The following is a 63,304-nucleotide window of genomic DNA, read 5'->3' as shown; positions in this document are numbered from 1 at the left end:
GTTATCATTATCTGTATAACATCCTTGCTAAAACCCTTTAGTGGAAATGAATCAGTATAATTAAATCTTCTAAAATAGGTCATGAGACATGGAAAAAAGGAACTCAAAGATGTTTAGTGGCTGGAAAATATATATATTTACAGTACTGTGTAATTCTTGATGAGTCAGCTTTCCAATATAATGGATATTTCCAATATTCAGCTCAGATACCATATGGATCTACACACATATTCCCTAATAAAAAGCATTGAAATAAATATGCAGGAAAAAAATTGAATGATACTATATTGTCTGACTCTAAAGCATCTTGATAACATTGCTGATAGGAATATGAGGCATGAAGGGGGAGCTAATTAGGATCTCTTGCAATAGGTTCTTATTTTTGTTCTTTTTTTTAATTTTTATTTTTCCTTTTTCACTTTACAAAAAACAAAATACAAAATACATTTTTTCCTTAAAAGTACTGTGTCCTATATCTCTTACATATATTTACGATTATTTACATTACTTCTCATATTTTTTATTCCTCAGTTCTAACCAATTGTAACACTTGTCCCATATCTCATAAAATTCTGTTGCTTCCTTGTCTTTTATTTCTAGAGTAAGTTTGTACATCTCAGCGCATTCTAATATCTTGTGAATAATCATGTCCTTTGTTGGGCTTTATTATTTTTTTGTTTTTGCACTGCGTTTCTTAATTCCATAGCTGTTATTTCCTTATTCAATATTTCTCTCTGTCCTTCTTTTAATTCCGGCAGACCATTAACCTTTAAATATTGTTTTATATTCTCCTCCTCCTCTATTTCCTCTTTTTTGTATAGTAACTCAAAATAGTTCTGAATTATTTTTTTCTTTTTATCCATTTTGTATTGCAACTCTCCATTTTCGTCTTGTAGTTCCTGAATAAATCTTTTTTCCTTCTCTTTTTAAAATTTATAAGCGAGCCACCTCCCAGGCTTACTTGCATGTTTGAAAAATTTTTGTTTAGCTACTTTCAATTCTCTTGCCATTTCCTCTTATTCTACCATATTCAATTTATGTTTAGCCAAAACCATTTCCGCTTTAATCATTTCATCCTGGGGTTCCCTTTGTAATTTAGATTCTAATTTTTTAATCTCATCCTGAAGTATGTTTTGTGTTTGCCTTTTCATCTTATTCTTTCTAGCTATATAAGCTATTGCTATGCCTCTCAAATATGCTTTAGCAGTGTTCCATATAATTTGTAGTGATGTTTGTTGTTTTGTGTTTTCTTTAAAGAATAATTCCATTTCTTTTCTAATCCTTATGATAAATTCTTTTTCCTTTAAAATTTGAGCGTTTAGTGTCCACCTTCTCCTTACTTTTTTCTGACCTGTCCAGACTATTTTCGGAGGGTTATGGTCAGCCCATGTAGTTGGCATTATTTCTATTGTTTCCAAATCTTGTCCTACCTCTCCATTCATCCATGCCATATCCAACCGAGACCATGATTTATGTGGATTCGAGAAAAAAGTGTATTCTTTTTTTATGGGATTCTGTTTCCTCCATTGATCAGATAAATTGAATTCATGTGCCATCTCAAAAAATGTCCTTGGTAATATTTTCCGTTTCTTTTTATTTTTCGTGTTGCTAATATAATCCTTTTTTACATTCACTACCGCATTATAATCTCCTATTATACAGATATTTCCTTGTCCAATTTCTATAAGTTTTTCATGTAGGTTTTTATAGAATTCTTTTTGGTTCTCATTTGGAGCGTAAATTGTCACCAACAGCCATGATTTCTGTTCAGTTTGTAATTCTATTATTAGCACCCTTCCATCTGTATCTTGATATTTTAATTTGGCTTTAATTCCTTTCCTAATATAGACTGCTATTCCTCTCTGTTTTTGTTCCATTAGTGCCGTGTATAGTACTCCTAATTTCGGAAATTCCAAATATTTTCTATGTTGCTCTTTTATGTGTACTTCTTGTAGACAAGCTACATCTACACCTTGTTTTACTAATTTTGTTAATATTTGTTTTCTTTTAGCTGGCACATTTAATCTATTGACATTGATTGATATTAATCTAATCTCCTCTTCCATTATTTTACTTGTGTGTTTGTCTTGTTCTCAAACCTACTCCTCTTTCTTTCCTTTGTCTTTTTACCTCCTTACTTTCTATCTCTCTTTCTCTTTCTTTTAACTCCTGTTGCTGGTCTTCCTGACTTCTAGATTTTAATTCTGATTCTTCTTTGCTACTATTCTCTTCTTCCTCCCCTTCTATCTGTTCATAGAATTCTCTTGCCTTGTCTAAGCTATCTATTTTAATCTTTCTCTCCTGCCATGTTATCAACATCCCCTCTGGGATTAACCGTCTAAAGGGTATGCTTCTTTTAATTAGATGTGCACTGAGAAATCTATAATCCCTTCTCTGTTCTCTCACTTTCTTTGGGACTTGTTTTAATGTTTGTATTTCTATGCCTTTGTAGATCATTGGATCTTCTCTTGTAATCTTGTATATTATGTCTCTAACTTTTTTTCTGGCGAATCTTATATGTACTTCTCTTGGGAGTCTATTACGTCGGGCATAGTTCGTATGGATTCGGTACACCTCGTCTATCTCTAATAATACCTCTTGCTTATCCCTTTGTAGAGCTTCAGCTATCAGCTCTACCATAATAGCACCCAAATCCTCTTCCTTATCTTCCACCATGTTTTGAAATCTTAGATAGAATGCCGCCCTGTCCATTTCCAAATGTATGATCGATTCTTCCATTTTTTTGTTGATTCCCATCAATTTTTTATCTACTGTATCAACTTTTTCCCCTATTTTATCCAATCCTACTTCTACTGTCTGAATTCTTTCTTCATTTTTCTCAATTGTTTGTTGTATCGTTTCAATCTTATTGTCTAATTTATTCATATCCCCTCTCATTTCTATGTGATTCTTAGACATTGTCTCCTGCATTTTTAGCATCGTTTCCTGAATAGTTAGTAGTGTTGTCTGCATGGTTTGCATATTTGACATTACACTTTGTTTTTTGGTCCCCAACATTCCTTCTATTGTTCTCTGCCCTGGTGGGGATGAAGGTGTCAATGCTAGACTTGATATTGTTTTTTCCCCTGTTCTCAATGTTGTCATTTTAATATCCTATTTCTCAAATACTTTCTATTCTTAATATCTCTTTATTTAGCCAACAACCTATCTAACTTTACACTTTTATTCTAGACTTACAATTCTTCTTTCTCTCCTTTTCTAAATCTACATCTACTTTCACTATATCCCCAGATCTCTCTTCTCCTTCTCCAACCCTCTTCACTTTCTTTTCTCTTTCTTACTTGACACACAGTCTCTCTAGGACTCCAGATTTCTTCTCCTATCTTATATCGTCAACCTTCTGTCTGTATATCCGTTCCTGTCCCTCACCACCATATCACGTCCTCTCGCCATCTCCTTCAGTTTCCAAACTTTCTGCACTTCCCAAATGTATCTCCTCCGTTCTCCTCCGACCTCACTTTCTCCAATCTTCTATGATGTGCTGCTTCTCCGAGTTTGATACACGGACTCTCTAGGACTCCAGAGGACGAGACACGGGGGTGAAAGTGATAGGAACAGATAGACGGACAGATGGTTGATGAAGATCAACCATCTGTCCGTCTATCTGTTCCTATCACTTTCACCCCCGTGTCTCGTCCTCTGCCGTTTCCTTTACTTTTCCGGATTCTCTGCGTGTCCAAAACTATCTCCTCCTTTCTCCTCCGAACTCACTTTCTCCAATCTTCTATGGCGCGCTACTTCTCCGTCTTTCTTAAATCGCCATTTTCTCTGCCATTTCCGGCTGTCTGCTTGCCAATCGTCTCCTTTCACGTCTCTCGTCCTAGTCACTCCGCCGTCTTCTCCGTCTCTGTCTCCCGTCTCTCGACCTCTCCTTCCTCAATCTTCCACCTTCTTCTTCGTTCTGCACTAAAACGTTCACCACAAGACTTTTTTTTGTCTCCCTCCTGATAATCCTCTGGCTGTTTTTAATTTGCTGACTCACAGCTCTTCGCGCCGGGTCGCCACTTGCGTTAAAGATTCCCTCTCCAGTGAGCTTCCTTCCAACACCAAAACTAACAGACAAGTAAATCTTTTAGATTTTTCTATTACTTTAGAATATTTTCATATTTTTTTTAACTCACTCAATGACACAGTCTATTAAGTATATCTTTGCTTCCGCATCCTCTGTGGTTTGTCACGGCCTCGAATCCGCCATCTGACGATAGTAGATGTTTTCACATTGAATTTAAGGGGTTTCCTTCATTGTAGTGGGTGATTGCCTCTCACCTCACTACTCCCCAAGGCTTCACCCTTTTCGCGCGTAGCCCTCCAGGCTTTCTGCGCCCCCGAAGGGTCTCCAAATGTGAAAAAAATCAGAGTTAGAGGACGGAGACTGTCCTCTTTCCCCTGCACCACCCCGACATCACCACCGGAAGTCCCTTGTTTTTCTTATTTTTGTTCTTATAGGCCTTGTTATTTTCCAGAGTTTGTAATCTTTATTTGTTTGTTGTTTTGCTCTTCACATATGAGCATTTTCTTCAGGAAACCCTCTTGCCTTGAATTGTTGGGTTGGTTTTACACTGTTCTTTAAATATGATGGTATTCTTTTGACTTGGGTAGCTTTCTCAAACCTGCAATATAATATATGGATGCTGAATTGCAATTTTATATTTGAACAATGTTCTAGAAAAATGTTACTTTATTGAATTTCACTTTATTATCATTTACTTTATTTTGTAGAAATTTTATCTTTTGATATCAGTAGTGATATTACTTTTTAGAATGAGACCATTCATCTCTATTTTGAATTTGAAACACGATAGCTGCTGTTTGAAAGTGGTTTAACAATTTAAATTTTGTAGCAGGTTCTGGGGCATACTTAACAACATAATCCATAGATTGATGGTGGGCTGTACATTCATGAAGTCCAGGTAGTGGTAATTACAGTCATATTTCTACAGTACTCTTCAGGTGCATCTTGGACTTAATTTTTGATCAAAATAATATTGGACTTTTTTGTAAAGAGCAAGATGATATGCTCTCAGTAGAAAATCAGCTTATGATGAACATAGCCACTAAAATTAATTTATTGGAAGAATATTTCCCTTCTGATTTTTCATTATTCATTATTCTTTAACCTACAGAACAACACCGATTATAGTAAACTTTTTTCTTGTTTTGCTTTCACTTTGCATCTAGATGATTATACAGTATCAGAAAGTTCTGCAGCTAGAGGCATTGTGTTCTAATTAAGGTTTACTTCTCTAGAAATATCTAGATTTAGAATTTAGAAGGCCAGAGGATCTTTGCTAATTGGTTCAGAAATCCCAGCCTGCTAAGAAAATTAGGCTTTGCTCTCATTTTGCAATTGTAAACATAATTATATTGGCAAATCTACCAAAGGACTTTGTCTTTTCCATATAGGATGTTTCCAGTTCAGCACCCTACATTTCCTGTAAAAAATGTTTTAAGCAGTTTAAACATATTATGATTGCATTTGTTTCAATGTAGTATTAACTGGTTTGGATTTGTATTTTATTACATTGTTTTTAAGCTAGAAAACTACTGGAAAATTGTATCCACATGTTGAAAGAAAAATCTTCATCAGCGTCCAGTCCAAGCTGGGAATAAACAAAATGGAGACTGCTTAGGAAAGAAGGTTGTTTATTTAGTTGCTAGAATCTTCAGTGATACAGCATATTTCTGGGGTGGCTGACAAAATGGAGCTGGGGGTGGTGTGTTTTTATACCTCCTTGGGTTTTTGTGTTTGGAGTTGTTCCTGTTCCTGTGCAATGAACTTTGACCCTAGCTTTTGGTATTCTAATGGTGGTAGGTTAATCCTATTATGTCCTAAAGGTCATGTTCTGTCCTTGGGAGTCTTTTGTTTTCCTAATCCCATCAGCTCAAAGCTTCTCTGAAGGCATTTTGCTTATGAATAGGCTGTCTTTCTGAACAGGATTATCAAATCTGCATTTCTACAGAGCTGGCCTGCTCAGTTTCTGCCTGGGGAAACTTGGGCAGAAAAGCCTTTTAAGATCCCCCCCAATTATTCCTTTGGGGGAAATATAATATTCTGCCTTTTTTAATATCCCTCAAAACATTTCCTTCTCTAGGAGAGTGGGTGGGTACTGACTTCCAACACACATAAAGGCTTGGAGATGGCACAAGGTTAAATGAATCAATGGCACAACTAATTGTAAGGCTCATCTTTATCCCAATGCAAAGATGTAGAGAGTTGTATTATTGTTAGTGTACTCTTCCTAAAGAGAATCTAGGAAATAACTCAAAAATAAACATGTATACAGTTGTTATAGATATGGGACTGCTTTACCTATTAAGAAGATAGGGCAGAAAAATGTGGTGCTTTCAACTAAAAGGCTGTAACCCTTACACAGCACTTGTTTTGGGCAGCCATGCATATAAAATGCAGTATGGTAAATAGCATGATGCTGGCAAGCATTGCCAACAGATCCGCATGTAGCTTTTCCTGCAGATTTTACAATGACATTGTTTCTCCTCGGTTAAGCTGTTGCTCTGGCCTCCCCTTCATCAAAAAAGCTGGCCTCCATAAAAGTCGATCTACTTCTGATGGTCAGGGCCTGTGAAATAACTAACTAAATCTCAGTATCCTTAATAACACCTTCGCACTTTCTGACGACGCAACTGACCCTCCGCGGTATACAGCATGTCGACAAAGGGAAAAGTCGGGAGCGTCTACAATATTGTGCACGTCGCGGGCTGCGCAAAGTACGAAGCTGCAGAAGAAAACAGATTTCGCTTTCGTTTGATTCTTCTCCCACGGCGTTTGAGAAGCAGAGCTCGCTTTGCTCTCCGAGGTCGTTCTCTGTTCCCATAACCAGCAGGAAGTGCCTTCGAGCTGCGCACTGGGAGATTTCGCAGGGCGGGACAGATCAGCCTTTCTTTCAGGCGGGGCCTTCATGGCAAAGAGGAAGCAATCGGCAGCCCGGGAGGCGAAGATAGCCGGCTGCTGTTCCGGTGACGGCATCGCAAGGTGAGTGCTTGTTTGGCCTCTCGCCAGCGACTCCCTCCATCAACCTGAGCCCGATCTCGGGGCTGCCTTCTCTCTTCTGAAGATCTGCCATTTGGGTTTAGAGAGTTCAGCCTTCCTTTTCCTTCAGTTGTTGCAAGACCTAGCCAGCTTCCACCCCGCCTTCCCTTTGTTGCAATGTGTCTAAAAACTAGCCGCACCTCACTTGTTTACATTTACATCGCTTGTGGGGTGGGGAGGGAAAATCGCTTTCGGGGCCCTCTATGCAGACCAATCACGGCGCTCAACTCCAGAGCTGCGGCGGCCACCTGCTTGCCGGGAGGGGGTGAGTGTGGCTGTTGTAGGGCGAACGGAGAGCCACTTAATGGTAGCGGCTTCTGCCAGAAGCGATCTTTCGGCCCCGGCGTGTCTTTTGGGGAATTGGATCAGAGGAGATCCGCCACTGTGTCTTCCATTTCCAGTCTCTCCGAGAGGTGCGGAAGTTAGGGCTCTCTTTGAGAACTGTACTTTCTCCCTCGCCCTCGCGCCTTTTCTGAACTGTAGAAAAATGCTTCCGGTTTGGATTACAGAAAGGCCACTCATTTTTGGCGTGTGTGTGTGTGTGTGTGTGTGTGTGCATGTGCCATGTTTGGAAAATTTGAAAAGCTCACGTGAGAGCTGGAAAACCCCCCCCCCCCACACTTCCTTATAATTAAAGCGATCTTTGCCGCGCTCTCCAAGCTGTGATGTTCTTCAGAGATACTGGATTTCAGCTACCAGATCCTTTCTCATTATAGTCCTATGGGTTGGAGATTGTGGGAATAGAAATGCAAGACATCTGTACAGTAATACAGAATCACCCTCTATTTCAAGAGTTTACTGGATGACTCAGGAAAGTAATTAATAACAGCATGCTTCTAGATCAGCTTGGTTCAGATGCAGCTTTTCAGGCCAAATACAAAAATTCCTCCATTGTTGTAACTGCTTCACAATCCATAAGAGAAGCAAAATTATTTATTGTTAATTCATACTAACATAAAGCTATATCAGCATTCCATTTTGAGATGTGAGGATGATGACTTTCTCAAAAGCCTCCTTGATGAAAAAGATAGCTGCTGTTTCTTTCTTTGGCTCCTAGCCGTGTTTTCACTTCTATATTTGTCTAATACATTTGTGGGTTTTTTTTTAAAGGATCTCATATTTTGAGGAGGGATCAACAACATACTTCTATAGGGCGTGGTTAGATGTTTGGTTGTAATATTATCTTCTAATTCAGCAATCCCTAACCCAGTGGTGGTGAACCTATGGCACGTGTGCCAGAGGCGGCACTCGGAGCCCTCTCTGTGGGCACACGTGCTATTGCCCCAGCCTCGCCTCCCCCCACGACTCCCTCCTAACCAACCCCCTTGGAGGAGAGTTACCCCTGAGCCTGGCCCACGCGAAGCAGTGCAGCCAAGGACATGGCAGCCAGGCAGCGTAGACAAGACTCTGCCCTCATGCCCCATCGCGCGGGCAGAGGGCGTGGCCACCATAGCGCTGCTGGGCTGCCTGGGTGATCTGCGGTGGGCCCTGGAGGCGTGAGTGGCCCTGCGGGCAGGTGGGATGGGGGATGGGGTAGGGCCGAAGCGGGGGCGCAGCAGGGGGGGCAGTTTTTGGGCATTCGGTCTCTAAAAGGTTCGCCATCACTGCCCTACCCTTTTTGGCACTAGGGACCAGTTTTGTGGAAGACAATTTTTGCATAGATGGGGTGGTTTTAGTTTTGTTCACCTGCCCGCTGCTCACCTACAGCTCTGCAGCCCAGTTCCTAGTAGGTCACAGAATAGTACTGGTCCGTGGCCATGGGTTTGTGAACACCTGTTCTAGTTGTCTTCTTTGCACAGGATATTGCTGGCTGGAATAGTCAACAGTCCATAAAATAGACTCAAGATCTAGAAGGAACTCAACGGACTTGAACACTGGGCCCTATGTAACAAAATGAAATTCAGTAGTGAGAAAAGTAAGGTTTTACATTAGGCAAGAAAAACCAAGTGCACAGGTATAGAATAGGTGGTACCTGGCTCAATAGCAGTAACTATGAGAGGAATCTAGGAGTCTATTGGACGATCACTTAAATATGAGACAATAGTGTGTTTCAACCGCCAGAAAAGTCAATGCAATTCTAGGCTAGATTAGCAGAGAGATAGAATTAGGATCATGTGAGGTGTTAATATCGCTTTGTAATATCTTGGTAGGACCATACTTGGAATATTGCATCCAGTTTTGGTCACCACAATTAAAAAAAATGTTCAGACTCTAGAAAGAATGCAGAGAAGAGTAACAAAGATGATTAGGGGACTGGAGGCTAAAATATATGAAGAACAATTGCAGGAATTGGGAATATTTAGTCTAATGAAAAGAAGGACAAGAGGTGACATGATAGCAGTGTTCCAATATTTGAGAGTTGCCACAAAGAAGAGGGGGGGTCATCTATTCTCCAAAGCACCTGAAGGCAGGACAAGACGCAATGGATAGAAACTAATCAAGAAGAGAACCAACCTAGAAATAAGGAAAAAATTCCTGACAATGAGAACAATTAATCAATGAAACAGTTTGCCTTCAGAAGCTGTGGGTGCTCCATCACTGGAGGTTTTAAGAAGAGATTGGATGGCCATTTGTCTGAAATGGTATACAGTTTCCATATTAAGCAGGGGTTAGACTAGAAGACCTCCAAAGTCCCATCCAACTCTGTTCTTCTGTTAAACTTTAAAAGCAAAGTCTGCTAAATTCTGATGATGTCCTGGGCATGTCTGTGTAGATTTTGGGGCAGCAATACAGAAATGGGTTGTCATTCCATTTTTTCAGGGTGTTCTGCGATTCTCAAAAGGTCTCTCATTTATCAGATTTAGGTGTTGGGAATAGTATTTTCTTGTCTATATGATAACTAGAAAGATTTCCTGCATTAAAGTGATGAGTGGATTTATTTTGGATTTCTTTGCTCTCCACTGGCTGGATTTGGCCAACAACAGAAGCCCAAACAAGCTGAGATGCTGTCTGACTCTAGCCTTTTCATTTCTATCTTTGGTTCAGTGTGTGGTGCAAAGTCATAAAATAGGTCATTAAGTGACATCCTCTCCATGTAAGTAGAGGAACTCTTTAAAAATCCATTTAAAAACACATAAAGAAAGCATGGTTGCGCACAATATTTGAAGGTTGTTTTTTTTTTTTGCACAATATGCCAATGAGAAAAAAGGCCCTTCCTCAAATTAACGAGGCAGCCATGACTTGCAGAAAACTATTGCTCTAAAGAAAACTTTCCCAGGTTAACTGGGCATGTGTACAGTATGTGATAGCTGGCAAAACATTGCATGTGCATGCTCCTCAGAAGATCAGGTTCACTGCACACATCAAGGAAGGGTGTTTTGTTCACACTGATGTTCATAAAATACCGTCCAAATGTTTTGCGTAATTCTGATAACAAGAAATCTCTCAATAGATACTTCTCTCAGACACAGTTCAATTTAGTTATATTCCGAGGTCCAAATTAGAATGACAGATATAATTAAAAAAATTGCACCCAGGCTGACTGACATTTTTTTTAAAAAAAGAATAAAATTTCCGTATGTATTATTTAACTATGCCATTATGTCTATATTAGCTAAATCTAAAGCTAGCATGATGACTTAGTCATTTAACTTTGAATGAGTTTAATGAGAACCAGTTTTGGTGTAGTGGTGAAGATGCTGGCCTAGGAACTAGGAGACTGGGAGATCTAGTCCTGCTTTGGGCATAAAAACCGGGTGGGTGACTTTGGGCCAGTCACTCTTTCTTAGCCCAACTCACCGCACACGGTTGTTGTTGTGTGGAAAAGAGGAAAGATTATTAGGTATCTTCGCCACCTTGAGTTATTTATAAAAGTAATAAAGATGGGGTAAAAAAATCTAAGAAATAAAGAAATAAACCTATTGCAAAGCTCCTTGCAATAATGCGTTATCAATACAAATTCTTTGCGTTATTTTTAGCGCAAAATGAAAACCACAAAATTACACAGAATATGCAATCCCCTAACTCAGTACAAAACTTGACATAAGGCCATAAGGCTGGGAGGGCTCCACTGCTCTGCCAATTAATAGATCCCCTCTGGAGCATGATTTTTGTAATTCTGATTGATTTGGAGCATTGGGGAAACAGCCGATGCATGCTCCATTGTAGCTGCATATTATTGAGAAGAGAAGCTGCAACTCTGAAACATCAACTTTCTTAAAGCAGTTACTTCTTAAATGGTCAGATTTGCAATCTTTTTTTTGGTGGGGGGGTGCAGATTTTTTTCTCAATCCCTGGGGGCTCACAGTATTCTGCCATGCGAATGGATGGAACAGTGATTTTTGGCTCCCTCTCTATGTAGATGCAGTAATGCAGCTTTTGGTGGTGGAGTTTCAGCTTGGTGGTTGGCACTGTTGAATGCATGAAAGTAGGTGCCTATTCCTGACTTCAAAGAGCAAAAACCCTTTCCCCAATATAGTGATGCAGCCCTTAATAGAAGCCCTATTCACTTCAGTTGTAGCCCAAGAATGATTCTAAAGTCACGGTAATTCTCCTAATAAGTTTATGTTTGTAATGGGACCTGCAGGCTTGGATATGATACTTTGAAAGAATGGCAATATCTGGTTTTCTTACGTGCATTTTTGCTGGAGAAAATGGCTGGAAATGGCCTACAGTAATTTAGAATATTCTATGTTCTGCAGAAGAGTAATGTTGAAGTCATTCATTGTTCTAATTATAACCCACTTGCTTCTAGTCAAACCAGCCTGTAGGGTTCTAGATGTGGTTTCTGCAGTTGTTGCCAAGATGCTGTGGTTTTCCTAGACTTGTGGGCTCCTCTTTGTTACCTCTATCACCAGAGCAAGCCAAGAGCAAGCCATCTTCTACACAGGTCACTTTCTCATTGCTGAGGACAAACAACGATCGCTGAGGATGAAATTTAGAGAAATATGTTTTGGTTCTTAATTGATTATTGTGCCTTGTCTTTTTCTCCTCCTCTCCCCCACACTCCTCCCCCAAATGGGCAACATGCTCTGTCTGCTCCAACAGCTGAAATTATCTCTTTACAGCTTTCTCCAACCTGGGTCCCAGAACTGCCATCTCAGGATATTTTAATCCCATTATGAGCAATAGAGAAGCCTGAGTCAGAGGCGCGTTGTGAAATGAGTGGTCGTGGCCTGTCCTGGAAACTGTGTTGCAATCCTACAGCTGGAAAAAAAGGCTCACGTGAGTCAGCCAGGGAGCAAGTTGCAACAAGCCATCAGGATGGCAGAGATTTAATTTAGGGCTGTGTCTGGCTGGACCCCTGAAGGAGAAACTCGTTTTCTGCTTTCTTGCATTTGGAGTATCCAGAGGTAAGCAGTTCCCCTTTCCCTTAGGCCACTGCAGCTACCGAATCCTGACTGATGCAGTCCTAATGCCAGGCAGCATCCACAACCTTTTGGTTGGGATACAGTACTTAGCTCTCCCTAGTTGATGGGATCAACATTTTGATTTTGCCTATTTCTCCTGATGGTGGGTTCTCTGCTCCTCACCCGCTCCTGGTCTTTGTACCGCTCTCTTTTGTCTCTATTTCCTAGTCTTATTCTTTTGTCACTGGTGCTTTTTAGGACAACAGCTATCAAAAAGACCCCTGACCCTCCACCCATGTCCAGCCTCCCTTAGAAATAGGTGGAGGTTTGGGTGAATTAATGCCTACTAATGCAGCCATTTTGTCTTACAGTTTCTTCTGGAAACGGGACGATGTTTCGCAGCGAGGAGATGTGCTTGGCCCAGCTCTTCTTGCAGTCGGCTTCATCCTATGCTTGTGTTAGCGAATTAGGAGAGCGAGGCCTCGTGGAGTTCCGTGATGTATGTGCTGGAAGATTTGGGGGCTGCTTGGTGGGAAGACTAAACTAAGGGAGTTATAGCTGTTGGGGCTTTTAATTGCTCGGTGATTGCAAGACAGACAGCAATGAGTCCATGGGTTTCTTACAAAGTTGGTTTCTTACAAAGAAGTTGCTGTTCTTACAAAAGGAGAGGCTCCCTTTTCAAGTTTGTTTTATATATACACAAAGCTTGTGGGGCCACCAAATAAAAGAGATAGAAATAGTGTGTGCCTAGGTATCAAACAAGGGCAGGCAGGACAAGAAGCAACAGATGGAAACTAATCAAGGAGAGAAGCAACCTAGAACTAAGGAGAAACTTCCTGACAGTTAGAACAATTAACCAGTGGAACAACCTGCCTCCAGAAGCGGTGAATGCGCCAACACTGGAAGTTTTTAAGAAGAGACTGGATAGCCATCTGTTCGAAATGGTGTAGGGTTTCCTGCCTGAGCAGGGGGTTGGACTAGATGACTTCCAAGGTCCCTTCCAACTTTATTATTATTATTATTATTATTATTATTATTATTATTATTATTATTATTATTATTATTATTATTATTATTATTATTATTATTACATAGTCATATGCAGGCAACAGAAAGAATAATGGATAGTTTCATTTACTTGAGAAGTGGCTGTGTAGAAATGATCTCCTACATCCTACCCCTCTCCTTATTTATGGAAAAAGTTTGGGATTGCATGTTTTGTTAAGTGTCTTGCAAATGCATAGAAGAGATTGAAGGTAAGAATAAATTGGGTTTTAAAAAGAGACATTCCAGTTTTGGTGCCTAGTTCTGGGGTGGCTAAAGCATCTGCTCTATCTTTAACCAGACCCTCACAAGCTTCTGAATAAGCCTTTTTTATTTTCAGCTAAATCCTCATGTCAGTGCCTTCCAGCGGCGCTTTGTGGGAGAACTGCGGCGTTGTGAAGAAATGGAGAAAACATTCAGTGAGTAACACCTGCTTTGGGAGACTTGGTGGGGCTTTCCTTCTGCTGATGGGATTTTCACAGGGTTGACAATGAAACTTGGAAAGTAGAAGTGAAGTAAAGCCAGTAACATGTCAGCTGTATTGGTGAAAAGTGTTTTGTTAGTTTATAGGCTGGCAGAAATTGAGTTAGGCTTCTAGAGTTTAGCTATATGATATCAGGCATGTTATCAGGCTGTCCATGATTAATAAAGCAAATCATAAGACTCTCTTTTTATAATTAGAGACACATTAGATTAGTACATCATGAGACACTTTCAGCAGAAACTTTTCTAAATTGAATTATAACCTCTGGTCCTTGGCAAATGGTAGTTGGAATTTCTCATGCAGGCTGCTTTTTACAATTCAATAGCATGCAGTTTTCTTTAAAAGCTCACTTAGATCTGTTGAAAAAATATTGAAATATACCAAATCTTGATAACAAATTTCCATGCATGGCGGCATAAAAACATTTGGAATTGCCAGCCTATCCATTTTATTGTGTTTCTTATTTGGAATTGGCATCCTTATCCATTTATTATGTTGCTGATTAATTTGGGGAAAATAACCCACTTTTAAAACTGAAAAAAATAAAGCATAGAGAAATATAATAAGAAAACAATTTTCTTTTAGGAAAACATTCTGTATCCAGTCTCCATTTTGTAGTCACTAGTACCAGAGGTAGACAGAAGAAAAAACTGGGGTTGTATCACACTCGTTGTCCTCAGATTATAAAAACTCATACCTTTCTTCTGTAGGAGAGTGCTCAGAATTTAATAAAAATATAAACGGCAGAGAGTTTTAGGAAGTGAAACATGTAGGAAACTCCCTTCATAAATCTTATTACTGAAAATGAGAGAACGATTGTGGTTGTAACTTTGGTAGGCCAGTGCAACTCATCAGCTAGCAGGCTGAATGTAGTCCTCCAAACTGTTTGGCATAATGTTTTGGGTGCTAAGCCTGGGCACTATTCCCACAGTCAGCAGGACTTGCAATATACTGAATCTACTCATGGTTTGTTCAACCTATTGTTTTTCAAAGTTGGCAAGAGTAAGATGTGTGGTCTTGCCCCGCCAGCATGAATTCTGGGAGTTGAAGTCCTTGCAACTAAAAGTTGCTAAGTTTGAAAAACACTGGTTCAGCCTAACATTGGCAGCCCAACTTTGCCTCAGCTCTCCAGATTTTGGGTGATTTTTCCCCCTGCTGGCAGGGATTCACCTTCGGCCCTTCTGCATGCAAAGCACAAATCCTGCTGCTGGATTCCAGTGCTGGGTGAGCTGCACTGAACCTGCTGAAGCCCTTTTCTGAGCTGGGCTGAGGAAAATGTGGATTAAAACACCAAATCTAGGTTTGGGGCCTCTTCTTCTTCCTCTTTTCTCTCCAGATTTTTTGGCCCAAGAAGTGCAGAAAGCTGGACGGTCTTTGAAGCCTCCAGAGGAGAATCTGGCCGCACCCTTGGCCCGCGAGGCCCTGCGTATCCAGGAGCAGTCTGAGACCCTGTCACAGGAGCTGCGGGAAGTGAGCCACAACCGGGAGGCCCTGCTCAGTCAGCTGCAGGAACTGCGGGAGCATATTCAGGTGCTGCAGGAGGGCCAGCGCTTCACTGGTCAATTGGTAAGTTGATCCCTTCCTCTTCCTGTTTCAAACCTACCTCTCTGGTAGTCAGGCAAATTCGGGGACTTGGGGGGAAAAGAGGGAGCTGTTGGGGAGGGTTGTTCGAAGCCTCGGGTCTAAGGGATGAACAGAAGGCTGAGGGTGAAACACCTTTTGCTAGCCAAATAACCCAGGGAGAGTGGGAGGAGAACTTCCGTGGCCTGAATCCTGGGTTGTCACGTCTACCAGCAGGTGCTGCCCCTTGATTCGCCTGTCCGTTCTCGTGCTTACTCTGAAAGAGATCCTCTGCTTAACCCCACCGTGCTACACCGCCCTGACCTCAGAATCAAGTGAGTGGAGTTGGGTGAGGCTTGCTTGCTCAGATAAGGAATATTGGTGGAGGAGCTGTGGAGCTTGCCGACTCTTCTCTCACCTGTTTCAAGGGATCATGGTTATTGGATTGAGAGTGTTTTGGGGGATTCCTTTCATGGAAGGGATGGGGTACTCCTGTACTCTGAAGGGCACTTAACGTACATAACATAATGCAAGATGTGCATAATGTTGCCTTGGGAGACTGAACAATCGACCTTCAAAATTTAATTTAGGTTTTCTCCCTTTCACCCTGTCCCTAAAGCTTTGTGGCAGGTGTGATACATCCATGGCGGGTGAATTCCTTCGAACGGCTGTTGTGGCGTGCATGCCGTGGCTACCTTGTTCCACATTTCATAGAGATGACAGAACCCGTTGAAAATCTATCCACGGTAAGATGGAATCCAGTAAGAGGAAAAATTGGATACGTTGGCTGGGAATGGTAACACACTGAGGCTGTGGCAGTTTTTCTTAACCTTGCGCCTTCCAAATGTGTAACTCCCCTCTGCAATTGAAAACAATAAGGATACCTCTGGCTGGGTTACAGGGCAAATGGCTGCAGGCAACCTAGAGAGTCTAGCTTCATACAGGGGCGGTCACAGAAACTAGCGGTTTTGTTATAGTGAAGCAGTGTACGTTTGTTAAGCCATCAAAGTCTATCCTTTCCTACTTCCATCTTTGCCCTCACGAATGCCCACAGTTGTGAGATCCCAGATGGGTACAATTAGATTACAGCAGCAACTGGTGAACCATTGGAAGACCTGAAGAGCTAGGTCGGGGACAGACCACATAGATCAGTGGTTCTCAACCTTTTTAATGCCGTGACCCCAACCGGTCGTAAGTTGAGGACTAAACCGGTCGTAAGTCGAGGACTAAACCGGTCGTAAGTCGAGGACTAAACCGGTCGTAAGTCGAGGACTACCCAGCCGGTCGTAAGTCGAGGACTTTCCCTGCCCGGGAGCGCTGCGCATGCGTGGTTCCGCCCCCTGCGCCGGCCGAGGCGTATCTGGCAAGCGGCAGAGACGGAGCAGGCCGACCACCAGCTGGCCCAGCCCAAGGGAGGTAAGGCACCCGCCGGAAAAGGGGGAAAAAATGGCGGACAAAAAAAATGGCGGACAGCCTTGCTTGGTGACCCCCATGAAATGGTCGATCGACCCCAAATGGGGTCCCGACCCACAGGTTGAGAACCACTGACATAGATCTAATGTAGCCATTAAGAATTGATGATACATAACAATCAATTGATGGGCAGGCAGAAATGCAATTCAGATTGTCAATACATTTTGTGGCTTGCCTTGGAAGAAGGCCCCATTCTCCTATCCTTCCTACTGTGAAGGCTTCTGAGCAATTTGTCTTTTCCTGTGTAGGGGGAAAGCATCACCTGGGTCATCTTCCTCATCTCCTACTGGGGTGAACAGATTGGGCAGAAAATCCGTAAGATTGCCAACTGGTGAGTGCTCTGGATATTGTGTACTCCCTCTGTTGTCTATGATGGGTGGTGGTTGTTCTCACCTCTACTGTTGTCTCATCCTGCCCCTGGGTTTACCAGTGTTTCTTCTTTGGTGCAGTCCAGCCCCCTAACCATATCATTCATAAATATACAGATACATGTAAAGTATATGTGTACTTACACATACCTTACATTTGTGGTAGTAGAGAGGGCCCAGAGAACAGTGCTGATAATAGATGTAGTGGAAATAACAAAATTTCCCAGTTTAATCAAACCATACATTATACTGGTAGTCCCCATTTAGTTACTGCCTCATTTAACAACTGTTTGCAATTACAACAGTGGTGAAAAAGTAGTTTTGCAACCATTCCTTGCATTTACAACGTTTGCAGGTTTGTCTAGGCCAGACATGTCAAACTTGCGATGTCACGTGGCGTCGCGCGACGTATCAGGACTGTTTTGCCATTGCCGGCAATGGGGTGGGTGCGGCTTCGTGTGACGTGTCCGGCCTGCGGCCCAGCAGTTTGACACCCCTGGTCTAGGCAGTCCTCGTTTAGCGATCACAACTGGGACCAGCAACCCAGTCGTTACACAAAGTGATCACTAAGTGAAACTATGACTGTGCTAATAATCTTACTTCAGCTTTCCTTTGCTTTATAGACCCATGAAGGTCGTAAATGCAACGATTTATTATATGCAATTGTGAAATAAGGACTACCCCTAAAGCAAAGGAAAACTGAAGTAAGATCATAAGCACTGTTGCATTTTCAGTTAGTGACCACTTCACTTAACAATCCAGTTGCTGCTCCCAATTGTAGTTACTAAACAAGGAAACCTACGGTTAAGGGTTTGAATTCCTGTGTTGGGTAAAGTGAATACAGCCACTATTGCTTACTTACTTAATAGTGAGACCTGTTTTTCCATTCCAAAGTTTTTTTCATGATGTGTTCCTCCACGGATGTGGTCTGGCATCATTCAGATATTGCCTCTTTTCCCAGAGCTCTGAGGCTCTTCCCACTAGCCGTGCTTGTCAGTTTCTCAAGAGCTTCTACTTACCCAGCTCACCCTCCCCATATGCATATCTGGCTTCCCCATAAGCAGTCTGCCACTGACCTCACTCATAGTGTGTTGTGTTTCTCCCCAGCTTTCACTGCCACGTGTACCCATATCCTGAGAATGAGGCTGAGCGCACGGAGACCTTGAGTGAGCTGCGAACTCAAGCAGAAGATCTGACCATAGTAAGGATTCTCTGCACGATTGGGGCAGAGGAAGTGTGCAGGAGGCAGTGGTGGATCCAGTCCTTTTTTTTCCCCAGGGAAAGAAAGAAAATTGAGAAGTCTAATAATGGCAAATTCTACATAAATATTGTCACTTCATTTTTTCCCCTTCAGATTTGTCAGCAACTTTTTTTCAACTTTTTTGACGGCAGGGCACAAGTTATATATAGCTGGAATCCTTCAAGGATTTGCAAGATTCCTTTGTTCTAGATCAGCATGGTGCAAAGTGGTGGCATTCCTCCATGAGTTCCTCAAATCTCACAAGTTTTTGACATTTTAAAAATGTTATTTTTTGAAAGTCATCGGTGCTTTTTGGACATCATATTTGTCTACGACTCCTCTAAAATGCTGGATTTCTCCTTCGTACCAAATAAAAGATCATTCAAAAACTCTCTTTTAGTTTTTGAAATGCAGAAGTATTTTCTTCTTCCGTACTATTTTTACCCGGTCTGACTGTCCTTCCCCTTCCTGCCCCACCCCAGTTCTCCTGTTTATATTCCTCACTTCTTATAGTAAATTCTTTCCATTTCTTTCACTAATTTATAAATGCAATGAGAACGTTTGGGGCAAGATAATCAGTTTTAAAAAGTGTAGATATGGTGAGGTCAGAATGGGAGGACAATGTTGTGTGGGAAATTTGGTTGTGGTGCCAATATTTTTTTTCTCCTGTTTTTAGTTTTATTCTCTGTTTTTACTCTTGGTATATGATGTTTTATTCTTTGGGTGTGGACCACCCAGAGTTTTGTTTTAATGTTTCAAATGTTTTGAATAAATGAATGGACAAATGAACAAATGAATCAATAATCAAATGAATAAATGAACAAACAGGACTGTGCTTGGATGAGGCTTGTGCATTTTCTAGACTTAAAGATTGCTTTGAACAATTGCTGCTCTGAGCATCTTCTTCCATTGCTAATTAAATAATGTTAACTTCAAATCACTCCACTAATGAAAGCTGTGAATTTGCCCCCAAACTCTTCCAAACAGGTATTAGGCCAGACGGAGCAATATTTGGACCAGGTGCTGCAAAAAGTGCTTTCTGTTCTACCCGCTTGGCAAGTACAGATCCAGAAGATGAAGGCGATCTACTTCATCCTCAACCAGTGCAGCTTCAGCATCACTGATAAATGCCTCATTGGTGAGGTTTGGTGTCCTGTCCGTGACCTTCCTGCTGTGCAGCTGGCCCTGCGCGAAGGATCGGTAAGTGCCGCTGGATGCCCGTCTGACCTCTGTTCTCCTCTTGCCGTCCTACTTCTGCCTTGCCTGAGATGCTGTGGACCATGAGGAGAAATGTATTGCTTTTTCTCAATCAGACGAATGCATTCCTCTTTGCACTCAGAGCTAAAAGGAAATCGCTTTGGCTTATAGCAGGGGTAGGCAACCTTGGCTCTTTTATGACTCGTGGACTTCAACTCCCAGAATTCCTGAGCCAGCCATGCTGAGGGGAAAGGGAGACTGTTTCCAAGCTGAGCCATGCTGGCTCAGGAATTCTGGGAGTTGAAGTCCACGAGTCATAAAAGAGCCAAGGTTGACTACCCCTGGCTTATAGCACTAAGAGCTCCCCCCCCCCAAATGTCGCAGGGTTGGTGCCCCTATTCTCAGATAGCTGGAACCTGCCTTCCTCTGGGACTTACCATTGTGACTATCCTTACTCAAGCTGAGTTTTGGTAGGGAGGTATCTCCTCTGAAAGATTTTTTTTTTTCAAAAGTATAATTCTTTAAGCCTTGTGCTCTTAAAGCAGGGGTGTCAAAGTGCCGGCCCGTGGGCTGGATGCGTCATGCCGAACCCCCGCCCACCCCATTGCCGGAAAAAAATGGAAAAAAAGTCACGATACGTCGCGACATGTCACGTGACGTTGCGAGTTTGACAGCCCTGTCTTAAAGCATGCAGATACTTCTTATATGTTTTGGCTACATAACAACCAGTACTTAGTGAACTGAGATCGTTACTAATATGTAATTAATTTGCTTTGCCCTTTCCCCTGTAGAGCAGTAAATTTAAAAAGTGTTTTTTTAAAAAAATAGGTTTCTAGTCCTCGTGGGTATAAAAGAATGCTTGGAAATATGTAAATAATGTGTGCTAAAATTTCAGAAGCTAAAGAAAAGGCTGAAAATTTCCAGTGGCTAAGAAATGTGAATTCAGGGACTTGCATAACTCCTGGCTCCTCCTTGTAGGTTGCAGGTAGCATCCTTGTAGCATGCAGGTTTCAGAGCTGTGACTTTCTGACATACACCGTCCTAGATTATTTTGAGATAGGACTTCAAGCTTTCCAATTAGTCCACAGAGCTCTGAATTGTGAGAGGTAGCAAAAGGTAATAATGGAAAATAATTAGAGTTTGTAACCCTGGAAAGCCTTTGACTTCTGAATCTTTGGTACCCATCGCCTTTAATAGTCATGATGACTAGAAACTTAATTTTTATTTTGGAAAGCAATAGCTGAGTAGCGGCCTCTGCAAAGAGACAATTGCACTTGTCATGGTGCACTTGATTTAGTGCGCCAGATTCTTTTAGGATGGGTCGCAATTTGCCCTCAGGTGTGTACTTGGGTGACTCATTACTCTGCAGTGTAGAAGTTGAGCTGCTGCAAACCCGTTCAGAAAGAGACAGAGGAGAAAAACTGTCCAACCTCAAGTACATCCGTTGCCTAAACTGCCCTGGGTGATCCCTTTTTTGTCCCTACAGCAGCGCAGTGGTTCTGGAGTGGAGTCCTTTGTCCATCGGATTATCTGCACCGAGAATCCCCCGACTCTCATTCGCACCAATAAATTCACTGCTGGCTTCCAGAACATTATTGATGTCTATGGAGTGACCAGCTATCAAGAGATGAACCCAGGTGAGAAAATGTGCTACCTCCCTCATCTCTTTACCCTTGAAGGTTTGATCCATTGCTTGATACTGCAAGTTGCAGTAACAGCTATGACACGCCCTCGCCTCCAAACAAGGGACGGCCACGTGGGGAGTAAAAGAGAGAAAAAAGCCAACAGGAATAAGTGTTGGTTTTAGAGAATGTATAAGCCTAACAGGATGGCATATGAGCTGATGTGATGTGTCGATTATTCTCGATTCTTTTATGGTTCCAAAAAATAACCAAGGCAGGGATGGTGACAATCTGGGCTGATTTAAGCAAGAGGGCAAGTAGCTGTGGGGCTTCCCTTGGGCTTCTCTGCTAATGTCAGCTCTCCTTTTCAGCTCCTTACACCATCATCACTTTCCCTTTCCTCTTTGCCGTCATGTTTGGGGATGTTGGCCATGGACTACTGATGTTCCTCTTTGCCCTTTGGATGGTGCTTTTTGAGAACCGGCCTGGCATGAAGAAGGTGGAAAATGAGGTGAGCCCTGGTTGAAGAAGATCTTTTTTCTATGGAATGTGCACTTTAGGTAGATGGAGAAAGAAGATAATCGATTTCTGCCAGAGATCTGGAAATAATTTTAGAACAAGTTCATCCCCTTTTTTCCCTTAAGGACCACAAGATGATGCTACCCCTTTTTTAAATCCTAAAAAAAAAAAGGGGGGGGAGTTAGTTCTGGTTGGCAGATACCCTGGCCCTAAGTTATGTCTCCGACCAATTGAGAAGCTGAACACTTTCAGAAACTAAACATAATACTGTACATGGGCTCCTGGATATGTTCCCCCCATGCATCGTGTACACTTAATGTTACCTTCCCTTATCAGATCTGGCAGATGTTCTTTGAGGGCCGTTACCTCATCCTCCTAATGGGTGCCTTCTCTGTCTACACCGGTTTCATCTACAACGAATGCTTTGGCAAGGCAATGGCCATCTTCCCCTCTGCTTGGAGTGTCGCTGCTATGGCCAACAACTCGGACTGGAGGTACCAAAGGGCCTGTCCTTAAAGCCAAAACTCTCCCTCTCCTTGGGGCGGGGGACATAGTCACCACCTGAAACTCTTCTTTTCCTTACAGCTCAGACTACATCATAGAAAGCCTTTCTCTAAACCTGGACCCCAATGTCAGCGGCGTTTTTAATGGTCCCTACCCTTTTGGGATAGATCCGGTAAGCTGAGTGGCAATTTGAAACAAGTAGTTATGTGGGTTATTGCTGCTTGATGTGTGCTATAGTATATGGAAAGGAACTAGGCATATTTAACCATGTTGAACGAATCAAAAGTTGATAGGTTTCCATTATCTTTCAGCTGATCTGAAATAGCTGACTGTGAGGATTTCAATGCAAATATTCAATACAATGTGCCTGCCTTCCTTAGTGATATCCTGCCTTTCCTTCAGGAGTTCAAGGTGGCATATCCTCCCTCCTAATTTTCTTTCAAGAAAGGCTGAAGACTTTGCCTTTGTGGTGAGAACTGGCCTCAGGGAACTCCACTGACTGTTGAGCATCTTGCTGCAGTGTTGTTGCTGCATCAATAATAGGTGGATATATAACTAACTAACATGCAAAATGCCTTGATTCAGCTAACAGAAGTAATTCCTCACTTAGTCATTGAGTTTTCTTAGTTTTTTTGGCCCAATCAGGCCCAGTCTGTATGGCAAAGATAAAATGAGGGAAGACCAGCATATACAATCTTTTAAGCTTTCATAAGAAAAAAGGAATGTAAATGCATTAAATTAATAAACAAAACTATAATTTGAACAGAAGAATATGATAGGGGTGTAATAAAAGGTTCTTAATATAGTTTGAATGTTAATTTTGCAACATATTTGAATTTCTGTTGTATTTATTTTAAATACATGCTGAATATTTAACCATGACAATTTCCTAATATCAAACACCTGTGCAGGTGTGTATTGGACTATAACGCCAAGCAAATAATTCCAGCATTCTGACAAGGAATTCTGGGAGATATAGTTCCAACTCAACTAAAGGTCAACAGCTGGGAGAAAACTGATTTAAGACAAAACAAAATTAATATCAGTTTCATATCTCACTGTAGTCTTGAAATTAATTCAGAATTGCAGTTAATTTTAGGCAAATATGTAGTCTCAGATTTAGTTTGGGTTATCATATGCATTTGTAGATATATTTATTTCCATTCCCGTCCTTTCTTTAAATGTACAAAGATATATTTAAGAATGCTGCCATCTTGGCATCCATATATTGCAACCAATCAGTTGTATGTTTGATGGAAAAAAAATCTTTTTTCAGTCCACGTTGCTCCTTTATGTAGAGATGATACTTTTATATCCAAAGTCCAGCTGTAAATAAGATGGAACCAGAATTAAAATTAATTGGGTTTCTCTCCTGCTTTCCTTTTATTTTTTTCCCCCTTCCCAAATCTGAACCGGCTCTTGTCACTGCCATGTGTGGGATTTTTTGTCTTCCTCTCTTATGAGCTAGATCTGGAGTCTGGCTGTTAATCACCTCTCCTTTCTAAACTCCTTCAAAATGAAGATGTCTGTGATCTTGGGCATTTTTCACATGAGCTTTGGAGTGTTTCTTGGCATCTTCAACCACATGTGAGTATCCAGTTGATGTACCCCTGCTTGGCCAACAAAGGGGGTCTTGGAAATTCTACTTTGATTACAATCAACAGAGTGGGTTTTAAAAGGGAGTTGGATACAATTATGGAGGGTAAAACTGCTAGTAGCTAGAGATAATGATAGCTATATGGTACCTTCTTTTCCTTAGAGGCTAAGGAACATAATGGGGATTGAGCTGCTGCTTCCCAAGAGGCATTTGCCTAATCAGTGATATTGGGCTGGATGTGTCTCTGATGGTTTTGTTGATGACTTCTCCCGTCTGTCTGGTTTGCAGCCACTTCAAGCAAAGATACAAGATCCTATTGGTTTTCCTTCCAGAGATCACTTTCCTTCTGCTGCTCTTTGGCTACCTTGTAATCCTGATATTTTACAAATGGTTTATGTATGATGTTTCTAACTCCAAGTTCGCCCCTAGCATTCTCATCCACTTCATTAACATGTTCCTGTTTTCAGAGAGTGGTGAAAATACTGCGCTCTTTAAGCAACAGGTAACTGCTTCTAGCATCATATCCTATTTTTTTTATTCCCTACTTTAAAAGTATTCCTCCCTTTAATTCTCCATTGTTTTTCTTCTTGCCAAAATCTGTTGAATTGAATGGGATAGGACAGATACATAATTCAGAAAATTATGTATCCAAATAACACTTATTTGCTCCAAATGTGCACATTGTCAGATAATACAGGAATAGAGGAAGCTGCTTGGGGATAAAATGTTCCCTTGAAATTTATTTTTCTTTGATTGGGTTATCATTCACATTCCTAAGGCTGCCAAATGTGTCAGTGACTTTGGTGGCAAATAAAATTAAACATGGGAGTATAAAACAACAAGCAAAAACAGAAAAAGAAGATGGTTTTCCCAGTAAAAAACTACTCAGATCCTTCAGATAGGAAGCCTATGTCCCACCCTAATCCAGAGCCTAGGAAAATCTCTGACGGGTGCTATTTGATAGAACAAGACTGACAACAGGAAAAAAAAATGTGTTCAGGGTCCAATTGGATGGCATTGCTTAACAGATGGGATTTTACAGAGGGGGGCAAAAACTATAGGAGAAAGGATTACTCATAAATTCTCTATCTTCAGATAATCCCCTCTGGGTCCACCCAGGTCTGATAATTATGCGTAGCAACTTGGCCTCCTCATCCACAACCAAATTAGCCTTGTAACATACTAAGATGGCTTTGTTCTATTCAATCATTGCTATTCATCTGCATTTTCTTTTTAATGCTGGATTTGTGACCAGCTTTTTTGAGAAATGTTATTTGAGGGGAATTTTCTGTTCAAATGGTGATGGTGGTTTCACAAACCAATTCATCATTTGGTTTTGTAATGACCAATGATGTGCACACGTCAACCAGAGATACAAAGCCACAAGACCTGTGGAAAAATATTTTTGGAAATAGTTATATTTTGAGAACTTGAACATAAATGTAATTCTAGCTATTGAGAGCTTTTGGTACTTGTCAAAAAAACTCAAGTTTATGCATATTCATATCCAAATTGCCAAATCTCACAAGATACTCTCATCCTAAAATCTTATACAATCTAGTGATATTTCAGCTGGGAAGGCTGAAATCTCATGCAATTTGGCATTGCCATGAAATTTCTGCCATTTTATTTTTTTAATAATTAGTTTTGGGCTTCCACAGGTGCCATATGAGGATGCTGCTTACTATTTTAGATGCTGCTTTCTTATTTTTGCTGCATTTTAAATCTGTCAAGGAAAATACTCAAAAATGGAACTAAGTAATCAAAATATTATTAATGCCTTGTTTAATATTAGGAACATATTCCCTTTACTGGGTAGTACACTTTCAATCTTACTGTGCTGGTAACCATTTTTTTTAACACAATTAAGTGGACTGTAATACTTTGAGGGAAGCATTGAATGGTTTCCTAGTTTTCAGCTAATAAAACAATTTTCAGAGTCCTATTTTGGTTTGTTTTGTTAATAAGACAATATATAATAATAACATGATTAGAGTGTAAAAAGATCCTCATCAATAAAGTTTCATAGGATAAGAATTGAAATAAACTGTGAGAAAGGGACAAGAGGGTGCCTGTACTTGTCTTTGCTCTGGTGCCTTGTTCTAATTGTGAGATGCAACTCAGAAAAGTTTTTTTTTTCATTCCTGTAAAGTTACTTTAATTTTGAATTCTTTGAGATGGGGCTGCAATAACTACAATTGTCCTCTTGCTCACTACAGATAGTAGTGCAGAAGGTGTTGATGTCGGTGGCTCTGATCTCTGTGCCCATCCTGTTGCTGGGGACACCCTTATATCTCAGGCACAAACATCGCCAATCTCGGGTAAGAATCACTCCCTGGGATTCATTTAGGATTGTTGTACAAACCCGGTTCCCTAGTTCAGTTGCCAGCTATGTGGATTCTAAGACTTTCCTCTCTTGGGCCCACCAGTTCAAGGACTGAGCCGAGAAAGGCCTTTAATGAACACTGAAGCATCCTCCAAGATGGCGTATGCCATTGAGGAAGATAGCAGGTTCAGGGGGAGGGGACCTTTTGCTTATATATATCCTGGGTGCTAAATCTGTGGGATATTTGAGAAGCCTCTTCTCTGACAGTTGATGTGTTCTGGGATGTTTGCAGCACAATCCTTCCACAGCAGGAGAGCGGCAACCACTGCTGAACTCACAGGAACGAAAGGTATCTGTGAACATTGCTGAAGGTGACGTGGATCACATGGAAACCAACCAGGAGGAGGAGGAGGTAACACTTTTACTTTAATTTGGTGGTGATGGCCAGAATTTTGTTCCGTGACCTCCCTCCCAGCCATTTGACTAGTACTTTGTGCAGATTTGCCACAACCTGAAGACTTTATTTTCACTTAAGTGACTTTTTTAGACATGGTAGGAGAATAGAAGAAAGGCTGAAATTGATGAAATAACCGAAACAACCAGCATAGAGAGATACATCAGTACTTATGTTTTGAACAGAGGGATGCAGACAGCAATGTCTATAAAAGTTGCAACTATGACAAAATGAAAACAAGTTTGTCATGATGGCATTGCGTAAAAGAAGCAACTTCATATCTGTGCCCCAAGATCTTAAGTTTATAAGTACATATGCCATGACACTCGTGCCATTTGCCTCCCAACATTATTGTTGTTTTTTTTAAAGCTACCTTCTGATCTGAGACTGGCTCTGTTCACCAGTCTCTATTTGCTGTCTTCCTCCCCTCCCCTCCCCTCTTCCTCTCCCTCTCCTTTCATTTCCTTTCTTTGGATTTTGGACAAAGCTCCAGGGGGAGGGCGTTGAGCATAGTTCAGAGCACCTGGCTAGTCCTCACTGCCACCCAATTCTTTTCCATCTCTCCGATAGTTTGACTTTAGCGACGCGATAATGCATCAAACAATCCACACTATTGAGTATTGCCTGGGCTGCATCTCGAACACGGCCTCTTATCTGCGTCTCTGGGCCCTCAGTTTGGCCCACGCACGTGAGTTCCTGGGGGTGGGAAGTGAGGGAATTAGAGGAGGTTTTGGCTGCAAACATCTGTGCCAGGCTGATTATTTGGTTGGCGAGAGTTTTTCCTGAAATTCCTGGGAAAGGTGATGGCGGTTGGGTTGGTGTATTGCAGCAAATCATCGTGTGCTTTGTTTGGTTTTGGTTTTGTATAGCATGGCTTATGGCGTTGATTGTTATATGAAGCCAGACAAACATGATTTACTCAACAAAACAAGGTTAAACAAACTGAAGGTCTAGGCATCATGTAAAATCATTGTGTGTGAGAAACTGGGTTTTCATAGTGCGCTAACCCATTATTTGCTAAACCATGGTCAACAAAGTAGTCAACGTGGTTGGCCAGATTTACACACGATATGCCGTAAACCAGGGGTCCTCAACCTTGGCAACTTTAAGACTTGTGGACCTGAGGAATTCTGGGAGTTGAAGTCCACAAGTTTTAAAGTTGCCAAGGTGGAGGACCCCTGCCATAAACAATATCACAGTATATATATATACAGCCAGTGATTTGGCCTCAAAATTAAGTCTGATTAAGATGGTGCATGCCCTTTCTGCAAAAATTCCTAGCATGCAATAGGGAGAGAATTTGCCCCTTTGTAATCTTTGGTAACTTCTTGCACTTATTCCTGTCCACAGAGCTCTCAGAGGTCCTCTGGAATATGGTGATGAATACTGGCTTTCAGCTGAAGGGCTACGAAGGCGGGGCTGTCCTTGTACCTGTCTTTGCTTCGTTTGCAGTATTGACTGTGGCAATTTTGCTGGTGATGGAGGGACTCTCAGCTTTCCTGCATGCCCTTCGTCTTCATTGGTGAGACATGTATGCTCACACTTGCATGGGAGAGGGATTTGTTCTGTCAAACACAAGAACATTTTGTGTAAATGCTATTCACTTATTCCAGGGGTGTCAAACTGCCGGCCCATGGGCCGGACGCGTCACGACGAAACCGAGCCCACCCCATTGCCAGCAATGGGGAAAAAGCTCCGATACGTCGCATGATGTCACATGACCTTGCGAGTTTGACATGTCTGACTTATTTGGCTTGGATTGCTAAGTGCCTCTATGCTAACATTTAGGAGTCATAGAGGTGATAAATGATTCCCAAAGAGATCAAGTCTTTGATCCTGGATGGGTTGTTGAATCTGGGATGACACAGCGCATCTCTATTGGAACTGGATAAAATTGGGGATAGAGTTGATCTTGCTAATCCTAGACTGACCTGTTCTGTATTTTTCAGGGTGGAATTCCAGAACAAATTCTATTCAGGTACTGGGTACCAGTTCAGCCCCTTCAACTTCACCAGCGACATTTGGATCTAAGGGGGAAAAAATGACTGCTTCTCTCCAGCAAGGGAATATTTAGTGTGCCATCCTGAACTAATGGGCAAAGCTATCAGCTTATGTTGCTTTTTTTTTTTAAACTGACTCTTGCTTCCCCATCTACTGCTTGTGACTTCTATCTAGGCAGAAAATGCACTAGCTTTTAACAGCCTGTTACAATTAAACCGAGATCCTGTGCTGACTCACACATGAATATCAGTATTTAGGCTGATATTATGGAACTGAAGGAACAATCTTCCAGAGCTGTGTTTTGAATCTTGCCACATTGCTTGCAGATCTTTTGATACATAACCATCTTATGTATATTTCTGTATCCTGAAAGCTCTGGTGAGAAAAAATGGTAAAAGACCTTAAGGAAAATTAGAATACAGGAAACACTGAAATTTGATCTATTGGAGCTACAAGGACATTGTCCATTTGTATCACTCATCTGTGTAAAAAGGGACCGGTTTACTTACTTAGATTAGTTGACAAGAGACCTGGCCAAGGGACTTTTTAAATTACTTTCTGCAGAACTGCGCTAGAATTTTATTGGGGGGGCGGGGGTTAATGTCCAGGTCAGCCTCAGAAAAAAATTCTTGTGACAAAGAACTCAGGTTGATGCTGCATCTACCAAAATATGAGGTGGAGGCAGATCCAAGCCGTCAAGACAGACTTGATCTAAAGCACAGTTGACATGTTGGGGGTTAATGCAGGGAAGTGGATTGAGATGTTGGCTGTTCTTTCTGTCTTATGAGCCCAGCTTACGGGCTGTTAGCAAAGCACATTAATGGAACGTGGACCAGAGAGGAGGCAAATGGAAACAGCACCTCTCCCATGTAGGCCAACTAAGCTTAACTTTGCCAAAGGCAAAAGAGGGATTCTTGGCATGGAGTGTACTACAAGCTTCCTTCACATTGAAGGCAGAGAGGCCTCAAGAATGCATCGAAAGCTTGTCTCACTCTGTCACATCCTCCCCTTAAGAGGACGGTGCATTCAATAGGCCAGGTAGAATTCTGTGCTAAAGACATTGAAATCCTTATCCCTGTGGCACTAACTCAGCAACAAAAATAAAACTCGCTGCATTTTTATCTCTGCCTGGAGAGCATTTTGTAGTCGCAAGATTTACTTGGGATTTCTGCTTTGCAGATTTGGACATGGGATGGGTGTGTTTCATCAGGGTTGTTGTGTTTGGAGGTGGGGTTGAATTCCTTAACCGTTGTGGGCTGTTTCAGAGGGGTAAGGAGCAGAATCAGTTATGAGCAGGTGGCCAGAATCTCAGTGAAATCCACTTTCCATTCCTGTTTTGAGTTCCGCTACACCTTTGAGAAGAGGTTGGTTTCGTATTGGACTACATCGTATCTATGTATAATATAATTATTTAATATGTAATTGAGGAAATGCTGGGCAACTCTGTTAATCTAGGGCAGGGGATAAGCTATAAGTATCAGTTGGGCATAAAAAATGCCATCCCCAAAATGCCTTCAATGAAGAGGAAGTTGTATAATGGGCGAAACCTCCTGGCAGGCAGTGTCATAAAAAGCATCATCGGGAGATGAAAGGGGTTATTTAGGAAAGTTTGATCTGAACTGGGCCAGGGGACAGGGAATGGCTGCTCCTGCTGTCTCATTGCTCATAACCACCAGCTGTGTAAATGTTGAGAGTATGGAAGCTGGTTGCCCGGTTGCTAGGTAGGGCATAAGGGGCTGCCCCAGTTCGAGCTCCCACGTAGAAGCTGTGATAGGAAAGATGCTTGTAGGGCAGGGCCCCTGGGGCTTCATTCAAGGGTCGTTGTGCAATGCATACATCTGGGAGGCTGGCTGATGTCACCAGAGGTTGATGCTGGAATTGGGAAGCTTCTCTGAGGATGGCAGGAGGAAGGTGGTGATTGCTGGAAAACCCTAGAAAGAGAGAGAGAGAGCTGTAGAGAATAAAAGCTATTAACAGGAGCCCTCTTCCGTTTCTACACAGTGTGACACTCTTGAAATATACCTTCTTTGCTGTTGCTGATCAGAGTGGGGAAGGCAAAACCTCCACTGAGGAAACCACATCCAGGGAATACTGCTAGCTATATGATTTCACTAAGACCTAGGATCTCAGGAGATAATAGTGTGATTTGCATTTTACTATTTTTAAGTTGTTGGAAACTAGCAATTTAAATACTGGTTCATTGTTTGGTCCAATGCATTCTCTTGCTAACAGTTAAACTTATTAAACTTGGAGAGCCAGTTTGGTGCAGTGATTAAAGACACAGGAATATAATCAAACTGCCTCGAGAAAAATGTATGCAAGTCTTTGTTGATGTTGATTCTTCTCTTGCTTGCTAAATGAGAAGATACCAAGGTAACTATTTACTAACTGTGGAAGCCATAATCTTCAGCTTTCAGTAGTTTTCCAGATATTGCCTAGGCATTTAAACATTTATGGTGCCTTTATGGTACAGATCTTTAAAGAACAAAGTTCAAGTTTTCCTCTGAGTTCTTTACCTAATAATTAACTGCTTCAGCAAAAATTTGGATTAGATACAACTTGATTATAGCCAACCCTGGAAGCAAGCTTAATGGAATGAACAAAAAGCAGCTAATTTCAGCTTACAATGAGGGCAGTATGAAAGAAGACAGCACTTACTCACAAAAACTTTATAAAACAGTTATGTAGGAAGTCATCTAGCTTCATTACCTTAAACCCCTAAACAGAGATTAGTAAACCATAAAATTTCAGTGTTATGGGATTGTTGGTTTTCCTAGTAGGCACGTGGATTTAAGACTGCTTTCCTGTAGATTTCTCCATTCTAAACTGATAAATTAATTTTTCATCTTACCTTTCTCTGGAATCTCTTGAAGTTGGGCTAAGGAGGAGGCATTCCCATTCCGTGATAAACAACTCAGTAGTTGCCCTGAGGATCCCGGCCTATGCACATACAACATAACCAGTTAAGGTATATAAATGTGAAATTTCCCTTAAGTAGTACTCTACAGGAGGTTTTTTGGAGAACAACTTGATCCATTTCCAGCTATTTCCTTAGCTACCACTGGTGTCTTGATTCCTCCCTTTTGTTGAGTTATCGGAATGACGTAGACTTAGCTGATACAATAAATCATCCCCCAAACATTGGTGGAATGGATTCTATACCAGTTTTAGACATTACAGATGGGGGGGGGAACCCTCCTGAGGTAAAGTGAATTGTGACAAGTAGCATGACGTGTCTCGGGCACCGCCTATTCTTTTCAGAGAATGTATTTCATGGTTCAGACTTTGATCCCTTTGCAACTGTAGAGGCAGGCTAAATTTGTCCTTAGCTGTTCTAGACTCTGATCACATTATCATCACCAAGACCATGAATTAGGCATTATAGATCTTTTTTAAAGGTATTGATAAGGTATTGATATAGTCAGGGGCTAGCATTTGACAGGTTGCCTGGTTGTGAATGCTGTAGGCATAATCCCTATCAGTTACTTCATTGTCATTTTGCTCGGTTATTAAAAAAAATACATTGATTTAAATTGGAAAAGAGATGTCCCAAATTAGAACATTACAGATTTTCTCCTTTAGTCAAAAAGAGGTTCTGCCTGACTATTTTGGGGAGTGGGGGCAATATCATTTTCCCTATTTCGGCATTATTTTGAATCTATGGAATACCTCTGGGTGCCTCTGACTGCATTTATTGCCAGAACTGCCATTCCCTTGCAACACTTCTCAGTTTGGTGTACTTGAACTGGGGTCTTCTAGCCTGAATGACAGCAAAGTCATAAAACTATCTTACAGCCACCAGTCTTCTGGAAGACTAATAAATCACCATCTACAGGTAGTCCAGCTGATGATTGGAAGTCAGATAGAGTTAATCAATCAATTTATTATTACAGCCGAAGGCCAACACATAAATTAAACATTCAAATAAAACAAAACTAAACAGAACCAACACAAGAAGACATAGCAATATATGACCAGTAATGATGTAATCAATGGGTGACCAAGGTCTACCTAGTTTTACAGACAGTATATATATATAAAAAAACTACCTAGCTTCAGAAAAACTGAATCATACTGACCTGACAATAAAAATACATTTGACTATAGTCTAATGCTGGATAAAAAAACGTAATAAAATTGATTATAAAAGATTATTAAAAAGATCTAAAATGTTTATATATGTTTCTGGCGAATCCCCAGTGCTGCTGCGCAGAATCTAGCCACCTGCGCCGTGATCACTGCCTGCTCGTCCTTAAGCAGCCACTGGAGGTAAATACTTTTGTCAGATAGAGTTAATGAAGAAAGGGCTCTCTCAGTGAGTTGGGCAGGGCTCCCTGCTTAATTCCACCTCTCTCTTCCACTCCCCTGACCTGTACTCTGTATAAATGAGCCTAAACAAAATCTGCCTCTATAGGCAACCCATTCATAAGTGGCAGGTGCAACAAGGTCTTCAATCCACTGAATAGATGGCTCCATTTATTCTGTTATCTATCTCTGGCTTAGTAAAATAATCTAGGAAGAGACTTACCAGTCATCCGGCTCACACTCCCGGAAACCTTTAGCAAAGGGGTTACTAGCAATTTTCAGCTGGGTGATCTGTCAAGAGAGGGATAGCTTTATCAGTGATTTACTACTTTTCCTGCCAGCTTCGTCTTCCTTCAGGTAGCTTTCACTAGTCCCAGAGAAAGGAATTTCAGTCAAGTAGCACACTTATCTAAGTCCCTTCACATGCCTCACATAACTGTCTAGTAGAAGGCCAAGGGACACAATAAACATTTAATTGATTTATATCCTGCCTATCCTTTTTCTGAGGACCATAGGATGGCATTTAGAAAAGGCAAAGTCTCCTTCAAGTTGAGTTTGACTCCTAGTGGCTTCATTGATACACCAATTGATAAAAGGTTATCTATTTCATTGTACCCTAGCAAAAAGAGGTTGAGAGATAAAAGTTTAAAGTTATCCAATGAACAATGTGATATACTGGGGCTCTGAGCTAGTCCCCTTCATCCATATTGATTGTATCCCCTCAGATGCCTTCTTAGATTGCTGGTTTAAGATTTGTAATTAGGTTGTCAGTTTAGGGCAGTGGTTCTCAACCTATGGGTCGTGACCCCATTTGGGGTCGATCGACCATTTCACGGGGGTCACCAAGCAAGGCTGTCCGCCATTTTTCCCCCTTTTCCGGCGGGTGCCTTACCTCCCTTGAGCTGGGCCAGCTGGTGGTTGGCCTGCTCCGTCTCTGCTGCTTGCCAGCTACGCCTCGGCCGGCGCAGGGGGCGGAACCACGCATGCGCGGCGCTCCCGAGCAGGGAAAGTCCTCGACTTACGACCGGTTGGGTAGTCCTCGACTTACGACCGGTTTAGTCCTCGACTTACGACCAGTTTAGTCCTCGACTTACGACCGGTTGGGGTCACGGCATTAAAAAGGTTGAGAACCACTGGTTTAGGGTCATGAGATACCGGTATGTGTTATGCATATTTACTCAGCAGAGGGGGCCATCCTGATTTATCTGCAAGAATTCAGAGGTGTTCCATCCACATCAACCCCTTTCCATAAATCAGTTCTCTTGAAGGAGAAACCATGATATACTGTGTTCATACCCGATGGTTCTGATAGGCGGTCACTGCCATAAATTGTGTCTCTGTAAAGATGAAAGATTTGAAATTCTCCTGGGCATAACGCTCACTGTCTGGACGTGGGTCCACCACCACCACATGGAAACGGGGCTGGTATCTGTGCATGGAGTTCAGAATGATCTGTTTGATTAAGAAATTAAAGCTTTCAGGTGAGGGTACAAAATTTAAATTCAGGTGAAGGCATGACATCTTCCCATGATGCATATGGCAGAATGCAACTTTCTTTCACTTTCCCAGATGTCAGTAGATATGTTCTAATTTGAAATATGATGGGGGAAAAACACTAGCCAGAATTTTTTTTTGCTGTCAGCCAAGGGACTACATTTCATGAAAGATGCTTTTTATTTAATTCATTCAGGTTCTCTTCACTTTCATGATTAAAGTCTCCATGAAAAAAGCCTACATCAGTTTCTCAATCTGGCAACGGCCAGATGTATTGGGTTACAAAAGTTAATATGCTATATGTGATGAAAACATGACAAAAGAGAAGTAAACATATACACACATCCACATAATTATATACAAAACCACTACGGGGGAAGGGCAGTGGTCTCATAACTGGATGTCCAGTTCAGCTACCATAGATGTTGCTTGGGAACCAGAGAACACAAATTGTAGGCAATTTTGCAAAATAAGTTTCATAATTTGCATATCAGCACCACAATCACAACAAGGGGAATTTTTCCATCCCCACTGAGGCACTTCTTCCATTATCACACCTAATTCTGTTCAGTTTTGTTCAATATACAATAGCTGGGGGGGAGGGAGGGAGAATAATATAGTATACATGCTGTCCTATCCCAGTGACTGGGTGGTTGAAATGGCAGTGGTGGAAACAGGAATATCACACATCTGGAGTGTAGAAGGTGGATAAAATTGGTCATAGCTATTAGGTTGGGTCTTGGGTCAGGGTCGTGTTGCAGTCTAGCTGTAATTGCTTATTCAGATTTCTTGAGCCAGCCCAATTGCGAGATATTGTTATAAATGAAAAGACGTTTCTTCTCTTACTCCAACAGTATGAAAAATGAGTTGCACAAAAACAAAAAGACTTATTTCTAAAAATTAAAAAAAAAATCCTAATAGAAAATGACTGCATTTTAAAAGACTATTCTCCCCTTATTTCCCCATTGCACAATGAGGTAGTTGTCATGGAAGACTAAATACTAATATATTGATGAGGAAGCTCAAAATCAATTCTTTTTGCAGCTGGGCAACATCTTTACTGAAGAAAGAATGCTCATATCTTCAGGTTTTTGTAAAATCTTAACAAAAAAATGGAATAGGAAAACAGAAAGTAAATGTTCAGTATCCGATGTGTGTGTGTGTGTGTGTGTGTGTGTTTGTGTGTGTGTGTGTGTGTGTGTGTGTGTGAAATATATGGCTTCTTCTCCACTACCACAACCCTCCTTTTTTTGAAAAATCTTGTTTGAGAAGAATTTTGGAGAAATGTATTTTTGTTTTATGCTTAGATATAGATATAGATATAGATATAGATATAGATATAGATATAGATATAGATATAGATATAGATATATACAGTGCTTTTTTTCTTTAAAAAAAAAAAAAAGGTGCCGGAACTCACATACATTATACAACCTGCCTTGCCTACCCTACAAGGTTCCATCCCAAAAAGGTGCTGGAACTCCGTTCTGGGCGGTCTATGAGAAAAAAAAGCCCTGGATATATAGATATATGTTTAGGGTTTTTAAATCTGAGTGTTATGATGATTGCATTTAAAGAATAATGTTGCCTTTTTAAAAATAAAAACAGGAGAAAAGCATGCAACAATTGCCTTAAGCAGTTGCTATTAAGTCTAGTGCAACCAGGTGAGGAAGCTAAATAGTTATTAATCAGCAACAGTCCAGAGCAACTCACATGGCCGTTGTCATCCATCAAGTTGTTGGTGAGCTTGAGCTTGTCAAAAGAAACAATTTGCCTCATCCACTGGCCTCCCTTGGCAGGGGAATCAGGATGGAAGTGAACCCGGCCAGGTGTAGCAGGATCCGCCTTGCCAGCTACCAGCCAAGCAGAACTGTGGAATGCATACCTGTAGGAAAGAAGTATCCTGCTGGGACAGGTTGTTACAGTTCTGGCTTGTATTGGATCCATCCATTATGTTTGGCTTGCTAGGAAGTCCCATTGTTTTCTACTTATCAGCTCAAAAGCTTTCCTTTGATTTCCAGGCCAAGGGAAAAAAATAGGCTAGATCAGTCCAGTTCCAACTATGGAATAGTGAAATACTACCTATAGGAAGTATGCTGCCCTGCTGTGGAACAGAAAAAGTTATCCATCTTAACAACTCGATGTTTCAGAGATGAGAATTCTGGCCCTATCCATCAGCCTGGAAGAAGGCCAAAGGATGTTACATACATTGTTTAATACAGGGGTCTTCAAACTTGACCCTTTTATGACTTGTGGACTTCAACTCCCAGAATTTGTCAGCCAGCGCCCACAAGTCATAAAAGGGCCAAGTTTGAAGACCCCTGGTTTAATACATAACAAACCCACATACTCATTTATATTGATGTTCAGGCATATTTGACAATACCAATGACTAAGATAGATTGATTCATGCAGAATCCAAAATCTAAATCAAGACCTTTTATACGTATAAATGAAATTCTGAACTGAAATATGTTTCAGCAACAAGGCTGTTGCAACAGAGGAGTGATCATGTGGGTGGGTTAAGTGTTTTCGTTCCTGTCAGGTTCTATGTCCCATCTTATTTTTGCTTAAATACTTTCTAAAAATAAATAAATGGTTACTGGGATGCTGCAAAGCAAAATAGCAGTCTCTAGCATCACTTTTATTTATAAGAATGCCCCTTAATCACATGTAGACATCCCATGTTGCCTTATAACATGCTGATGGCCACAAAAAAAGGACTTTGTTTGGAAATATGCCATCTACTTTAGGATGACAAACAGCATCCTGAGGAATCAGGAGGGACAGCAGGGACAGGATTCTAGATTGTCTTTTGGTAAACAGTTTTTCCTCACCATGGCAGCCATCTTAAAAATCTGTGCATCTCTAATGAGTAGCTTCATTCAAGAACCAGATATTGACCTGACTATTGCTAATTCATTTCCATTGTTGACCAAAAGCCAGAATGACAAGAAAAGGAGAGGGAGTCAAGGTCATGTGTTTTTCATCCCTGAAGACATGCTAGACAAATCTATATAAATAAAAATGTAACTGTTCGTTTGTTCAAAATCTTAAATCTCTGAAAGTTCTTCACCGATTGCTTTGAAATTTTGACACAACGTTGCATTCGAATACGCACGTGTTTTTATATACCTACTATTATATAGATGTCACACCGTGACATCTGTTGGACGTAAAAGCAACACACGCTATGAGCCACAGCAACGCGTGGCCGGGTACAGCTAGTAAATAATAATAATGAATCCAACTCTTTGACTCCTGGTTCTTTATTGGTATCGGCAACTAATGCCCCACAGGATTTGCATCACGGACTGGTAGCTGCTGACTCTCTGCTGCATGCTAATATAGAAACCTAATACAACTTAAATGCATACTACTTATGTGGCTTTTATCTTGAGATAAAAGTGTGGTGTTATTATGCCTTGCAACTCTTTTTTCTTCTGAAGAGACCTGATACAGGATATGTTTTTTTTCCCCTTCACGGATAATGTTAAATTGGAAAAGAAGATACACTCTAGCTGCCTGGAAGTGATTCTTTATAGCATGGGTGTCAAACTCAATTGCATCACGTGACGTATTGTCAGTGGTGGGATTCAGCCGGTTTGCACCACTTAGGCAGAACCGGTAGCTAATTTTTTGTTGCCCAGGCCCAGAATGAACTTCTGGAAGCGACTTCTGGAAGCGGCATCCACACAGAGAACCGGTTGTTCACATATTTGAATCCCACCACTGTGTATTGTGATGGTTTTTGTTTTTGCGGAGCCGGGGTGGGCATGGTTTCCTGGAAGATGACAGAAGTGCTAATAGAAGATGGCTGATATTTGAAGGGTTTGGAGGGAGGAATGGAAGAGAATAGAAAGTCTCAAATCTTCTCAGGCTCAGATTTTTTTTTAAAAAAAATCCCAGAACCCCTGAACTCTGGTGATAGAAAAGCTTTGACTGTAGAGAGACCCCATTGGCTGCAATCATTCATTGAAGTTCCCATTGACATCAATAGGTCCAAACTTACGGTCCCGTACCGGTATCTCTTGTCATCCAAAGGGACAAAATCCATTAGAAGCACATAGTCAGCCAAAGGGTCCATGCCTGATATCTTCACCTGGAAGGTGGGAAACATCCTCCTGCCACAGAGAAAAAGGACTTTGCAAGATCATTTGTTTAGCCTCCCTGTTGTTTTGGGGAAGGACTTATCATGGCCTGGAAATGCCAGTCGACTGCATTCTAAGGGTCTTAGATGAGTAGGGTCTTCTGGCACAAAAAGATGGGTTATTGTGGATAATTGATACAAATGAGTATGCTGCACTGAGCCAGTAGCTTTGGGGTGGGAGCATGGAAAATTTCCTAAGGTGAGCTTTCTTCCTTTCCTTTCCTTTCCTTTCCTTTCCCTTCTCCTTCAGTGCTTTGAAGGCCATTACAGAATATGGAGAAAATATTCCTGAGCTGAGTAAATGGCATACTCAGGGTCAGGGAAGGGCAGATATCATGTGCCCAAGATGCAGGAAAGTCCACTACAAGTCTTGCCTTAAAGGCCCAAGACACTTATCAAGTGGCTTCTCACAAATTGCCAAACTGGGCAATTTTTTCCCACAGCAGGAAGCAAGCTCTGGAAAAGCATTTGAAAGAGGATTATCTTACACAGTAAACCATATTTCACATACATTTTTTTAAGCATTAAAACAGCTGCACCCATTTGGGAAGCTCAGGTGCATGGTATAATCTCCTTAAATTTCTTAATTGTCTTTTACTTTGTTCTTATAAATGTAGTATAGGTGCAATTTTTGTAGCCTCCCTCCTGAAACTTTGCTGAGTGGTGTGCTTTTCCTACTTCTGGTTCATGGGGAGTTGAAGTCTACTCATATTAAAGATTCAGTGATTGAGAAATGCTGCATTAGATGGTGTTTGCACCTGTGATCCCAAGTGCATGACACTTACCGTCCTGCCTTGGTGACAATCATCTCGGTGCCAAGGCTGTTGAACTCCTCCCAAAGACTCCTCATTTCCAGTTGCACAGTGACACCAGACACACATTGGTTTTTCCTGGCTAACTGGGAACTGCCACTTTGCTTCCCTGCTCCACTGGTTCCATATTGCTCAAAGTCTGCTGTTGTGCCCAGCAGACATGATGCAGCCACTGGGCTAGGAGAGAAGGGGCAGCCCTCAGAGGTCAGTACACTCAAACTTGCTGCAATGAATGCTGAGAAAGAAGTGAAAGAAAACCACAGTATCAGCTACAGATGGCATGGAGACCAGACTTCCGTAAACCTCAGTGGGAGAACCAAGATTCAGGAAAAAAAATCCCTGCCCATGGAGAAGATCAATGTTAGATTTTGAACATGCCATTGTCTCTTAATCTACACCGGTTGAATGTTGGCTTTCATTGAAACATCTACATCTTTGGAAGAACTCCAGCTGTCTATGGAGATTCTCAGTCATCCAGGTCATGGATGTCCCAAAAGTGTTTTTTTTTCAAAAGGCAACTGGACTTTCTTTTTCCTTGAAGACGTTTTACTTCTCTTCCAAGAACTGAAGAAGCTTTTTGGATGAGAAGCAAAATGTTTTCAAGGAAAACAAAGTCCAGTTGACTTTTGAAAAAGCACAATTTCTGATGCTTTTGCGCATAGGGACAATGGGGACAATTGAAAGAATAATTGCATCCTGGATAGCCTGCTTCCTTACAGTGTGGATTAACTTTGAAGGATGATATGAGAATGTATCCCTATGGACAACACAGACTTCACTAATACTGTGCCCCAATTGTATGTGCACAATTAATTTTTTCCAAATGTATTAACTCATCCCGCACCCAATGTTTGTAAAGATGCATTAGGAAATTAAAGCACATTATCAGGTCACCATTTTAGTTAAAGAATAACTCAGCCAAACTTTATATTATATATAAGAGGTGGTTACACCAGGAATAATTACATGGGTGAGATGTAATCTATTTGACTTCATCTTAGACTGTGGTTTCTGAGTTTGGAAGATTTGCAACTGCCTCTCAGTGACACTCAATCTTGGGCCATGCTGACACACAACCTTCAACATACAATAAGCCACCCCCTCCCATTTCCCAAGCTCTCTTGAGTGCTGAATGTGTGCTTTGAAAAAATGCTTGTCATCAAAAAGCTTGGAGCCTTTTCTTATAAAAATAAACTGTTCCAATGCACCTGTGGGTTTTTTAATTGATAAACAGGGAGGAAATGTGTAAATAAATATAAATGCATTTGTTGCACATGGCATTTGCTCTTTTCTGAATTTCACCTCGATTAGAAGGACAATCATGTTCTACTTGGTAGTTTCTAAACTCATATGCTGTGGTTAATTTCTGAAGGCGGACATGAATATCTGCCTAAATGGAAGTCTTGGCCCCTTATTGCAAATGATTGCAAATGAGGCTTATTCACTGATTATAAGTACTTATGTCTGCTCAGAGATAAAATTTCCTTAAAATATCAGTATGTGTTCTAAGACATAACTTATGAATTTGAAAATAAGTTTGAAGGCTGAGCTATGTCCTGTATGCTTCTCATAACCTTTTCTGTGCAAAACAGGAGAAGACAGTACCAGCATCTTCTGAAGATCTAGCTCAGATTTGATCTTGATTTAGTTGTAAAGATATGTACTCTGTCACTGCTAAAAGCACTTAACCAAGGAATCACACAACACACTGAACACTAAACTTGAGTTAGCAAAACACAATTGTTTTGTGATCACATAACATACTCTGTCCGAACACGTAAACAATATTACAGATCAACATGATGGCTTAGTTCATGCAACAAACTAAGACAATGGCTGAGTTCCTACAACAAGCCGAACCACACTAGAAAAGCATATTGTGTAAAACCAAAAAACCAAAAATAATAAATAATCCATCCAAACCAATTCTTCATTATCCATACCTCTTGAACATTAAAGGAGATGATGGTGGATGATGCTTTTTCTGTTTCAGGTTACTTTTATAAGGGAACCAGTGGATTGCAACAGAGCTGTAGGATGGAACAGGAGCAAAATCTGATTTTCAAAACATGCCTGATGTTTTGAGGATAATGTTTTTTCTTTGCCTGGATTCAGAGGTTCTTTCCCTATTTGTACGTTGCTATGGCACCAAAATGCTCCAGCCACTTTTTTTTGGGCTGTGTTTCCATGACATTGCCTTCATTTGGGTTCTAGTCCATGACTGAGAGAAGTTTAATTCATTGCAATATGCTTTCCCCCCCCCCCCCCAATATCTTGACATTGCCTAAGGCCAGCCTCACAATGTGTAAAATCAGTTTTATCCTGTGTTTCCTTGCAAGGAAATCAGATGGTTGTAGTGACTTGGAAACAAGATGCAGGACAGAGATTACCAGTGGAAAAAGGAAATTTTATGCTGGTAATTTTCTGTTGCGTCAAGGATGGACGGAGAGACCTTTAACTGGGCAATGGGGAAAAGGCCTCTTGAGTCAGGAAAAAAACCAGTTAATGCTGGCAAAACATCTTGCAAATTCCATGACAGAGATAGTATGAGAAAAGTTTAATAATTTGTTACACTGTTAATAGTAGATCATGGGAATACATTATCCCCATCCCATTCTTTCACAAGGGGAAGCTGATTTTGTTTGTTTGTTTGTTTCTGGCCTGAACTTTTCAGTCATCCATTTATCCACCCAAATCAGCACTAAATTTTAACTGAAAAAGAAGAAGAAATGAAAGGTTGCATTGGCAAGAAAAACTAAAGTGTCGTAAGATTAAAAGAGATTGCTGCTCTGTACTGGGGCCCTTCTTTTCTCCTTTATTTATTATTACTTTGAATAGTTGAATAGTTTTAATTTTTCAAAGTTCCTTAGGGAAAATTTGCTTTAGGCTTTCTCTTTGTAGAAGAATGGTTTTCCTGCTGTGAAAATGTCTTCCCTTTTGTGTTAAGGCTATTCTTGATTGTTTTCCTAAACTAGCTTTCTGAGGTTGGATATTTGGGTCATGAAGAATTTGGCAGTAATTCAGTTTTCTTCCCAGTTGTGAAAATTTTTCCCCATGTTATTAATATATTTATATATAGAGAGAAAGAGAATGAGAGATAGATTATTGCAATCTTGTTCACTTCTTGATGAGATTCAGGTTACATCTTAACTTTTATTTTTTTCCCTTCAACTGCATTTGGATTACTTTTCTACCAGGACATTCCTGACATCTGTACTTTGGACTTTCAATTACAGTTTCAACGTTTTCACTAGAGCCTACAGGAGTGTGTTGCTTGAATCTCAGCTGTGGACCAGGTAATTAAAATTCTCTCTCTCTTTCTCTGTGCCAAATGTCTGGAAAGTCTAGAATTGTATTTATTTAGCCAAACTGGAAGAAGCTTAGGTGAATTGAGTTAAGATGCAATAAAGTGGGACCAGGGAGCAACAAACAAGAAAAACTATTGCTTAAAACCAACCCTTGATGCTTCATAGTTGTTAGAGCAGGAGCTAGGACAGTTTTGCAGGACTTTTCAGCCTGATAGACCGTTTTAGCTGAAGCCCGTATAGTATTTCCTACATTGGAAGTAGGATATTAGTGGGATTAGCTTTATGAACTCCAAGCTAGCATGCCTGACAGGACCAATGCGAAATCTGTCAGAGAAAAGGACCTAGAAGATCCAAACATGGTTTTATCATTTCTTTAGATGTGTATTGTTGACGGGAACCACCCAATTGTTGATAGCCCCTAGTAACACTGAGTTTTCTATGAGCAGATCTGGGCGATCAGAGCACACTCTGTATGGCTGATGTGAAAGACTGTTGCCCCAAACAATCCCAGTAAGGAAACTAGAGTTAAAATTGTTCTGTCCAACAACAAATCAGTTTTTCTAATCAGTTAATGGTTACTGTACCTCATTTATATTAATGCCTTAATTCAGCTTCTTTTCACCTTGCTTTTTCCAGTAGAGATTAGGAAACTTTAAATTAAACTTTGCATGTTGTAACTACTCCATCTTGTGGTTTCATTACCCCATTTTCCTTTGTCCTTTTTATGTAATAATACTTTACGTTTTCCCTAAAACATTTGTTTATGCATAATATTTATTTTGTTCTTTAATATGCCTTAAAAATATCTACCGGTACTTTTTGGCTCCTAACTTCAAATGAAATGTTCAAAATGATTGCTTTCTGTCCAGATCTAATTAGAACTGCAGTTTCATTGGGATAAAGAAACAAACATTCACTTCCTAAATCTGTTTGATACGGCCATCTAGATTCTAGGTGGCAGTGCCTAACCAATTTGGCTTGATCCTGAAAAGCTAAACAAGGTTGAAACATATTTATTGTTTGGATGGGAGACAACCAAGAAATTTGAGGGCTGAAGAGTGGATTGGAATGAAATCAGTCAAGCTTGAATCAAGGTGGACTTTACCTCAGAAACGTTTGACTAGCAATGTATGTTCAGCCATGTATAGTTTCCCACAGGGATATGGCTAATGCCCCAGTTCTGGGTATGGAATATGCATCTGGTGCTGCTCCATCTGGAAGCTGAGGAGATTAATGTCCTGCTCTTTTTGTGCAATTCTGTTCTTTTCGTACACCTTGCCTTGTTCTCTTCATCCCTCTCTAGAGCCCGCAGAAAAATCACATGTGTATTATACATATTTTAAAGCAGGTTCTCAAAAAGGCAAGGAATGTTTTGTAATGGTATGCAGGAGTGACCTTTGAAGGCAGGGAGAAGAGCCACAGCTGGGGAGACAGCGGGATAAGAGGCAGTTTAGCCCACAGAAGGAATGTGGGGATGGTAAATATCTCCAAAGGGAACTTTCCTAGTTTCTTGGGCTGTAAAGGCAATAGGAGAGAAATGTACTTTCAGACTCACAAAATTCTGTTAATGTAACCTTATAATAAAGAGTTCAGTTGTGTTGACCCTACACAGCCATCCGAAGGTTTCTGGAGAGATGCACTTAATCTTTCCAGCTGTCAATTCACACAGTTGTGCAGATCCTGAAAAACTGCGACTATGTGATCCAATCAAAGCTCAAGCCTATCTGCTATTCTTCTACTATTCACCTTGGCTTCCTTGTCTAACCTCTTTTCATTTCCCTTGTCTGAGAACATCAGGGCCATCCAGGGCCAGCAAATTTCTTTAAAAGAAGGATGATCAACTCACAACTCATTGCCTATGTATGATCCCTCAACTCAGCTTTGCAACCTCCCGGAGTACATTGCCAAAATTCAAAAACAAAATAAGGGGTGGGGGTGGTTTGCAACACAATTAGGTTTTCTTTAAAAAAAAACAGAATAGACGGAACTTCCTCAATTATATAGGGAGTTTAATTATCAACTTTGTTTAGCATCTCTCCAATCAAAATGGCTGTTAAAATTGAATCTATCCATCATGTGAACTGCTCTTAAGCTGTAAATAATAAAAACTAGGGGGGAAAATAGCTCCAAGCACCATCCAGCAGCTACACCCAATGCCTTGTAGCCCTGCCAGTTCTGCCACAGGAAGAGTCACCGGTTAGAACGGCCAATAAGGTATTTGCTGTTGGAAGCTGCACTGTGAGTTTCCTAGCAGGGAGACCCAACTACCTCACCTGCCTTGCTGGCTAGAAGCCAATGTGTACCTACCTTCCCCTCTAAGGACACCCACTCAATCATTCCCATTATTTCAGGATTCCAACTGAAATGGTTATAGCAACCCCCTCCACTTCCTTCTTAGGCATGTGCCACATTTCATTCCATAGGTGGTATTTAAAAATCATACAAGCATGTAATTAGACGAATTCATTATTGTGACTTAATCATATGTGCCCCTCATATACTGATACAAACAAGGAGCTCTACCCATTGCTACCACAACAACCCCTTTAGCTTAATGTCCGGATTGTTTTCTAGGTGTAGCAGCGCCACCAGACACTCCTGGGGACTGAGTCATATTCTTGTACCCTCAGAACGTTTCCTATGAAGTTTTAGGGCAGGTTTCCTTTGAGATGACCCAGGCTGCTACTCTTTAGGATCCCCAATTGACCTAGATAAAAGAAATGCTACCTCACTATCTGCAGCATCCAAGGATTTTATTGAACAGGCACATGTGGAAATCATCGGAAAGGCCCGGCTTAGGTGTCAAGCATGCTGCTTCTCTACATAGCAATGCAATGTAAGAGTAAGCTATCTTTAAGACAGCCTTTCCCAACCTTTAGATTTGGGATGATGGGAGTTGTAATCCAACACTTCTCAATAGCACTAGTTTGGGGAAGCGGCATTAGTCCAATAACTGTCCCCCTATCTTTCCTAGCACTAGAGGAACCTACTGGCTTGGAAGAGATCAAAATGCTCAAAGAGAAAACCACCAAGATCCAAAACATGGATGAGTACATTGCTGGGATCCAATTACCTGACATTGTACGTAGCTGGAAGGCTGTGAGAAGACTCTGGCTTGTTCAGTTCATTCCCTTCTCAGTCTTGCCATATCCTGCTCTGCAATGTTCTGAGCTGGATCTCCAGAATGGTGTGAGCGATTTTATTTTCCATCCCTGCAGGGCTGGGGGGCTAGTGGTAGACGCGTATCAAGAGAGGTTTCCATTCCCTCCAATGAGCAGCAAGGCAGGGAGGAGAGTGAACCAGATAAAGGCTTGGTTGGATGAAAGCAGCACATGCTGGAATCATCTGCTGCTCACGTCCATGCAGCCAACACCCATCGATTAATGAGCCCAATGAGCAGGTGACCAGGGGCAGCAGTCCTGGGACCACCTCCTGGGCTGAAATAATATTGCTAAAGCCAGAGGGCAAAAAGCTTCCTCTGAGGTACAGTGGGCATGACAGCTCTAATTGTTGTTAGCATTTCTCATAGAAAGAGAAACAGAAGCCATGATGGAAGAGTCCAAATCTGTTGCTAGTGTCAAGTGAGCAGGGAGCTCCTGGTCAGCTCCTGAGTACCTTTCCATGTTGTATCAAAGGGGAGGGTTTGGCAAATGCAGTTTTTTTCTGACCCCTGGCAGTTTAATAACGGGATGGAATACTTTTGCACATTTTCTTTTCTACACAGGACATTATTACAGGTCTAGGAATTGTCCTCTCCCCAATCAAACTTTCTTTGCATCCTATTGTCCCACCTGCCAGGTGGTTAAGGCCACTCTTTTTTCCAGGGATGTTTTATCTAGAAAATCTGTGGAGTAGGGAGTTCAGAGTAGTGATAATTTTGGCTGCCTGGGGTATTTACCGACCACTGTGGGCACCTAATACTCCAAAGATTCATCAGAAAACATCATCAACTCTATGAAATTAAATCCTTTATTTTTAGATGACTAGAATCAGAGAGAGAAATAAGCCAGGGCAAGATGCATAAGACTGCCACACAAATGTTATATCTGCTATAAATGCTCTCTGGTTCAAGTTCACAGGTAGGACAAGGCCTTTGGCTATATCGTTCAATGTACAATTGACCTAGGAAGCTGGCTTTGCAATGATTGAGTTTCTACATTTTGTTAAATTGGTTTATTCATTCCTACTTTGATGAGTAAACCACAGCCAAACCCATTCACATCATGGCTTAGTACAATTTTAAAATCCAGCCATGATGTTGGCAGATATCTCATAAGAGAATGCTAAGTAGTTCAAGGATAATGCATGCATTGCCATTTCTCTGGAATCATGCTTTTCCTGGGTCCATAAACATTTTTTATTCTTGTCCTCCATTATCTCCTCAAAAACATAAGTTTTAATTCAATGCTCAGTTCCCTGGAGTAGGACTTTCCTAGTCTGCACATATTTTTACTTAGATTTATGAAATGTACTTGGCTTTCATATTCCACATCTGGAAAAGGATGCAAAAGTACTCTAACCTAATGCAAAATGGCAATTATGGGAGAAACAATTACCAGCCAAACTCTGAGGATGATTGACAGATCCAGCTGCCAACAAGGGACCTTGTTCCTCCCTCCCTATTGGTGCCTGGGCAAGGGCAAGGGTATGGATTGGATCGCAAGGGAGATGGCAAGTGAATGGTCAATATGGACCATAGTAACAGGGGCTCACGCACTGAGGCCATCCTGGCCAAGGCACCTTCAAAATCTGGGTTAGATTTGGGGTGAGCCCCAGGCATGTATAATATCAGGATGGATTAATAATAATCAAGCCCACTGAAGAGGAAAAGTGGGCTAAATACAGGGGCAGCTGTCTGGTCTTCCTTCCCCTCCTCCTGTTTAGCCTTCAGGCTCCAGGACGTGGCCCTCCTTTTCTCACCATCCATCTTCTCCTGCCAAGCTAGTGACAGTTGCGCCTGGTCCTTTCTCACACCTGCTCATCTCACTGTTCAATACCTGCCTAGCAGTTATATTAGAGCTGCCATGGGTGGTGACAGAGGGAGATAAATGGGCAGCCAAGAAGAGGAGAGGGAGAGACAAATTGGGGACTAGGGTGAAGAGATGGTGCTTTTAGAAGGAGGGGGGGAATCTCTCACCAGAAAGGAGAAGAGTTTAGGGAAGTCACTGGTTTGAAAACAGGCCTGTGCTGAGGCATTTTGGAAGCAGCCAAGAATAGCAAAGACATTTCCCATTCCCCAAAAGGCATAAATGGGCTTTATGCTCCACTGTTCCAAAAGTGTCAGCGGAAAGAAGGAAATTTCCTCCAGGTTCATGTCACACCATGTAGGATGTTTCTCAGCCTTAGCAGCCTGAAGATATATGGAGCAATTTTTCAGTCAGGAATGGAGGGCAGGATTGCTCATTCTATCCCTTTGTACTATGGGATAGCTGTATTATTGCAGAGGTCCCAACTTTTTTTTTGAGCCCATGGCATACATGAAATTTGGAAGACATGTTAACAGCACTCTCACAAAATGGTGGCTGCATTTCACTGCTTAAGCACAACAAACCCAGTTTCCAGAAGCTTCCCCCATCCCACTTTGCCATCCCAGGATGTTCTTCACATAGCAGTCTCTTTTCTGGACAGTTGGGCAAATTTTGAAACAATGAAGCCCACCATTGTTTTGGTTTTCTAAGACTACCTCTGGAATACATGGAGTCCAAAGGTACTCTATGGAGTAAACACTGTTTATTGTAGTAAACGTTAACTTCCCATCTGCTCTACTAAGTGGCAACACCTGACTGACCTAGGCAAATATAGAAAAGGCTAAGCAGGGTTCATATGGTTGGTATTTAGAAGGAAGGAAATATCAGGGCTAAGCACCTGACCAAAAAAATGGATAAACATCCTGGATGAAGGCCATTGCAAATTCCTTACGTAGTATTTGCCAAGAAAATTGTGTGATGTTGTCCACAAAGTCATTAGGGATTAGGCTTAACTCAAAATTAAAAAGAAGCAGGAACACTATTTCTATGCCTCTCATTATACAGCTCTTAACTGAGGTTTCAAATATCCTAAATTTAAACAGTTGCCATTGGGAATTCTTTAACCTGAAAGCTGTAATCTACATCAAATATAAAGTAAGGAATTTTCTTGTTAAGTGTGTCATTCAGCCAATGGGTCCTCTTTGTTCTAAAGTTTATAGTTGCCCTTGAATTTGGAAACACTTACTTTTCTGTTTGTTGTTATTTGCATACCCAGTACTTTCATGAATTTTTTGTTCTCAGATTTAGCCCAGCAAGCTTGGAAGTGTAATTGCTGGTATTAAGGACAATATCCTTCTCAATGATAGTGATTACACTTCAGCTGAGTAGTAAAGCATAATTTTAAGTAAGGCATAAAAGTTAACAAAGATCCAGTTTGGTATAATAGTTAAAATCAGTTGGGAGATCTTGGGAGAGACCCTCCCTTTCTTAGTCCTGGGAGCCATTTCTGAATGTTGCCAGGAAAAATGCAGGGATTAAAATAGATCTAAAAATGAGGGGAAGGAGGAGGAAGAAGAAGATGCTACACTGGATATGCAAATGAAACCAGCTGATGTTTTACCAAAACAAAAGAGTGACTGGGATAACTTTGTTACACTGGATTTTCAAAATCTGCTAAAGTTGTGAAAAATTTTGTAAGAGGGGATGAAGAAAAAAATGAGAACAAATCATGTTTCAGGACTTTGAGGGGATTAAGGTTCAACATATTTTTAGGTTAAAAATGAGAGAGAAGGAATATAAAAAGAACAGGATTGTTAAAATTAAAAGGAAGAAATATAAAGTTGGTTTATTTGATCAATTGTTATATCTGGTAATTCTTAATGGACTTTTGCTGACCAGAAGAGAACAATAAGGCTTTAAAGATTTGCTTATAGATTTGAGACATGGGAAGAAGAGGTCATTTTTCGTATTTTAAGAGAAAGTGATGTTACTAACATTATTTATACCGGTTATGAAGGGGGAAGTCTTTTCTTTTCTGCACTATTTTTCTTTGTATTCTTTTTTTTACTTTGTATTAGTTCTTATATTTGTAATTGCAATGCTCAACAACATTTCTCCCCCCCTCTCTCTCCCTCTGCATACATATACATATACACACACAAAAACCTGCAAAGACTAGTTCAACAATCTCCAGAAGTCAAGGCAGTCTTGGAGACGCACATATACATACATATCAACAAAGCTACTTGAGTAGAATTCCTAGACATGATAGGAGACTGACAGATCTCATATCTGTTTTTCTGCCAGGATTAGGCAAGTAGACCAGAATTTCAAGTTGGGTAAGTTCTCACACTGTAACATTCATAAGCATCACTACAGTTTTAAACAGAAAAAGGAACAGGAAGAATTTTTAGAGGTAGAATAGTAGCATGGATTGCTAGCTACTTTTATAGGACAGGGTAAATGCTGGTTATTCTGTCTGCTAACTCTTTATCAGATTCCCACAGACAACCACCCCTTCACTTTATCAGACATTGCACAGTGCTAAATACTATCCCTGAGTCCCTTTAATCTTTTCTGACATTCTGGAAAATGTTGTAGTTGAACTTTTTTTCTGGTTGGTTATTACCCTCCACTCATTAAGGACTGTAAAGTTTGTTTTGTTAATGTCAACTCAGTACATATTCAAAATGCCAAATTCTTGAGGATTAAATTGCAAGGGATATCCTACTTTTAGAACATACATTGTACTTTTTTTCCTAATATATCTCACATTAAGCAGTGCACAACTGTTTCCTCAAGAAATTGTCATTCCCAAAGCACCATCTTCTGCCTCTCTCCTAGTTTCTTTCAAGCAAATGGCAATTTCAGTATATGTACTAATAACCCAGGATGATTGGAATTTTTTTTAATCTATTCTAAATATGGAATCAGGTGATCTTGAAGAGAGCAATCTCCCACATTCTCTTTAAATAGCTTCTCTGTTTATAACTCATGCAGCAGACAAGTCGAAGATTGGGGGATGTGCCCCAGAATACAGTCTGGGAAATGAACCTAGAAGAAAATTAGCTCACCACAGATTTTGCAGAAGAATTAAAATAATACCATCCGCATCATGGGTAGATGTGATTTTTTTTTAAAAGAGGTGGTTACAAACTGCTGACATATTACTTCACATACTCTAAATTTCATTAGTGATATTATTCACATCTGTGGACTTTATACGGGCAATTCTTAACTTACCACTGTTGCTTAACAACCATTTGAAGTTATGACAAACTCATTAAAATTTATTTACAACTTACTCTCACAGTTATGATTGCTACACCACTCCTGGGATCACATGATTGCATTTCAAATGCTTGTAGCAACCAGCTCGTATTTACAACTGGTCGCAATCTCCTGCAGCCTGTGGCACACAGAGGCCGAAAGGTGCTTTCACACATGCTCAGAATCCTCATATGGAATTTCTGTGCCACTCCCATCATGACAATGGGTGACAGTTGTAGACCGACTGTACTTGGAGCAGGGTGTCTATGTATGTGTGTGTGAGACATGTGCCTCATAATATAACTGTGCAAATGATTTGTTTACACAATGATATTAACATTTGAGACATATCTCTTAAGAGTTGCCTTATTGGTGAGACTGGCAGCATATGCATTTAATATAAATAAATGAATAATAAATAAAATAAATAAATAAGTAAATATTTATAAGTTAATGAGTAAATTGTACAGATAGTCCTCAACTTACAACAGTTCATTTAGTGACTGTTCGAAGTTACAACGGCACTGAGAATAGTGACTTATGAACCTTTTTTACACTTAACGGCAATTGCTGCATTCCCCCTGGTCACATGATCAAAATTTGGATGTTTGGCAAATGACTCAAATTTATGACAGTTGCAGGGTCATGTGATCACCTTCTGCAACTTTGTGACAAGCAAAGTCAACGGGGAAGCCAGATTCACTTAACAACTGTGTTGTTAACAGCTGCAGTAATTCACTTAACAACTGTGGCAAGAAAGGTGTAAAAAGTCACTTAGCAAGTGCCTTGCTTAACAACAGAAATTTTGTGCTCAATTGTGATCGTAAGTCGAGGACTAACTGTATTGAATGCTGAAGTTCTAGCGATCCATGGAGTCTCCACTCTTATATTAAAACATTGCAGAACTGGGTGGTGGATAGTAAATTTAAACGCAAAATTAGGGGCTTGGCTCGATGGGTTGCAGATGGGAACACTCCAGTATTTCTGAAAGGGCTATTGATAATCCCATGTGGTCTTCTTTCTCACAACAGAGTCTGAAACCCTATCATGTCACACCCACAATACCTTCCTCCCTTGAGACGGGTAGCAATATGCGGGGGAACTCATGGGAATGAAATGTCAGGTGTTTACCTAGTCAAGCACTGGCTACAGGATCCATCCGATTTGCAGCGCAGCACCTTTCAGGTTACACCTCTTGTGGGCAACCCGCGTGCAGTCGAGCGGTGCGTGCGCTACATTGGGAGGGATCTCAATCGTACGTTCGCTGCAGCTTTTCTAAAGTAAGTATTACGCTTTGCTCCAATCTCTAGAGCAGGGGTCTTCAAACTTGGCCCTTTTATGACTTGTGGACTTCAACTCCCAGAATTCCTCAGCCAGGCATGCTGGCTGAGGAATTCTGGGAGTTGAAGTCCACAAGTCATAAAAGGGCCAAGTTTGAAGACCCCTGCTCTAGAAGTTTGTAGGGAACACAAAGACCATTCTTCTCAGTACTATTGGGGAGGGTAACACACTGAAGCTCACATTTTTTGTGTCAGGTTTGAAGATGCTTAGGTGTCTAAGCCCTCACTTAAAGTTTGTTGCCATAAGACTTTAAACTTACTTTCCTCAGTCTGTGGCTCTTCAAAACTGCTAGCATATCTCCATCTTGAATCAATTCCAGCCCAAGTGGCTTTAACCATGCTGGCTAGAACAGTAGAAGATGAATCCCAATATATCCGCATAATACCAGATTAGAAGAGGCATCTTCTCCCGATCAGATCTAACAGACTACCATTATTTTGAGCATCTCTTTCTCAGTACCAAGGCTTCAGATTCAGACCTTTATGAGATTCAACGTGCTCAGGAAATCAACCAGATCTTCGGACCCAAGGGCTCATCTCAAGCCTATGACTTTATGTTAGATCTACACAACACTACAGCCAACATGGGTTCCTGCCTCTTACTGAAGTCTGAATTTAGCCTGTTATCCATACATATGTGTAACTACATCCAGGTGAGGTCATGTTTCTGAAATTTCCCAAGAATCTATTTTTTTCCTGTTTTCAAGAAAAGAAAACTGGGATTTCTTTTTTAAAAAAAGCTATCTTCTTTTTTCCTGCCTTTGCAGAAACACTGCAGAGTGAGACACTGTCCCATCTTACTCTGTCAAATATCTGGAGAGGACACTACTTTCATGACGTCAGTGGCTAAACATGGACTAGGTAAGGAGTAGTTCTCAGCCTGGTGATCCTTCCTAGAATACAGAATGACTGGAAAAGATGCATACAGCTCATGAATTTCAGTTGCAACATTCCCAAAGATCCTACTATCTCCTTAGAGGGTGCAATGTAATCTTCTGATGCAGCAGATGTCTCAAACCAACTCTGGCTTAACCACATGGGGTCTTTTCTGATATGGTCTTCTTGACCCCATTTCTATTTTGACATCTTTGTAGCAATAATAAAGTGACAGTATCAAAGGGCTGCTTTCTATAGTGAGAGATTTAAAAATATTCTATTAAAATTATCCAATTGGTTGCTTTTTGTTGAAAGAGACTGAGATAGCTCAAATAAATTAAGCAAGATAAGTTTGGAATGATGTTTTATAAATACATAACTAAAAACTAGTGAAGATGAAAATTCATATCTCTCCCACCTGTTTTCCAAACTCTTACTTTACTCAAATCTTGTTTTTCTCTGGCAACTTTTCTTCTAGCATAACTTATTTGGGTTTCTCTTGAATGCATATTAAGTCAGCTGTTAATAAGATAGGCAGCTTTGCCCCATTCTTTACCCATACAGTATAACTATATTATGAAACAGGCTGAGAGACAATGGCCATTCCTACATTAGTAAATGTCTATGGAGATTCTCAATCATCCAGATCACAATTGTCCCAAGGAGATTTTTTTTCCCAAAAGGCAACTGGACTTTCTTGAAAAAGTCCAGTTGCCTTTTGGAAAAATCACATTTAGGCCCTACATTAGTAGTTTGTAGTATTTTCAAAAGTCTCATAGGTATTCCCCAAGCAAAAAGTGGGAGATATTCCAGTCCTTGCTTTGCCACTTGTGATCAGTGTAGTAGAGGGAGGAAAGGTGTATGTAAGGTAAACAAAGACATTCCAACATAATTTCTAATGATGTGTTCTACCACCACCACCTTTTTCTTCTTATAATCCCCTCCAGCATTAGAGTTGGGCCCACAACCCCAGGGAGTGGCACGAGCTGACCAACTTGCTAAGATGAGATCGATTGTGGTCTGTGCTTTGGACTTCATTGAGCTTTTTAACAAAGGTGACCTATTTTGATTCTTGAACTGAGAAGCTCCATAAACGTGAGTGAGAAATATTACGTCTTCATGAGACCCATTTTGGAGATTGTCAGAGTGTCACAGTTTTACTGATAAAATGATGAAAGCTATGGCAACAAGCTCTCCCTTTGTCAAAATAAGAGTGAAAGAAAAACTAATGCAGAGCTACCAACCAACCGTCATGCATTTTTCCGTAATACGACTGGAAATATAATCCTGTTTCCCTCGTGTGTCACACTCTAGTGATCTGTCATGAGATTTACGCTGATCAGGCTCTGTGCCTAGCATGAATTTTAAAATAAAGCCTAGACCTAACAGTATATTCAGATGCAGAAGCTGACAAACATCTGAACTTTTGATCATCAATTGCCCAGAGTGGTGGGGAAGGAGTTTGTCCATCCTTCTGCCTCATAAGACTCATGATTGTGAAGACTGAGAATAAACTTTCTGCGATTTGTCTGCTTCTTTTTGTTAGGCACCTTGTTCCCAGCTTTTGAAATTGAGGCATACAGACCGGTTGAACAGAAGGACTTCCCCCGTTATCCCAATGGGGAGATTTCTGCTGTAATACATCCAAATCTACAGGTGAGTATGAGGAAAAGAAGAAAAGAAGAGAGGGCGCATGTTTGTATATGTGTATGTGTGAGAGTGAGTGCATGTGAGTACTCGTGTGCGTGTGCTGTTTGTAGCTTTCTGGCTGCTCTTTGCAACATAATAGAACATTGACTGCCTAAAACTTTGGACATCTGTACATGAGTATCTTGCACCAGTATGATCCCCCTTTGGGCATGTGCAATCACACCCTATCAGGTAGCTTTGACAGCTGTCTTTTTTTTCCCCTGGGCACCTCTGCATTTTATTTGAAATTAGAGCAATTTGACATTTTTCCCACTTTGCAACACTGCATTATTGTGGCTGGTCTATTTGAGAAGGGATTTTTTTTTGTCTATCCCTCCCTCTAGATTCTTTCTCTTTTCTGGATACATTCCTTACATCTTCAGAAGCTTTTTAATGCAATAAAAATGAGATTTTTTTTTTCTTTCAATAGCAATAAAATCCACTACAGAACAGAAATCAAAACCTCCACAGCTAGGTGTAAAATTGAGAGCCATAGCGGCAGGGATCCACCAGCAAATGCCTGTGTTTTCTTTGTATGGGCTTGTGGGGACATTTATAAAATCAGAATACCGAGGAGTAGGCAGGGCAGAAATGGGAAAACACTCTTCTCAGCAGCTCTCCTTGGGTAGTGAGAGAGTACTTTTTTGCTTTTCAGGGCCAGGAGAAATGAGAAGGATTGCTGTTCAGCTTCAATAATTGCCTTGTGAGGGATTGGGGAGTGGAAACATTGTGCTAGGGAACTGGAGTTTAATAAGCATGCGAAACCGTGAACTTTGCTAAGTGTGCCATAACATTGCAAGACCGAGGGAAATTTCTCTTTGTCAGAATGTCCTTTTCCCGACCTTGGGTTCTCTGATCATCAAGTTGTCTACTTGAGTGGGATAGAGAGTGTAGGATAATAACACATCAGACTCCAAGGAAGTCTGCAATTAATCATCCAACAGTGACAATGCTCATTACAACAGTTTCATCTCTTGCAAGGGCTGTTTCCAGCTCATCAGAGGCTACTACACAAGGGGAATAGAAAGGCTTGCTTTGTGAAAACCTTCCGGCTATTTTGTTCTTGGTATCAAATCAAATAATCTCCCTTAGGATAAAGATTTCCAGCCCCTGAAGCCTGGGGACCCAGTTTTCCAGAATTTGGATGGGGAGGATATTCTGCATGATGGTGATGACACCTTCTTCCCAGTCTTCATCAATGAAGCAGCCTACTATGAGAAGAAAATAGCCTTTTGGAAGACAAAAAAGGAAACATTTACACAACCGGCACTGCAGAAGACATTTTAAATACGATGAGTTGGTGAATAATCAAAGGCAGTTGAAACCTCTGTGTTGTACACATTCTAACAATCAGTGATGCTGGAGAAAAATTATGTGGTCACTAAGAATCGACACCAAATTGACGATACATAATGAAAGAAATTATGCATGGCTTAGTCCATGTAACAAACAAATGATGATAATCACTCCTTAGTTTATTGCTTGATGCAATAATTATCTCCCAATGATGTGCCCTTGTGATGGAATGTAGTGAGGAGTCCCAAGAGGGAGGAGTGCATTTTGGAGGAATAAGAGACAATTCAGTCCAGATATTTTGTGTGAGAAAAAGAGGGTGAAGACAGCCCCTCCCTAATAGTTCTCTGAGTATATGGCAGATGCAAATAGTAGTGTGCTTAGTCTGGTAATATTCTGCGGATAGGTGTGGAAACAATAAAGAACTCAGCTTGGAGGAATCACTATGTGTCATTCTTGGTTTTGGGGCCTGACAGTCCTTGAGGTTTTATTTGATTCTTTTGTGCAAGATTGGTGCTTACTCCACCTCATTTCTAGGATAATCTTTTGATGCACGTGCAGCAAACTTGATAAATTGGATAAGCCAGTGTACTCTGGCAAAAATATTGTCTCTCAGATCTAAATCATCTAGGCCAGGGATCCCAAACTCTTCAGTTGCATAACCTCTTCATGCCATTTCAGTTTGTTCATTGACCCCCAAATATTTATTATATGAAACTAATAAATATTATTTTAGTAATAGTACTATGAAAAATAATCATAACAATAATAGATAAATGACACAAATAACCACACACAGCTGATAAAGACAATTCAAGGCCGTTCTTGTAGGTGGCTGATGATTGAACCCTGGATAACGCTGTCTTGCCATTAGCCTTCAGGATTAGGGATTGGTGTGGAGCTCTGTAGAGATTCCCCAAAGATTAATCAACTTTCTGTCATTCACTGACCATATTGGAATGCATTAGTGATCTTGAGGAAAGAGAAGGAGAAATGCTGCCTAGAAAAGAAACAGGTAAGAGGGGCAAGGAGCCAGCAATCACTTAATGGTCACAAAATGAAACCGAGAAAGGATCTGTCTTATTGGATCAGGCAGTTAAAAGTGATGGGTGGGAAATTTGTACTTTCAGACTTGCAAGATTCTGTTAATGCAGCCTTACAATAAAGTACAATTAATCTAGTCCTGTTTCACCCATGGTCAAGTCTTATTCTGCTCCAATAATGAGCCTGACGTGTGGATCTGTCCTTGTAGTTTCAATGTGGAACGTTAAGTAAAGTGAATGGTGGAACCCCGTGGCTTGGTTTCCCTTCCTGCTTAGACCCTGCTGGTGGGGAAAAACCAAGTATCAATCTCATTCCCTCCCTATCATGATGTGGTGGGGAGATTGAGCAAGCATAGATGGGTGCTTTGAATAACAGGTTTGGCTACCTCTCAATAGTCGAACTAAGGTCTCCCAAACACAGAGACACTACATCTACTGCCTGAGCTTTTTTCTGAATGTGGGTTTAACTATTTATTTATTTTTTTAGAAAAAATGCTCTCAAAAAAAAAGATGCTAAGAAATCACAGGCAAGGAGGAGGCATGCAAGGTGAAATGGGAGGTACCTGTGGAAACTGCTTTTCTGGAGTTGTATTTGATGCTTTAATCTGTTCCTGTCTGTTGCATGACAGAGAGAACAGAGAAACAGGACATTTTTCCTGCATGAAACAATGTTTGTGGTTAGTCTTCTACCCATAGCCAAGCTACACATTCCATTTGTTTTGGCCAAGTTTTCTTTGACTGCTAGATTGATTAGATGATAAGGGATGCTATTTGTTTTGGGGAAATTGTTTCCTGAGGCAAAGGAGCAAAGAAACCAAGAAATCTAGACCAAGAAATCTAGTTTGGAATGCTGTGCCCAGTCCTGAGGAGAACTGACTCAATGTATCTTAGTTATTGCTAGATTTGAATACTACATTTAGCATGAAATATCACTGGAAGGGTTTTCAAAAGCTTCAGCTGGTACAAAGAAGTTATGGGTGTTTACCTGTGGGATCCTATTACTTCTATCCTGCCATACGCCTTTTAGTTATTAAATATTTACGGGTGTAATTACAATTGTTGATGATTACCTATAATGTCATAGCTCTGGGGTGTCAAACTCAATTTTACTGAGGGCCGCATTAGCATTGCGGTTACCCTCGGGGGCCCGGGTGGGTATGGCCTACTGGGTGGGCGTGGCCAGCTCTACATCATTCGCGTCAAGGGTGCCTGTGGGGGCCTGGGCAGGAGTGGGACAGATCTGAGGGTCTCTGGCAGAAGGGGGTGGGACCAGGGCAGGTGCCAAGGCATGGTCCACTGGAGGAGCCTCACTGTTCCTCTCAGGCCATGCGGGGGGGGCTGGATGGTGGCGCGGGCTGCCCGGAGCCCTGGACAGCAGAGGTCAAACACCAGCCTTGCCCTCAAGCACCCATGGCACCAAGCCCAGCCCCACTTCCCCAAGGAGGCACCTAGCTGCACTTACCTCCTCCTCAAGGCTGCTGCTACTGTGCTTGCTCTCCTTACCCAGGTTGCTCATGATGGGTACGAGGGCAAAGTCAGAGGGAGGCCCATTCCCTCTCCATGGGAGGAGACCCGGCTTTGTATCCAAAGTTTCCTTAGCAATAGGATGGGAGACCCCCAGGATAGGCCAGGAGGAGGGGGCAAGGGGATGGTGAAAGGGCAGCAGGGCAGGACTAAGGCAGGACTTCCCTCAGACCCTCCCTCTCCTTCTTTCCTTCCTTCCTTCCTAAGTACAGAGCGGTGGGAAAATATTTGAGATGAGGGAGGGAGAAAAACAGGCAAGAAATGCAGCTGGGGAAGTGTCATCCTTCGTGAGGAATGAAGAAATGCACCATCGCCTAGAAGTGGCCAGCACATGGCCCTCACCTACTTCACATATCTGGCTTGGTGGGCTCTGGGGGAGGGGATGCCATGAGCAGCGTGAGAGTCAACGTTACCTGCACAATGCCGCCCAGCCCCCAGCCTGCTCAGTTGAGAGGTTGAGCCGGGCTGTGCAAAGATCGCCAGCCTTGCACCTTGCTGCCTGCTGAAACTGGGCAGGCTGGGGGCTAGGCAGCATTGCACTTCTCATCAGATTCGCGCCACCCAGCTCAGTCTCTTGGCACTGTGAGGAGAGCACCCAGCTTCCTGCCGAAACCCCTCTCCCAGAGCCCATCAAGCCGGATATGTGAAGTAGACGAGGGCCACTTGCTGGCCACTTTCAGGCGATGGTGCATTTCTTCTTTCCTCACAAAGGGTGACACCTCCCCAGCATGCATCCAGGGGGCGGGGCCGACGCGGCAGGGGCTGGTTCCTTGCTATTTCCAGACAGCCTTGTGGAGCTAAGACTGAATGCATTTCAGCATAGATGGCCACCACAAAATTGTACATTGGCTCCCGGCTGGCCTGGGCCAGGGCCAAGGCAGTGGGGGCCGTTCCCTCACTGTTTCCAGGATGGCTTTGCGGGCCACATGAAACCACTTCGCGGGCCACATCTGGCCCCCAGGCCTTGTATTTGACATATCTGTCCTAGCTAAATCAAAGATCCCAAATAGAAGCTCTTGTCACACTAGTCTGCCTACCCATTAAAATCAAGCTGAGCTGGCTTTTTATGTTCCTGTCCATGGTGCAGGATCAATTGGTTAGACAAAGAACATTCTTTGTAGACACACCACTGTTTTGGAAAGTGAAATTCTGAAGACCTCATCCTCAATTTCTTTTTGTAAATTTGAGAATATTTTTTAACGTATGAAGCAGGCTTTCAATTTGTCAGGCTGAAGTGATTTTAACTAAGACTTTGTTCTGTCTGCCATATGTGTCATACTATTACATTTTGATTTCATCTGTGATCTAATATTGTGAATTTTAATTATCACCAGCTATCTAGATTTAACACATGAACTTCAGAAAAACAAAATACAAATATTTCAATTATGCTTTATACCATATCAATATGTAACACTGCAGTTGTTCAGTAACACAGCCAGAGTCTGACTCTGCTTTTGCATATACATAAACATACATATATCTAATATTTATGCAATTGTCAAAAGAAAATAAATATATTTATGGCTGCATATAGTGATCTTTAACTTTTTTCCAAATTTCAAATTGACACTGAATTCATGGGAAGCATTTCAGGGATTGCTCTTTGGAATTATGATAGCTTTGTTTACAAATCCAAAGCTGATATTATTTTTGTTTAACCAGTGTACCGAAATAGGACACATATCCTTACAGTTTCCAGTGAAGAATCTTCATGAATGAGATCCAGGAATCTCTTTGCCTTTATTTTAAAATATCTGGGAAGAGGCTTGTCATTCATTTATTCATTTTGCTCTGAGGGGATTAAAAAAAAAATTACCATTCAGCTCAACAGAATATCTTTGGATGAATGAACTATTAACTTCAAACAGTTTATTTTAAGTCTCCAGGAATTTTGAGCTGATGGGGGGGGGGGAAATGTCAGAGGAAATCAAAGTACACCTGGGTATGGCTCCAATACCTGGACAGAATTTGTCAGGCCTAGCCACACTGGTATGGGCCCTGAAGTGCTTTCTGTTCCTAACAAACAAAGATGGTGCCAGGTGAGTTCTCTAGGCTCAGGCCAGCCATTTTGCCTCAAAACTCAAAATCTTCCTGCACACACAGTGAGCACCTGCTCCCTGAGGTACTTTGCAGCTTTGGATCCAGACTTGGGGAAAGAGAATTTCACCTCCTATTGTGATGTTCCTATCTCCAGCAAGTGAAAAAAAACTAGTAGCAGAAACCAATTCCTTCCCATTACTGAGCAAGGTAATTCTGGAAATAAAGACATCCCCATTCCTTCTCCTCTGGTTCTTGTTACATGGATGACAGCATCATCACAAACTCTGAAAGAGACAGGAAAAGTCAGATCAATCATATTTCTGAGGGGTTCTCATCTTCTTAATCAATGTCTCCCTCTCAGAGGGAGACATAAACATACATAGCTTTCTGGTAAGAATGAGGCAAGGGACAAAGTTCAAAAGGGTGAATGGGCCTTAGGAAGAGAGTGTTATAAACCATCATAGTTGCATCCTAGTCCTTGGGAAAATCACAACAGGCATTACATCATATCAGTGTGATAACTCCCTCATGTATGGAATGGACTATATTGTGGAAGTGTTAATCTAGTTTCCGGATAAAATTCCCTCCTCCCTACCAAAATTCATCTTGCCCTGACTGTATTTATGATAAGTCCTTAAAACACCTGCATGTTTTAGTGATAACAATATGTTTCAGAGTTGCAGTTCTAGTTTATGTTCCATGGAAAAGGTGCTGCTACTTATATACAAACAATGATCAAAGAAGGTAGTCAACCTTATCCAACCATGAATTTTGAAATTGACCCATATTCTCTGATAACTAGTAGTTACAAAGTTGACTACAGACCATACAAAGCTTCAGGGGGAAACAATTTCTGCTTCCTTTAAAGAAGTAATGAGTAGCAAAGAATCCTGTTTTCTTAATCTACATTAAATGCATTGAAATGAAAGAGTTCTGGTTCAAACTTGTGCATGTTTTCATAGATAAATTTGAAAACATGATTACTGTATGGCTCCTACTGGAACTTACAACTGCAGTGCTATCCATTTCTGGAAACCTGCAGCTTTTCTAGATTATTTCTTCTATTGGTAGGCATTCTTAAACAAGCCAGCCAATGCTGTCCTGCACTATTTGTGATGCACCTATTCGGTATTTTAAAAAAACCAAATCCCTCTGACATAGTGTTTCATTTCTAGAAAACAGATCCTGCCTTTCAGAATGCAGTATTTAAGGGGAAAGAAGTTAACAAAACATGTGCTGACTTTTCTCACCATCAAAGTCCACTTTTCCATCTCCATTGAGATCTACATCTTGCAGGATCTCGTCCAACTCCTGGGCATTGAGTTGCTCACCTAAGAGGGCAGTCACAGCCTGGCGCAGTTCAAAACTGCTGATAGTTCCATCTCCATCTGTATCAAACTTGAGAAAGAAGGAATTGCCTGAGAACAGGACTTCCGGTCCTGCGTGGTAGCGACTGGTCGTAGGCTTGCAGACCGCCACACCCCCGTGGCCAATTTTCGTCCTGCCTGGAGATCCTAATGCAGTGATGGCGAACCTTTTAGAGACCGAGTGCCCAAAAACTGGCCCCACCCCTGCTCCACCCCCTTCCCCACCCCGGCTCTGCCCCCCATCCCCTGCCCCGCCTGCTCACAGGACCACTCACCACCTCCAGGGCCCGCCGCAGATCGCCCAGGCAGCCCAGCAGCGCTATGGTGGCCACACTCTCTGCCCGCACCCTGCAGCATCAACTGCATGATGGGGTGTGAGGGCAGAGTCTTGTCTACACTGCCTGGCTGCCATGTCCTTGGCTGCGCTGCTCCGTGTGGGACACGCTCGAGAGCGACTCTCCTTTAGGCGGCTGCTGGAGAGGAGAGGGTCATGATGGGAGGCAAGGCTGGGGCAATGGCACATGTGCCCACAGAGAGGGCTCCAAGTGCCACCTCTGGCACCCATGCCATAGGTTCGCCACCACTGCCCTAATGGGTCCAAGCCGCCCCAGAGAGGTGGCGAAGAAAGAAGGGTGCCCTGGCGACTCTGGAATGATGGTGGTCGTTCCATTCATCTTGGGGAAAGCCTTATAACCCAATAGGAGAAAGGCTGTATTACATCGATCAGCCCAAGCTACTTGCAACTGGAGTCCAAAAGAACTAACCAACACTACAGTAAACAGCGTGCTTGAAACTGGGTGAGGAATCTGATTTTCCCTTTTCTATTCTACACTTAATTTCCTGGAAAAGATCCCCAAGAAACAAAATACCTCCAAAAGTGAAGGAGGGGGACCTCCACCCCATCCTTATACTAATGGAAGCAGTGAATTAAAATTTCTATGGAGGATCAAAATATATGGTAGTGAAATAAATTTATAAACTTGAAAGCTAAAATTTAACTTTGGGCAAGTTTGAAATTGTTGAATGGTTAAGACTCTCATTTTAAAAACCATTGTTCATATTGAAAACTAAATAGAT

The 63,304-nt window shown here is 41.3% G+C and overlaps 4 protein-coding genes across 4 annotated transcripts in view; 2 read left to right on the top strand and 2 right to left on the bottom strand.

The window, feature by feature from the left end:
* Positions 1–6,938: 6,938 nt before the first annotated feature.
* TCIRG1 (T cell immune regulator 1, ATPase H+ transporting V0 subunit a3) lies at positions 6,939–29,849 on the top strand. Its single transcript, XM_015822791.2, has 22 exons — positions 6,939–7,012; positions 11,384–11,435; positions 12,246–12,360; positions 12,729–12,856; positions 13,742–13,820; positions 15,222–15,451; positions 15,683–15,780; positions 16,065–16,191; positions 17,167–17,249; positions 18,394–18,487; positions 19,514–19,726; positions 21,210–21,360; positions 21,717–21,856; positions 22,201–22,358; positions 22,450–22,540; positions 23,837–23,955; positions 24,254–24,467; positions 26,185–26,286; positions 26,584–26,703; positions 27,316–27,433; positions 28,096–28,267; positions 28,695–29,849. Exons 1-22 carry the CDS (start codon positions 6,939–6,941, stop codon positions 28,774–28,776), a joined length of 2,760 nt encoding a protein of 919 aa, XP_015678277.2. The 3' UTR covers positions 28,777–29,849.
* A 3,421-nt stretch (positions 29,850–33,270) lies between these two features.
* On the bottom strand, positions 33,271–42,978 carry LOC107293629 (T-box transcription factor TBX1). The gene is made up of 7 exons (XM_015822784.1): positions 42,965–42,978; positions 41,451–41,537; positions 39,481–39,684; positions 38,568–38,669; positions 36,259–36,430; positions 34,348–34,503; positions 33,271–33,342 (listed from the first exon to the last, which is right to left on the bottom strand). Exons 1-7 carry the CDS (start codon positions 42,976–42,978, stop codon positions 33,271–33,273), a joined length of 807 nt encoding a protein of 268 aa, XP_015678270.1.
* A 9,121-nt stretch (positions 42,979–52,099) lies between these two features.
* On the top strand, positions 52,100–56,244 carry ACY3 (aminoacylase 3). The gene is made up of 6 exons (XM_029285434.1): positions 52,100–52,332; positions 52,850–53,045; positions 53,160–53,253; positions 54,216–54,323; positions 54,815–54,924; positions 56,050–56,244. The coding sequence occupies exons 1-6, from the start codon at positions 52,100–52,102 to the stop codon at positions 56,242–56,244; spliced, it is 936 nt and encodes a 311-aa protein (XP_029141267.1).
* A 4,871-nt stretch (positions 56,245–61,115) lies between these two features.
* The window catches only part of LOC107293626 (calcium-binding protein 2-like), a 17,356-nt gene continuing 15,167 nt past the window's right edge, over positions 61,116–63,304 (bottom strand). Inside the window, exons 5-6 of the mRNA XM_015822782.1 lie at positions 62,111–62,258; positions 61,116–61,144 (exon numbers count right to left, since the gene is read on the bottom strand). Coding sequence (XP_015678268.1) covers positions 61,116–61,144; positions 62,111–62,258 — 177 coding nt within the window. The remainder of the gene's footprint in view (positions 61,145–62,110; positions 62,259–63,304) is intronic.

This window comes from Protobothrops mucrosquamatus, unplaced genomic scaffold (assembly GCF_001527695.2).
Source record: "Protobothrops mucrosquamatus isolate PMUCROS unplaced genomic scaffold, P.Mucros_1.0 scaffold1676, whole genome shotgun sequence".
In the NCBI taxonomy this organism is placed as follows: domain Eukaryota; kingdom Metazoa; phylum Chordata; class Lepidosauria; order Squamata; family Viperidae; genus Protobothrops; species Protobothrops mucrosquamatus.
Note: the sequence above shows the minus strand (reverse complement) of the source record. Positions and strands in the feature narration are given on the sequence as shown.

Bases quoted from the DNA above. Each gene is read 5' to 3' on its own strand.
- TCIRG1 (XM_015822791.2), top strand. From the start codon at position 6,939: ATGGCAAAGAGGAAGCAATCGGCAGCCCGGGAGGCGAAGATAGCCGGC. The intron at 13,821-15,221 runs GTGAGTAACACC...TTTTCTCTCCAG, and splicing joins AGAAATGGAGAAAACATTCA to ATTTTTTGGCCCAAGAAGTG. The intron at 19,727-21,209 runs GTAAGTGCCGCT...TTGTCCCTACAG, and splicing joins TGGCCCTGCGCGAAGGATCG to CAGCGCAGTGGTTCTGGAGT.
- LOC107293629 (XM_015822784.1), bottom strand. The intron at 36,431-38,567 runs GTACGGGACCGT...TCTTTCCTACAG, and splicing joins TTGGATGACAAGAGATACCG to GTATGCATTCCACAGTTCTG. The intron at 33,343-34,347 runs GTATGAACACAG...CTCTCTTGACAG, and splicing joins CCGCCTATCAGAACCATCGG to ATCACCCAGCTGAAAATTGC.
- ACY3 (XM_029285434.1), top strand. From the start codon at position 52,100: ATGTCACACCCACAATACCTTCCTCCCTTGAGACGGGTAGCAATATGC. The intron at 53,046-53,159 runs GTGAGGTCATGT...CTGCCTTTGCAG, and splicing joins ATATGTGTAACTACATCCAG to AAACACTGCAGAGTGAGACA. The intron at 54,925-56,049 runs GTGAGTATGAGG...AATCTCCCTTAG, and splicing joins TAATACATCCAAATCTACAG to GATAAAGATTTCCAGCCCCT.